Source organism: Zalophus californianus, chromosome 3 (assembly GCF_009762305.2).
Source record: "Zalophus californianus isolate mZalCal1 chromosome 3, mZalCal1.pri.v2, whole genome shotgun sequence".
NCBI lineage: Eukaryota > Metazoa > Chordata > Mammalia > Carnivora > Otariidae > Zalophus > Zalophus californianus.
This window is the reverse complement of record NC_045597.1, coordinates 97,140,620-97,212,708: the sequence shown is the minus strand read 5'-3', so window position 1 is coordinate 97,212,708 and position 72,089 is coordinate 97,140,620. Positions and strand designations below refer to the sequence as shown.

Genomic DNA, 72,089 nt, shown 5'->3' with positions numbered 1-72,089 from the left:
TCTCCTTGGCTTACAGCTGGTTTCCCTCTTGCTGCCTCTTCACAGGGTCTTTCTTCTGCATGATTCATGCACCTCAGGTCTCTGTTGTGTCCTGATTTTCTTTTAAGGACACCAATCAGATGGATAAGGGTCCACCCTAAAGTCCTGATTTTAATGGACTCACCACTGGAATGGCATTATCTCCAAATACAGTCACATTCTAAGGCAGTAGGCATTATTAGAGATTCAACATATGGATTTTGAGAGACAAAAGTTAGCTGATAACAACATCTAGTAAATTTTAGTTGTCCATTATTTTGTCCCATTCCCTACCTCCTCCTTTACCTAAACTCACTGGTTTCACACAGCCCCTGTACCAGTTCAGTTCCATTTGCTGCCCAGAAGTTATTTTCTTTAGCAAATCTGATAACCTTAAAGCTTGTTGATGAGGATTAGTTTGTGTACTGTTATGTACTGGTGCTTCTAAGCAACACATAAGCATAATGCAGCCAAGAAAGTTTGGTGTTTTGACAGGAGAGTGAATAGGGTGAAAATTTCTGGTATGCAGCTCAAATAAAATTGGAGACGTTCTCAGAAAATTGCATGTTTGATGCTCTTTAAATCTATCACATGGACAAATGCATGTTTGAACTATATCTAGGTTTGGATCTAGATAATCTGTGATTTTATGAGAGGCTGCTTTTTTACCTTTTCTATATTCTAGAAAATAAGATACCACTGTACCATTGTAATCTGACTTTTTAAAATTTGACCACCTTATCCCTCCAGAGACAATGTTCATGCTTTATAACCTGCATGTCTTTCTTTACTTCTAGTTTTCAAATTTTTCAAACCTATGTCTTTCCTTTTCTTGTTAACTTTAGTGCTGCAAAATAATTTTTTCTCAATGTATCCTTAAATTCTCTTTAGTGAGAATTCCACCAGAAAAAAAAATACAGGGAATGTTAATGCAATATTTTTTGAGTCTGAAATTCTTTAGGATTGTCCATTTCTTGTGTTAAGAAACAAAATTCAATTGAATAATTTAAAGATCTAATTGACTTTACTCAATGATTTATGATTTGGGCAGCATCCCATCTAGCAAATAGACCTGTACAAAGTGGAAGGATTTTATAGACAGGAATGGGGTAGGACAGAAGGGTTTTAGCAAAAAAAGTAAGACTGTTTCATCCCAGGTCACCTTCCCTTAAGGGGAAGATGGGGGCTATGGGAAGGGTCTTAACATATAGATTACCTCACTAGCATAGATCATGAAATTCCAATGTGATTGGTTTAAAATTCCAATCCTGGGAGAGGATGAAATTGCATTTAAGTTAGGTTTTAAGTTTTGGTGAAATTTAGTAAAAGTGACTTCATTTTGGGTCTGTTGTCCTTATAATGCTTATTGAACTATTATTAAGTCTCCATAAATGGTTCTGATCTCTATCAGATCCTTTGGCCCTTGTATACCATCTGCAGGACATTTCTAAAACACATTGGAAGAAATTCAATAAAGTAGGACCTTTATGTCAACTTGATCATTATTCTTTAGAAATGACAATGGAATGTGAATGTATTTTCCTTCATTTCTCTCATTTGAAAAATGAGTTAAAATAATCTCTTAGAACAGCTTTAAATCTTGTTTCATATTTTCAGTTCATTAGAGAACTTTTCATTTGAAATTTTACAAAGGAAAATGGCATTATACTTTCAGGTTTATTATCAAGAATTAACAGAAATTTTAATAGCCCACATGGGTCTTTTCCAAAATTTTTAAATAGTAAGTGTGAAAGCTAAAATTTCTACCACAGTGCCAATTGCTCTTGTTTTGGTCCAATGTGTTGGTATTTACAGGGATGAAGAACCAGGAGGCCAGTTGGTTACAGATAAGTTCCATATTGACTGGGATTCAGTACTTGTTGACACAGATAATGTCATCACAGCACGATTTGATGGCAGAGGAAGTGGATTCCAGGGCCTGAAAATTTTGCAGGAGATTCATCGAAGGTTAGGTTCAGTGGAAGTAAAGGACCAAATAGCAGCTGTGAAGTAAGTGGGTGCACATTTTCCTACTGTTTTTCTTATAATGACAGAAGCTAAGTATATGATACATTAATACTACTAATACTGATTCAGAGATTTATACTTTAGTGAATGGACAGTTTTTCTAAGTTAGTCACATAGACTATTGCATTTTTCCAGTACTTTTCACTCTTAGCATCAAATAAAACAATTATCTTACTTCCCCTCTGGAATTAAAATTTACTTTGGATTTATGAAAATGGGAGAGACCTTACAGCGCCTGGATGTTTCAGTTGGTTAAGCGTCCAACTCTGAATTCTAGCTTAGGTCATGATCTCAGGGTTGTGAGATTAACCCCAGCACTAGCCTCTGTGCTGGGCATGGAGCCTGCTTAAGATTCTCTCTCCCCCTCTCCTTCTGCCCCTCCCCTCGCCCTATCTTGAAAAAAAAAAATGGGAGAAACCTTAATTTAACCACTCTATTATTTATTTACAATAATCTACAATGTCTATTACTTCCCAGTTAACTACAATTCCTAAACTTTCACAGATACTATTCCCACACAGGCATGAGTGACCAAGAAATCTAGTAGGTTCTTTAAAACAGCACACAGAAATTGGCTAGGATAGAATCAAAATGTAGATCAGTGGGTCTGGAATGGGGCCCAAAATTCTGCATTTGTATCAACAACTGGACCATCACTTTGAGTAGCAAGATTTTAGAATCTATGATCTTTCAACATGAATAGAGCTCCAGCCACTAAAGTGTTCCTAATTTGAGATCTGGGTTTTGTGTGTATGTGTGCATGTATGTGGATGCCCGGAATGAATTCCCATATGCATTTGACTCAAGAAAATATAATTGTATTTTTTTTCTCATTGCAGATTTTTACTGAAACAGCCATACATTGACTCCAAAAGATTAAGCATTTTTGGAAAGGTAAATAAAAATGTTGTGTATATGTATTTTTATATGTATATAAAGTACATATTTATACAAATGTGTATGTGTTTGTATCTGTACATATAATTTCTTCACTTTACTATAATATCTCTGTACTATTCTTTAAAATGTAATATTATAATTAATACTATACACATTCTGTCATTTATTAATCCAGCAACTATTTATTATCTAATTGGTGCTGGTATTAGAAGAACAACAACTGAACAACAACAAAATCTGTTTTCATAAAGTGTATCTTCTAGAAAGGAGAAACAGATAAACACATACATTAAAAACATAGCTTCATATAGCAATAAGTCTTATAAGGAAAACAAAAAATCAGTAGACAAAAGTTAACTCTGGGAAGGGCCAATGTTATTAGAATTAAGTGGTCAACTAAGGTCCCTTGGATTAAATGGTATTTAGGCTGATACCTAAATAACAAAAGGGAGCCAGTTCTATAAACCTCTTGAAGCAGGGTGTTCGCTATAGAAGGATCAAGTACCACAGCCTTGGGGAAGACAGACAGGGCTTAGAAACTAAAAGATGAGGTGCCTGGGTGGCTCAGTTGGTTGGGCAGCTGCCTTTGGCTCAGGTCATGATCCTGGAGTCCCTGGATCGAGTCCCGCATTGGGCTCCCTGCTTGACAGGGAGTCTGCTTCTCCCTTGACCTTCCCCCCTCTCATGTGCTCTCTCTCTCGTTCTCTCTCTCAAATAAATAAAATCTTAAAAAAAAAAACTAAAAGGTGAGCAATATGCATAATTATGTCTTTAGTGTTTTCTGCATGGTATTTATTTCTCACTGCCATAATTTTTATGTCAGTTTCAACATCATTTTCACAGTAGGGAAATAGACTCCATACAGATACTTACTAGTCACCTAGTTTATCTGTATCACGAGGCTAGACACCATACAGATACTAAGATGAAAGGAAGGAGATCTGGTACTATTTTAATTCAGAGACAAAGCAAATTATTGTTGTTCATGGATTTAAACATAAAATACGTTTTACTATCCATAAATGAACCCAGAGATACATGACAGGAATATCTGATCATTTTACTGGAGTATAAATTTTACTGGTGTTCACTGACAAGTGAGTATAAGAAAAGCTGTTTAACAAATGAGTAACATGTAAATCAGCACATATTCTTCCCTGACTTCAGATACCTGCAGTGCATCATGTCTTTGCTTTATTTTATTCTTGTTCTCAGTAATACTCAAGAGATCAATAGGGACAATGCTCCTCTGAAATAAGTACCAACAAATAAATGAAAGCCCATCGCTAACAGTAAAGATATTAGTGAAAAAATGGAAATGTCTAAGCAAGTGATCATTCCAAAAAAATGGAAACTCTAGACAAATTAACAAGTGCATAAAGCAAAGTCTTATCATATGCTACAGCATGGATGAACCTTGAGGACACTGTGCTTGGTGAAGTGAACCAGTCACAGAGGGACAAATTCTGTGAGATCCCATTTACGTAACTTATCTAGAGTAGTGAAATGCATGAAGACAGAGAGTGGAATGTTGGTTGTTAGGTGGTGGGGAAAAGGGAAGTTGATTGCTTAATAGGTAATAGAATTTCAGATTCGCAAGATGAAAAAGTTCTAGGGATCTGTTTCACAATAATGTGAAAACACGACTATTGAACTGTGCACTTAAAAGTGGTTACTTTGGTAAATATTATGTTTCTTACCACACACACATAAAAAAGTGCATATAGTGGAGAACATTTTATTCTTCAATGGTCCTGATACATGTAATAATTATGAAGGACTTAGGGCTTATCTATTTCAAGGCTCTACTCACTACACACATAAATTAGTCTAAAAGATCAAATGAGCTATACAAACGTTCACTGCTATGGAAATTTAGATTCAGAAGGTTGTGAAATACCTCACAGAGAAAGTGGAACTTTTACTGGATGGTAAAAGTCATTCAGCAAGCAGAGGACAAGGAGAAGGCTTTCATATAATGCCCAGTGTGAGCAGGGAGAGCATAGTTGAGGAACATAAAGTGACTGACTATCATTAAGGTTCACATAAAGGAAGGACAGGTGACAACATTGAGAGTACATCTGGGCAAAGACCTCAGGGAGTCCTTCATATTAACAAAAAGTTAGATTTTAGTCTACAAATAGGAAAAAATAAAGTCCAAGGCCTCAAATTTAGAAGTTCAAAATCCCATATTTATCACTTTATTAGGGAACTGATGAGCCTCAGGTAATTGACTCTGGCAATCTAAATATACAAAAGACCTGGGATATAAACAAATGAAACAATTAGATTTTACATGGAAAAAATATCCCATTTCAATTAAAAAATAGTATCTGTGACTGAATTATAATTTAGAAGGTAGCTTTCTGATCATATAAAGGAACGCTGTTAGCTTTAAGACTTTTAAAGTTCTTATATTTATTTTTCTTGGAATGTACTTATTTCATTTCAGTATCAAATTAAGTTATCTTAAACTCATCAAATTGGCTGGGGAGTAATGATCTTGCACTTTTGGAATTAGATTACAAAGCTCTATGAGGCTTTGTTTTCTTTGTTGGAAATATTTAATGTTTAAATTTATTTAATCAATACAAGAATATTAGGATTTTTCCATTTCTGGGCGCCTGGGTGGCTCAGTTGGTTAAGCGACTGCCTTCGGCTCAGGTCATGATCCTGGAGTCCCAGGATCGAGTCCCGCATTGGGCTCCCTGCTCGGTGGAGAGCCTGCTTCTCCCTTTCCCTCTGCTTGCCTCTCTGCCTACTTGTGCTATCTCTGTCAACTAAATAAATAAAATCTTTCAAAAAAAAAAAAAAGATTTTTCCATTTCTTCTGGAATCAGTTTTAGTACTTTTAAAAGATTTTTCTCCATTTCATATATTTTTAAAGATTGTTGTCAAAGCATAGTATATACTCTATGTTTAATCATTTCACTAGTGGGGGTAATGCCCCATTTGACTCCTCATTTGGTTTATGAGTGCCCTTCTGCCTTTGCTAGAGCACTCTCTCTTAATTGCTCTTATTCCCCCTGCTTGTCTTTCTTCCATCCCCCCATCCTTAACTCTTTTATCGAACCATATTTTGGCTTAGTTGTTCTCAATTTGTCTTTTCTATTTCACTAATGTCTACCCTTACTATCCTTATTTTTTTTCCTTCCACTTTTTAAATCCATTTTGTTCTTAAATTACTCACTTGAATGTCTAGGTTATTAATCTTCAGCAGCTTTTCTTTCATTTTAGTTACGAAATCCCTTTGCATTACTCCCTTAGGTACTTCCCACTAGTCCTGATAGGTAGTACTTTTTTTTTAAAAACTTCATATCATTATCCCCAGAACCTAACCTAACCTCACATAATATATAATAATTCTAATGTTCATTCTCTCAATTAATTATATCTAAGTGTTAAAGCTAAGAAAACTAGAAAATTTTCTGACTTTTATTAAAAAAAAAAAAACCAACCTAATTATATGAATTGAGAGTAGGTGGCAAAATTCAAAACCTATAAACATCATATGTAGAACTGATATTGCTATGATTACCAGGCTACATCAATGGGGAATAAAATTAATTCCACAAACATTTATCAGATGTCTACTATGTGCCTACTACTTTTCAAAGTGCTGGACATATGTCAATCATACACATACGTACATACACAAACACACACATTTTGGATTTTTAGTTTAATGAGGAAAGAAACAAATTTAAAAAATCAGTAAAGTATATAAAATGTCAGTGATAGAACAATTAAGGAAAATTAAGCACGGAGGAAAATTGGGGCCCAAGGTTAAGGAAGATATAGCAGTTCCATTTGTAAGACAGGAAAGATTTGACTAAGAAATCACGTTTGACCTAGGAAAAGGGAATTTGAGAAGGCAAGAAACATGGATATCTGAGGAAGGTTAAAAGAAAAAAACGTACAAACATATGCATTAATATGGAAGCTTGTTAAAACCTGACTTAGGGGGTACCTGGGTGGCTCAGTTGGTTAAGTGTCTGCCTTTGGCTCAGGTCATAATCTCAGGGTCCTGGGATCCAGTCCTGTATCAGGCTCCCTGCTCAGCAGGGAGTCTGCTTCTCCCTCTCCCTCTACCCCTCCACCCTGCTTGTGCTCTAATAAATATTAAAAAAAAAAAAACTTGACAGGGAGGTAATTATTGCTTATAGTTTTATATATTCTCAATTGAGATAGGGCTTGTTAGTGGCAGTCACTTTTAAAGTTTGAAGCTTTTAATATATATAATATGAAGGATATAAGATGGGTTTCTAAAAATTGTGATAAAATGTATGTGATAACATTAAACAAATTAAAAAGATTTAATGTAAAATAATACAATGCAATAAATTGTGTTACTCATAAGTAGTGTATTTTTATTTCAAAACATTATGTGCCATAAGTGATGTGGTTCACAAAGAATCTTAAGTCTAAGGCTAGGAAAAACCTTTTTCTCAGTTCTGTCAGTATTTCTTTTTGACTGTATTCATCAACTCTCGAGTACTCAAAAAAGTCACTTAATGAATATCTGAAAACACATGATGCATGAAAATATAAGTTTTCAGTAAAATGGTTATTAAAGACCCCACCCCCTGGCTCCTCTATGTCCATCTATCTATTGGATTCAGTTTCTTCTATCATGGGTAGAATATAACTTTTTTAAAATAAAATATTCTCAGGAAACATTTAAGTCCACTGAATAAAAATTTTTAAAAGATCAATGTTAAAATTGTGTAAGTAATGCTAAAATGCTATGAAAATGGAAAGGATGTAACAGTGAATGGAAAAATGTGATTACTGAGAAACCAATAAAATGACAGCACAATTGAACAGAACAGCCTATACCATTAACTATTTTTGATCTGTATCAAATAAAAAACACCATCCAATTGACTAAGTCAATATGATGACCCACAGTTTCTGGCATCTTCCTCTTAGACAGGAGTTGTTTTAAAAATTAAAATCACCATCTTTTATCTACCTAGAACTTACATCTGATTCCTACCCTTGTCCAGGATATATTTTCCGAGAACTCTTTAATGATCTACTCTTGCATTCAGTGAGTAAATATAAGATGGTACAGAGGAAGGTGGGCAATTAAAATTTAATTTATTCTAATGCCTCCCAATGTTGATTTTCATTTAAAAATAGAAGTTATTTTGCTGAAATAAATCAAATTAAGGCAGCATTTTGGATTAGGTTTTTGAATGCTATAGAGAGAATTTTATTCAACAGCTTTCACTATCATCAAGTCTTAGAGTATTTAGCTTCATTAATCTCAAATTTTCATATAAAAATTGGTAAAATGCAACTCTTTATGCAGCAGCAAAGATTTACAACCCTAGTTTCACTTTAAAATCACATGGAAAGCTCCATAGCCCATTCTCCACAGACTAAATTGTTTCAGAGAGCATTGATGCATATGTTTAAATCTCCACTGGTCTAGGGAATGCTGATTGAAGCTAGGGAGATGTTTGGGTAGGTATATTTGTTAATATTATTATACCGTAAGAACTTAGTATTCAAAATGTGGAACAACAGCCTAGGCATTCCCTGGGAGTTTGTTAAAAATGCAAAATCTTGGGTCCCACCCCAGATCTACTGAATTAGCATAACACGCATTTTAAAAAGATCTCCAAGTGACTGGAATGAACTTTCAAGCACTGTTCTAGAATCTGAGCCTCCTTTGGAAGACACCATTCTACTTAGTTCCTGAAGATAATCAGACTGAGATTTATGTGAAACAGAGATTAAAAAAACATAATACCAATTTATTAATTTCTATTATTAAATTGTGATGTACAGTTGTTCTATGGATTGGAATATTCAGCTGTTCTCTCAAAGTCGTCAGGTTATATGAACAACCAAAATCATAATCAGTTGAAAGTCTGCTCTAATTAGAACCAGAAAAGTTACCAACTGAGATGTGCATTTTTCATTGTGGGAACAGTGGTGCCCCATGGGAAATACTTGAAACCTCTTGGCTACAACACCTTGGTCTTACCTCCGTGTCCAAGAACTCGGAACAATACACTGGAAGAGCTCCCTTTAAGGACAGAACTTTTAGGGGCTCTCTACACTTTTGTTCTGTAATAGCTATTTACTTACTTTGCAGAATTCATCCCACCCCTGCATACTTCTGAAGGGAAGCAGAATATGCCTCTTTGGCATAAGGATTATTTTGAGCTGATTATTTTAAGAAACAGCAGACACAGGAGAAGCTTTGGAAACAGAATAGAAATTAGTCTTTTGTAAAAGATGTTTACATTTATAAATCTCCATTTGTGTCTCTCTCCCTGTACCAGGATGAGAAGGTTGACTCTAAATCATACAAAACTTTTATTAATGGAGAAGGCACTGACTCCAAATTGGATTTAAATCTAACAAAGCTTAACCTTGATTATAGTTCTTTTCCTGGTAGCCTCCCATAACTGAGCTCCCTCCAACATCTTTGTCTTTGGCTAAAGATGGTATTTAAGGTGTTGCCTTGGGTCACCTCAAGGAATTATTCAGTTTCACTGGGTATCTCCCATGTGTATGTGAGGTATTCATGTTAATAAACTTTTTTTTTCTTGATACTCTTTTATTACAAGGCATCTCGGCCAAGAACTCAGAAGGAGAGAGGGAAATTATTTTTCTTCCCCCCCCCCCCACTTCTTTCTTTAGTCTTTTAAGGCTAATGCTTCTGAACTTTGCTGACCTAAGGATATTTTTGTATCTTTCAAAAAGAATGAGTAAAGACACTCTGTGGTGGTTTATCTCTGTAAAGGATAATTTTATTTCCCTCATTTACCAATTGGTGAAGAAGATTTGCTCAAGCTTCTGGGTACTAGCTAAATGTTTCAGTACTAAATTAACATACGCAAAGGAAGAAAAATAATTTTCCTTCTGTCCTTCTGAGCTCTTATCTGAGGCCCCTGTAATGAAAGACAGATTCACAAAAGAAAACCAAGCAGAAGTTTATTGACATACATACAGAAGACATACCCAGGGAAAAGTGAGTAACTCTCTGAGGTGGGCCTAGAATTCAGGCTTAAATAGCACTTTAATAGGAAAAGGAGAGTGGGATGTAGGCCTTTTAGGAGAGTGAATGATTGTTAGGAAAGAGGAATGGGCCCTTAGAAGAACAGACGGGAAGGGTGACAGTTTATGACAGTCTCTCTAGGTGTGCTGTGGACTTCTAGTGACAAGAATCAATCTTCTAGGTTGATGAAATTCCCAGGGAGGGGATCTATGACAACTGAGTTCCTTTTGGAAGATCCATCTTTAGGCAGATAAGTGGAGTTCAGAGAAAGCCTTTCCCTGCATTTGCTCTTTTCCAAGTGTCTGCAGCTCAAAATAATCAATAGGCCAAAGTGGCATATTCTACTACTCTTCACATAGGTTCTTTCAGACACTTAAGTAATCTTTGCAATTGGGACTTTGATGTCAATCATCCCACTTTTTTAAATAATGTTCCAAATAAGCATATGAAATTCTGTATTTCTCATCTCAAGAATTTAGTGAGAATAACAGATTCCTATTGCATTGGACCACACTAATATCATCTGGTAATCTTTCAAAAGTAGACCTCATCATGAACCAATTGCATCAGAATTGCTGAGGCTAAGTCCTGAGTCTTCTTTTTTTTTTTTTTTTTTTAAATATCTCCCAGGGTACTCTGATGTCCAGCAAGATGAAGAACATTGCCCAGAGCATGGCTAAATATTAATTTCTAAAATGAATATGTAACTCAGTAGGTCATTCCCTTAGCCCAAATCTACTAAATTGTTAAAATCTCCTCTGGAATTCTCCTGGTCAAATCATGGGCTACAAAAGAAAACTGGACATCTTAATTTATTTTTTTAAGAATTTATAATTAAATTAGTTCAAAAGCATTGCAAGATAAATTTAGATATTTAAAATTAAATTTAAACAATAATCCAACTCATGTAACTAGAAACATTTTTTATCAACCTCACTTCCTTCAAATATTTAGGTGTGTGGAACTGAAAGCAGAATCTATATTTGCGATAAGAGATTTTAAATATTTAATTCTCCTTTCCTAATTCTACATAACTATCATTATTAAATATTTCACTAAATGTATATATTTGATTTGATGAAATGATTTATGATTTAATAAGTGCTATATTTCCCTAGCTTTTAATTATTTGGAGTTATTCCCAGATATACCACATGAAATCAAAGAGCAAACACTGGACAATGTTGATATATAATTGATTTTATATTTTACCTAAAGTTATTAAAATAGCGTGTTATATAAAAACTTAAATTCTTTTCAAAATTTTCATCTATACAAAGTGATCTTAGTGTATTCTTTTCTCAGGTCTGAGACATTGTAAGACAGTCTATTATGTATATTACCAGTGATTAAAAGCTAAAAATATCTCCAAGGATAATTGATACAAACACTCTCACTCTCTCGCTCTCTCTATATATATATATTTTTTTCTTAATTTTGCCAGGGGTACGGTGGCTATATTGCATCAATGATATTAAAATCAGATGAAAAACTTTTTAAATGTGGATCAGTGATTGCACCCATCACAGACTTGAAGTTGTATGGTGAGTACTTCCTACAGATTGACTTAATATAATGTATTGATTTGTAAAAAAAGAAAATCCCAATGCAGAAGAGATCAAGTGAGCTCATTTATCATGTGTTAAAAGATAGATTTTTCAGCTGTTTATCACCTTCCTGATTCAATCAGTTTTACTGGAGCATGACAATTAAATGTGAAATGTAGAAATTAAATAATGAAATACACTAGTCAAATGGTTTCTAGTTTATTCTTAAATTTCTGTTTTCTTGGGTCACAGCCTCAGCCTTCTCTGAAAGATACCTTGGTATGCCATCTCGGGAAGAAAGCACTTACCAGGTAACAAATTTAAAATAATGAAGAAAGAAGAGTATATTTGTTCTAAAAATTCAGTCAAATTGCAAATACAGGTAGATCTATATATACATAGATATTTGTGCTTTCCTTTATAGGCATCCAGTGTGCTACATAATATTCATGGCTTAAAAGAAGAAAATATATTAATAATTCATGGGACTGCTGACAGTAAGTATTGTATTTGCTGCTGCTGTTTGATGGGGTCTGACCTTGAACAAAGGGGTACATCTAAGAACTTGCTTCCAAGGGGCCCTGTAAACTTTTTGAAGAAGATAGCAGAGGATAGTGGCACAAAGAATCCAATGTATAATAGGAAGTTAGAAGGATGTCGGGACCAAGAGGAAAGAAGCTGTGAGCCTCGATGGCAACGCCATCCAACAAAACTTTCTGGGATGATGGAAATGTTCCATATTTACGCTGTAGAACACTGTAGCCACCAGCCACATATGGCTCTTGAGTACTTGAAATGTGTTTAATAATTAGATCAGTAACTGAATTTTAAATTATTTCTAATTAATTAAAATTTTAATATCCACATATGGCTAGTGACTACCACTGAGGGTTGTTATTTAGCACACTTCAAATTGAAAATAACTTTGAAAACAACAAGATAGCAAAAAGATGCCAGCACAGAGAAAATTCTGATAGGATCACTCACAGTTAAAAACTTTTTAAAATGCTTGTTTGTCACTTCCCCTTTTCCCATCACTTTAAACATTGGAGATGGATGTGATTGATATTACTAGTAATAAATATAATTTTATATTCACTTTGAAGTGTTTAGGGGTCAAAGTATATACATATATATTTATGTTATACTTTACAACAGAGGACCGAGTATTTACAGCCCCATTCACAGATGAGAAAAATCAATTTCAAGGAGGAAACTGATTTAACCAAGGCTATCTGGCTAGTAAGCAGAGAGTCAGAGCCTTGAATCAATATTTCCTAATATCTGAACTTGTTTTTGTTGGTCCATCCTGTCCTGCCTCAGTAGTTTTACCCCATTTCACAGAGAATATCACTAATAAGGTCTTTTTTTTTTTATTTTTATTTATTTATTTGAGAGAGTGAGAGAGAGAGCATGAGAGGAGAGAGGGTCAGAAGGAGAAGCAGACTCCCTGCCGAGCAGGGAGCCCGATGTGGGACTCGATCCCAGGCCCTGGGATCATGACCTGAGCCAAAGCCAGTCTCCTAACCAACTGAGCCGCCCAGGCGCCCACTAAAAAGGTCTTAATAGCAAAGATGATATCAGCTCTTTAACTTAACTTTACAGCATGCCAGGTCATTATTAGAGTTTAGATCAATACTTATGTACCCATACACATATATAGGGTGTAGATATGTATATGTTAATATACAGTGTATGTATATACAGAGTGTGTGTGTGTGTGTGTGTGTATTTGAATAAATAGGTAAATGGGAGAGAAGAGACAAAAATCCCCCTTAGGTAGAATTTCCAAATTTATGTAGATACACACCCTCAAGGAGGCAAAGCTTAACTTTCTTCTTCCCCTTTCAGAATGGGTTGCACTTAGTGATTTGCCTCTAAAGAGTACTGTATGGAAAAGGGAAGAAAGAATAACTTTACAATGGAGAAACTTGATAATACCATCTCAGCCAGGTGATCAAGGTTAACATCAACAGTGACAAGTCATGTTGATGGTATGCACCCTTGATATCACTTTATGAGAATGGCACTCTCTATGGTCTTGTCCCAAAAACCCTTAACCTCAGTCTACTATAAAAAAAAAAAAAACATCAAACAAACCCAGATGAGGAACATTCTAACCCATACTGCTCAGAATTGTCCAGGTCATCTAAAACAAGTCTGAAAATTTCTCGTAGATCATAAGAGATTAAGGTGTCATGATATCTAAATGTTTCTTCCTTGTAACAAATGGACCATAATAATGTGAGTTGTGAACAAGAGAGGGAACTGGGTAAGCAATCTACATGAACTCTCTGTACTGTCTTTGCAACTTTTTTGAAAATCTACAACTATTACAAAATTTAAAAAAATAGAACTTAGATGATGCCATACCTGTGTTGGATGAAACATTATGTAAAAGAGAATAAACATTTTGATGGACATTAGAATCTTGTTCTAGGTATTAAGATATTAGTAGTAACAAAAAATAGAAAACTAAGTACTGAGTACATTTCAGAAAATGTACCAAAAGCTTTTAATGTTATACTACCTGTTTTCACAAAAATATTGGGCAGCAGATGCTATTATCTTGTTTAACTGATTGGAAAAATAAATTTATGGAATTTATATAACTTGCCAAAAATCATACAACCACTAATTCATAGAAAGGGGGTTGGAATCTGGCATGAAGGCTCTTTTTCATTGTGCTCTGAAGCTTCAACTGTGAGAATAAATTATATTTGAGGTGAAAGTATTTCACGTCTGGCCATTACCCTAGAATATATTAGTGCTATTCAAATTTCTCTGTCAATATGTTGCAGCTATTAAGGTAAATCATGTTCGGGGCGCCTGGGTGGCTCAGTCGTTAAGCATCTGCCTTCGGCTCAGGTCATGATCCCAGGGTCCTGGGATCGAGCCCCGCATCGGGCTCCCCGCTTGGCAGGAAGCCTGCTTCTCCCTCTCCCACTCCCCCTGCTTGTATTCCTGCTCTCACTACCTCTCTCTCTTTCAAATAAATAAATAAAATCTAAAAAAAAAAAAAAAGGTATATCATGTTCTTCCTACCTCACTTAGGCACGGATCTGGTTCTTCACTCACTGATAATACGCAAGCAGAGGTTCAGCACTGGTCACTTCAAAGGAAAAGCGCAAACACATGCACACACATACACACAACTCATATGGGTATGGCGGACTATAGGTGCTCAATGACATTATAATACTATCATTATTAATATCTTCATCAAAAACAACCAGCAAATTAGTTCACTAAGACAATTATACCTTTAACATTCCTGTTTTAGGAAGTAAACAAATGACAAATATCAACAGGCTTCACACCAGAAACTAAACAAAAAAAATCCAACTAGGGATGCCTGGGTGGCTCAGTCATTAAGCGGGTCTGCCTTTGGCTCAGGTCATGATCCCAGGGTCCTGGGATCAAGCCCCGCATTGGGCTCCCCGCTCGGCAGAGAGCCTGCTTCTTCCTCTCCCACTCCCCCTGCTTGTGTTCCTTCTCTCGCATTGTCACTCCCTGTCAAATAAATAAATAAAAAATCTTAAAAAAAAAAATCCAACTATACTTTTGTACATTTATCTTTTCAGTTCCATCCATGCAGAGAAATTCTGAAGTCCCTTTTAAACTTTATTTTTATAACAAATGAGCAATATAACGGGTCATTTTACCTTAGTCATTACCCCAACTTATCACCATTTATCATAACTTACATTTACTGAGCAATTTGCAAATTTATTTAGAAGTAACATGGTAATACTCCCATGGAGTACAGTAGGAAGATGTTGAAAGGATCTTGGGTAGATTTTAAAAAAGATTTAAATGGTCTTTGGAATCTTTTATTGTCTGCTATGTGGTAGGATTAACTAGTGTCACAGCTAGTCTGACAAAGACACTTAAAAAAATGATTGGCTTAAAAGTTATTTACAGGGGCCTGGGTGGCTCAGTCAGTTAAGCATCTGACTTCAGCTCAGGTCCTGGGATCAAGCCCAGTGTGGGCGTCTGCTTCTCCTTCTGCCCCTCCCCCTGCTCGTGCTTGCTCTTTCTCTAATAAATAAAATCTTAAAAAAAAAAGTTATTTACAAACATTTGAAGATGCACAAAGTATAGGAATAAATAGCCAGGCAACATATGAGCAAAGTGCTGTACAAAGAGATCTGAGTGATTCATCCAAGATGTCATAGCTACTTAGGGCAGTTCTATACAACTCTGGTCGAGGGCTGAGCAAGATGGCGGAGGAGTGGGCGATCTGGATTTCCTCTGGTCTCAGGAATTCAGCTGAATAGGGAGCAAACCATTTTGAACACCTACGAATTCAACAGGAGATCAAAGAGAAGAATAGCAACAACTCTCCGAACAGAAAAGCGACCACGTACTGGAAGGTAGGACGTGCGGAGAAGTGAATCCGAGGCGATATTCGGGAGGATAGACGGCGGGGGAGGGGGCCTCCGTCGGCCGCTTCTGGCAAGTGATAGAGCCGCAGAGCACAAAATCGGAACTTTTAGAAGTCGGCTCCGCTGAGGGACGTCACTCTGGTGGCTAAGCTGAGGGTGGAACCCTCGTGGGACAGTGTGGTCTCAGGACCCTCGGGGTCACAGAAAGACCGGGGGTGCCTGAGTGTGGCAGAGCTCCCAGGTATTGGAGCGGGGAAGCCGGCTGCAGAGACGGAGCCGAGGCGGGGGCTCTCAGCTCGGGGTTGCCATAAACTGTGATCCGCGGCCCAGTCGGGCCACTGCTCCTCCAGCAGGGACCCAACAAGTGGCAGATCCGGGGAGACTCCTCTTCCTCTCCTGGAAGGAGTGGCATGGGAGCGCACCACAGGGATCTGCTGGGTTTGGAGACTCCACACAGGGTCAGGTGCCAGAGATAGAAACACTCGGTCACAGGCTGGGTGAGCGCGGAGTGCGGCCGGAGACCGGGCACAGGAGTGACTGACTGCTTTTCTCTGGGGGCGCACTGAGGAGTGGGGCCCTGAGTTCTCGGCTCCTCCGGGCGGAGATTGGGAGGCCACCATTTTCACTCTAGTCCTCCAAAGCTGTACCAAGAGCTTGCAGGGAACAAAAGCTCCTGAGAGCAAACCCGAGCAGCTTGCTTAGCCCGGACCGACAAGGGCGGGGCAATTCCGCCTCCGGCAAAGACATTTGGGAACCACGGCAACAGGCCCCTCCCTCAGAAGATCAGCACGAACAGCCAGCAAGCCAAGACCAAGTTTACCGATCAAGGAGAACGGGAGAACTCCAGCGCTAGGGGAATACTGCACATAGAATTCATGGCTTTTTTTACCATGATTCATTAGTTTTTCAAAGTTAATCTTTTTTTAGCTGTTTTTTTTTTTGAATTTTTCTTTTTCCCTTTTTCAACCAACATCAATCCCTTTTTTAAAAAAATATCTTTACTTCTCATTTTTAAAGTCATACTTTATCCCTTAGTAGTAGTTACCCTTATTTTTGGCATATAAAGTTGTTCTCTCTTTAAAATTTTGAGATAAGTTTCTTCTAACGGATCAAAATATACCCTAAATCACTAGTGTATGGCTTTGTTCTAGTCTCCTGCCTGATCACATTCTCTCCCTTTTTTTATTCTTTTCTTTTTTTTAAAATCTTTCTTTTTTCAAACAACTTCTTATCAATTCCTTTTATAAAATCTTTTATAATTTTCATCTTTACACTCATCTTCCATCCCTTCATTGTATCAACTCGGATTTTGTACATATATAAGTCTTTCTTCCTTTAAAATTTTAGGAGGCACTTTCTTCTAAAAGACCAAAATACGCCCAAAATTTAGTGTGTGGCACTGATCTATGCACTAGCCTGATCACATTTGATCATATTCTGTTTTTTTTGTTCTCGTTTTGTTTGTTTTTATCTTTTTCTTTTTCTTTTTTTCTCTTTCTCTTTCTTTTCCCCTGGTTTCAGGTCTTTTCTGATTTTTTTACAGTATATTTGCTGGGGACGTTGTTAACCTGTTAGCATTTTGTTCTCTCATTCATCTATTCTCCTCTGGACAAAATGACAAGACAAAAAAAATCACCTCAGCAAAAAGAACAAGAGGAAGTACCATCTGCCAGGGATCTACTCAATACGGACGTTAGTACGATGCGGGACCCAGAGTTCAGAATCATTACTTTAAAGATACTAGGTGGGGTGAAAAAAGTGTGGAAGTTATTAGAGAAACCTTTCTGCATAAATAAAAGAACTAAAATCTAACCAAGTCGAAATCGAAAAGGCTATTAATGAGGTGCAATAAAAAATGGGGGCACTAACTGCTAGGATCAATGAGGCAGAAGAGAGAATCAGCAATATAGATGACCAAATGATGGAAAATAAAGGAGAAAAAGAGAGATAAACAACTACAGGATCACAAGGGCAGAATTCGAGAGATAAGCGATACGATAAGATGAAACAACATTAGAATAATTAGGATCCCAGAAGAAGAAGAAAGAGAGAGGGGGGCAGAAGGTATACTGGAGCAAAATATAGCAGAGAACTTCCCTAATGTGGGGAAGGAAACACGCATCAAAATCCAGGAGGCACAGAGAACCCCTCTCAAAATCAATAAAAATAGGTCAACACCCCGACATCTAATGGTAAAACTTACAAGTCTCAGAGACAAAGAGAAAATCCTGAAAGCAGCTCGGGAGGAGAGCTATGTAACCTACAATGGTGGAAACATTAAATTGACAACAGACCTATCTACAGAGACCTGGCAGGCCAGAAAGGACTGGCATGATATCTTCAGAGCACTAAACGAGAAAAATATGCAGCCAAGAATACTATATACCCAGCTAGGCTGTCACTGAAAATTGAAGGAGAGATAAAAAGCTTCCACGACGAACAAAAACTAAAGGAATTTGGAAACACGAAACCAGCCCTCCAAGAAATATTGAAAGGGGTCCTCTAAGCAAAGAGAGAGCCTAAAAGCAGTATAGATCAGAAAGGAACACAGAATATGCAGTAACAGTCACCTTACAGGCAATACAATGGCACTAAATTCCTATCTTTCAATAGTTACCCTGAATGTAAATGGGCTCAATGCCCCAATTAAAAGACACAGGCTATCAAATTGGATTAAAAAAACAAGACCCATCCATATGCTGTCTGCAAGAGACTCATTTTAGACCCAAAGACACCCCCACATTGAAAGTGAGGGGGTGGAAAACCATTTACCATGCTAATGGACACTAAAAAAAAGCTGGGGTGGCAATCCTTATATCAGACAAATTAGATTTTAAAACAAAGATTGTAATAAGAGATGATGAAGGACACTATATTATACTAAAAGGGTCTATCCAACAAGAAGATCTAACAATGGTAAATATCTATGCCCCTACATGGGAGCAGCCAATTATACAAGGCAATTAATAACAAAAGCAAAGAAACACATGGACAACAATACAATAATAGTGGGGGACTTTAACACCCCCCTGACTAAAATGCACAGATCATCTAAGCACAAGATCAACAAGAAAATAAAGACTTTAAATGAAACACTGGACCAAATGGACTTCACAGACATATTCAGAACATTCTATCCCAAAGCAACAGAATACACATTCTTCTCTAGTGCCCATGGAACATTCTCCACAATAGATCACATCCTAGGTCACAAATCAGGTCTCAACCGGTACCAAAAGATTGGGATTATTCCCTGCATATTTTCAGACCACAATGCTTTGACACTAGAACTCAATCACAAGAGGAAAGTCGGAAAGAACTCAAATACATGGAGGCTAAAGAGCATTCTACTAAAGAATGAATGGGTCAACCAGGAAATTAAAGAAGAATTTAAAAAGTTCATGGAAACCATGAAAATGAAAACACAACTGTTCAAAATCTTTGGGATACAGCAAAGGCAGTCCTGAGAGGAAAGTATATAGCAATGCATGCCTTTCTCAAGAAACAAGAAAGGTCTCAAATCACAACCTAACCCTACACCTAAAGGAACTAGAGAAAGAACAGCAAATAAAGCCTAAACCCCACAGGAGAAGAGAAATCATAAAGATCAGAGCAGAAATCAATGAAATAGAAACCAAAAGAACAGTAAAACAGAACAATGAAATGAGGAACTGGTTCTTTGAAAGAATTACAAGATTGATTGACCCCGGCCAGATTTATCAAAAAAAAAAAGAGAAATGACCCATATCAACAAAATCATGAATGAAAGAGGAGAGATCACAACCAACACCAAAGAAATACAAACAATTATAAGAACATATTATGAGCAACTCTATGCCAGCAAATTAGGTAAGAGGGAAGAAATGGATGCATTCCTAGAGATGTATCAACTACCAAAATTGAATCAGGAAGAAATAGAAAACCTGAACAGACCTGTAACCACTAAGGAAATGGAAGCAGTCATCAAAAATCTCCCAACAAACAAAAGCCCAGGGCCAGATGGTTTCCCAGGGAATTCTACCAAACATTTAAAGAAGAATTAATACCTATTCTCCTGAAATTGTTCCAAAAAATAGAAATGGAAGGAAAACTTCCAAACTTATTTTATGAGGCCATTACCTTGATCCCAAAACCAAAGACCCCATGAAAAAGAAGAATTACAGACCAATATCCTTGATGAACATGGATGCAAACATTCTCACCAAAATACTAGCCAATAGGATCCAACAGTATATTAAAAGGATTATTCACCATGACCAAGTGGGATTTATCCCTGCGCTGCAGGGTTGGTTCAACATCCGCAAATCAATCAACGTGATACAATACATTAACAAAAGAAAGATCAAGAATCATATGATCCTCTCCATAGATGCAGAAAAAGCATTTGACAAGGTACAGCATCCTTTTTGCTAAAAACTCTTCAGAGTATAGGGATAGAGGGTACATACCTCAATATCATAAAAGCCATCTATGAAAAACCTACAGCGAATCTCATTCTCAATGGGGAAAGCTGAGAGCTTTCCCCCTAAGGTCAGGAATGCGGCAGGGATGTCCACTATCACCACTGCTATTCAACATAGTATTAGAAGTCCTAGCCACAGCAATCCGACAACAAAAAGAAATCAAAGGCATCCAAATCGACAAGGAGGAAGTCAAACTCTCACTGTTTGCAGATGATATGATACTGTATGTGGAAAATACAAAAGACTCCACCCCAAAATTTCTAGAACTCATACAGGAATTCAGTCAAGTAGCAGGATATAAAATCAATGCACAGAAATCAGTGGCATTCCTATACACCAACCACAAGACAGAAGAGAGACAAATCAAGGAGTCGATCCCATTTACAATTGCACCCAAAACCATTAAGATACCTAGGAATAAATTTAACCAAAGAGGCAAAGAATCTGTACTCAGAAAACTATAAAATACTCATGAAAGAAATCGAGGAAGACACAAAGCAATGGAAAAACGTTCCATGCTCATGGATTGGAAGAACAAACATTGTGAAGATGTCAATGCTACCTAGAGCAATCTACACATTCAGTGCAATCCCCATCAAAATACCATCCACTTTTTTCAAAGAAATGGAACAAAGAATCCTAAAATTTGTATGGAACCAGAAGAGTCCCCTAATAGCCAGAGGAATATTGAAAAAGAAAATCAAAGCTGGCAGCATCACAATTCCGGACTTCCAGCACTATTACAAAGCTGTCATCATCAAGACAGTATGGTACTGGCACAAACACAGACACATAGATCAATGGAACAGAATCGAGAGCCCAGAAATGGACCCTCAACTCTATGGTCAACTTATCTTTGACAAAGCAGGAAAGAATGTCCAATGGAAAAAAGAGAGTCTCTTCAACAAATGATGTTGGGAAAATTGGGACAGCCACATGCAGAAGAATGAAACTGGACCATTTCAGTACACCACACACAAAAATAGAGTCCATATGGTTGAAAGACCTAAACGTGAGACAGGAGTCCATCAAAATCCTAAAGCAGAACACAGGTAGCAACCTCTTCAACCTCAGCCACAGCAACTTCTTCCTAGAAACATCGCCAAAGGAAAGGGAAGCAAGAGCAAAAATGAACTGTTGGGATTTCATCAAGATAAAAAGCTTTTGCACAGCAAAAGAAACAGTCCACAAAACCAAAAGACAACCGACAGAATGGGAGAAAATATTTGCAAATGACATATCAGGTAAAGGGCTAGTATCCAAAATCTATAAAGAACTTATCAAACTCAACACCCAAAGAACAAATCATCCAATCAAGAAATGGGCAGAAGACATGAAGAGACATTTTTCCAAAGAAGACATCCAAATGGCCAACAGACACACGAAAAAGTGCTCAACATCGCTCAGCATCAGGGAAATCCAAATCAAAACCTCAATGAGATACCACCTCACACCAGTCAGAATGGCGAAAATTAATAAGTCAGGAAGCGACAGATGTTGGCGGGGATGCGGAGAAAGGGAAATCCTCCTACACTGTTGGTGGGAATGCAAGCTGGTGCAACCAATCTGGAAAACAGTATGGAGGTTCCTCAAACAGTTGAAAATAGAGCTTCCATACAATCCAGCAATTGCACTCCTGGGTATTTACCACAAAGATACAAATGTAGGGATCTGAAGGGGTACGTGCACCCCAATGTTTATAGCAGCAATGTCCACAATAGCCAAACTGTGGAAAGAGCCAAGATGTCCATCGACAGATGAATGGATAAAGAAGTGGTAGATATACACAATGGAATATTATGTAGCCATCAAAAGGAATGAGATCTTACCATTTGCAACGATGTGGATGGACCTGGAGGGTGTTATGCTGTGTGAAATAAGTCAATCAGAGAAAGACATATATCATATGACCTCACTGATATGAGGAATTCTTAATCTCAGGAAACAAACTGATGGTTGCTGGAGTTGGTGGGGGGTGGGAGGGATGGGGTGGCTGGGTGATAGACACTGGGGAGGGTATGTGCTATGGTGAGTGATGTGAATTTTTCAAGACTGTTGAATCACAGATCTGTACTTCTGAAACAAATAATGCAATATATGTTAAGAAAAAAAAGAAGAAGATAGCAGGAGGGGAAGAATGAAGGGGAGTAAGTTGGAGGGGGAGATGAAACATGAGAGGATGGACTCTGAAAAACAAACTGAGGGTTCTAGAGGAGAGGGGGGTGGGGGGATGGGTTAGCCTGGTGTTGGGTATTAAAGAGGGCACATTCTGCATAGAGCACTGGGTGTTATGAACAAACAATGAATCATGGAACGCTACATCAAAAACTAATGTTGTAATGTATGGTGATTAACATAATAATAAAAAATTTTAAAAAAATAGCTTTGGAAAAATTAAGGCTAAAAATATACAACCCTGGTCTCCTGTGCTGTATACTTCAGAGTCTTGGATCTCAGGTTCAGGCAGAGAGGGAAGCTAGAAGGAAACAGAAGAAACCAGTATGATTCATATTAAATATTGAGCCCATGTAGACTAATTTCTCAACATGGTGTAGTTTTTTTCTCATTTAAAATAAAACAGAATGTCAGTATCTAATGGAGACTGAGCCCCCGTAATCCTCAGAAAGGAACAGAAAGATGGTTTGCTATATTACTATGCAGTTAGGCATTCACTACATTGAAAATGTTATAATTGTATAACATATGTGAACAATCAGAAATAACAGATGATAAAATAAACTTAAATACTATCCTGTACAATAAGCAGAGCCTTAGTAGTAGCTTCTGTTTCAGTTTTTTTTTGTAATGTATAGTATTTTTTTTTATCAGTTTTATCAGCATTGTATCTTACTGATTTTTCAAGTGACTGCCAGGTATCAGTTTTTTATTTTATTTTTTATTTTTATTTTTTTAAAGATTTTATTTGAGAGTGAGAGAGTGAGAGAGAGAGAGAGAGAGAGAGAGAGAGAGAGAGAGAGAGAGTGGGAGAAGGGGCAGAGGGAGAGGGAGGAGCAGATTCCTGACTGAGAGCAGGGAGACTGATGTGGGGTCTGATCCCAGGACCCTGGGATCATGACCTGAGCTGAAGGGAGATGCTTAACTGACTGAGCCATCCAGGCGCCCCATGCTGGGTTATCAGTCTTTTAAATGTGCGATGTATGTAAAGTATAATAATTTCTTGAAAAAAAAATGATACAAAAAGTTCTAATTCTAATAAATGCATTTCCATCACATAATAAAATTTTATTTCTTACAGCAAAAGTCCATTTCCAGCATTCAGCAGAATTAATTAAACACCTAATAAAAGCTGGAGTGAATTATACTATGCAGGTAAGTCACTTTTTCAAAAGGCTGTTTTCCTACCTTGGTTTTTCAGTTGTGGGATATAGAACAGAGCTTCTGTACTACTCCATCCCCCTTGCTATTATTTTTTAACTGTGATTTTTAGGTACCAAAGATGGTGAGCTTTTTTCCTAATTATGCTGATAAGCTCATGGTTTATGTGAATTGCAAAAACTTTCAAAAATGTCTTTTTCTTCTCAGACTTTTATTTCTATCAGTAATAATGAATTGTTTTTAAAAGAGTCATGTTCCATTTCCCTTCTAGTCCCTTCGTTTTTCCCTCACTTTCTATTACCTTTATCATAAAAGGTAGGGGAAAAAAGTGGTTTGAAGCAATATTGAGAAAAAAGGAGAGAAGAAAACATTTACATCTGTGCATTCAACCACATGTAGTGAATAGTACCAAAGATTTACTTTATAATGGTCACTATGGTAGGTGGGTAAGACAGACTTTACACCTTTGAGGACTTTCAGTCTGAGGGAGGAGTCACAGAAGGGACAAAAAAAAAAAAGCAATTTTAATTTCTCAGCATTTGAAAGAACTAAAAGTAGTTCAACATATCTATAAGCACAGGTACCAGGGTTAGGATGATGAATGAAGAAGATGTAGAGATAAACAGATAATAGATCATGCCACAAACAATGTGAAGGAGTAGGGGGCTTTATTTAGATCACTGAGGGAGGTGCTCACTTTGGCAGCACATATACTGAAACTGAAACGAAACAGAGAAGATTAACATGGCCCCCATGCAAGGATGACACACATATTTGTGAAGTGTTACATATTTTTTATATAGAACTGTTCAAATACGGTGTCGTACATCTGAAAATAATGTAACACTGTATGTTAACTGGAATTAAAAAGTTTGAAAAAGAATTAAAAAAAATAAAAGTGATGTCATCTTAATAGTAAAAAATAAAAATTTAAAAAAATTAAATAAAAACTTTATACCCAGGAATTGACAAATATCTGTATTTGTAATTTTAGAAAAATTACTTATGTCATTTATATTAGAGGGGACACTGTCAAATTAAAACTTATACTAGACAAGGTTAAACAGACAAGGCAGGCTTTATTTAAGACTATTGCAAGAGGGGAGAGAAACTAAACTCTGTTGAAACATAGGGCTGGGGAGCTTAGAGTAACTGGGGTGGAGGGAATCATAGGCCATCTGCATTGGGTAGTTCACCTTACCAAATGGAAAAGTAAACTTCCTGTTTATGACAGGAGGTAGTTTTACAATGTGGAGCAAGGGTTCTACCCTCCCACAGGGAGGGCTACTCTCCAATATTTACATTTCAGAGAGATGGTTTTTAGATCCTTGAGAAAGACATTTCCTAAATTGTAAAACTGGCAAGACTGGAAGAAGATTTACATACAAAGGGGCAGAGAATTTACAATCGCAAGTTTTCTAAAATAGCTCTAAGAAAAGAAAGGTCAAGGCCCTAAGTCAGGAAGAAACGGATCTCAAATTTAGTCAAATTAAGGGGACTGTTAATGCTGTCCTGGTCAACAGGAACATAGAAAGCTCTACTTTTTCCAACCTAGTTCTAATTTAAATACATAAAAAGCTGTAGTTTGTCTCAATTATTATTACAGGATAATTTAAAGAGAAAAGTTTAGCACAAAAACCCAGAGTTAAATTAGGTCAGATTTTGGTAAGATATTACTTTCCAAAGTTCCCTTGCCACTGGGGCTAAAGGAATGAATTTTGAGGGACAGTATCTGTTTTGGTAACTTTCAATCTCTTTCCCCCTCAATATGTTAGGTCTACCCAGATGAAGGCCATAATGTATCTGAGAAGAGCAAGTATCATCTCTACAGCACAATCCTCAGATTCTTCAGTGATTGTTTAAAGGAAGAAATCCCTGTGTTACCACAGGAACCGGAAGAAGATGAATAATGGACCCTATTTATATAGAACTGAAGGGGATCTTGAGGCTCAATGAAACCTAACCAAGAGACTGTAATATTGTACATGCTCCAGAATTTCAAGGGCAGCTTAAGGAGATGACACTGGAACAGCACACTCAGAGACAATGAACTAGAATTTGAATACAGATGTCCTAGTCTACTGTGTTGCCAAGGGTGCAGAACCTGTTTCTTTGTGTAAGGAAGGTCAAAGGGTTGGTTTCCTGGGAGAAATTAGTTTTGCATTAAAGTAGGAGTAGTGCATGTTTTCTTCTGTTATCCCCCAATTTGTTCTGTAACTAGTTGCTCTCATTTTAATTTCAGTGGCCACCATCATCTTTGCATATGATGCATACTTATCAGTACCACATCCCTGATCTTTGATGGCTGAGCTGCAACCTAACACCTTACTGTATCTTTACAATAAGTGCAATTCCTTGTCTATTATTATGCTTAAGAAAATATTCAGTTAATAAAAAACAGTATTTTATGTAATTTCTGTTTATAAAAAGACATTATTAAATGGGTCAAAGGTCATGTAGAAATATGGATTTCAGCACCTTCCAAAATTCAGCCAGTTATCAGTAGATACAGTATCTTTAAATCAACACACGAGTGTATGTCTCACAATATATAGACACACGTGTGCATATACAGTCAATAAATCTATCTTTACATGTTATTCATTCTACAAAGGATAAACTTCTGATGAATTAGAAGAGATGCTCTTTTACAGGCTATAATGGATGCTTTGTTTAATGAGCCAAAAATGATGAAACATTTTTCCAACTCAGATTCTAGCTATTGCTTTCCTATAAATGTTTGGGTTGTGTTTGGTATTGTTTTTAGTGGTTAATAGTTTTCTAGTTGCGATTTAGTTTTTTGAATATGATACCTTGTCACATGTAAATTAGATACTTAAATATTATAGTTTCTGATAAAGAAATTTTGTTAACAATGCAATGCCACTGAGTGCTATTTTGCTCTTTTGGTGGAGAAGGCTTTTTTTAAAACACTTGGTCCTTTCACTTCTCTCTCTCTCAAGCAGAATCAATTCTCATTTTCATTGTAAAAGCAAAGAGCTGGATTATTTCATTTGCCAGTTCCTATTTAGTATTCTGTGCCTGCTCACTTCATCTGTTACTGTTTAATTTAAATCCTTTTGGTGAGAATTAGAAATGAATTATTTTTTATTCATTGGCCAAAAAAGTTCACAAACAGCAATGTTTGCTATTTAATTTGAGTTGAAGGCACAAATGCATTAATTCCTGTGTACTGACTTGCAGTAGTAAGTAACTGAGAGTGTAAAATAAACTTGACTGTATGAAGTCAAATTTAAGTCATGAGAATATTAAATTTGGTGACTAAAATCACTTTGGTGACTTAAGGGATCTTTTGGAAGATGTCTGAAAGACTGTAATCGAGCTTAGAAGTTTAGATAAACCTAGGCAGTGTACTGTGTTTTCGTGGTTTCTCTTAAATTCCTCAGGACAGGCTGGATTCTCATGACATCAAGACACCAGGAGGAAACTCAAAAATGTCACAGAACCGCTCAGTAACTCTCCCATTTTCTTGAAGGATCAACCCCCAAATCTGGGTATTTTGAAGCATATAAATTGTTTTTTGGATATTCAACTTTTCTTCTGGATGCTTTGGAATTGTGTCTTCACTGCTCCGCTGGATTCAGTTTAAAATGGGAAAGGCTCACTTTTCTGAGAGACCCATTTCAGGTCTTTTTCAAGAATAGTAAACACATTTTTTAAAAAATAAGTTTAATGTTAAAAAGGAAAGTTTTGCCTATTTTATTAAGATGGAAATTTCTTTTTAGGCTGATTTGAAGTCCAACTGAAGCTTTTTAATCACTATTTTAAATTTCAACCACTAGAGTTTTTTATGATGCAAGTAATTACGTTGTCTGAAAGATGTGGTTTTATTGAATGTCTATTTGAGCAACATTTTAAAAGTATTTACCTTTTACTGTTCATCATTTCTCTTGTTTTATTACTATTATCAATGTTTATCTATCTTTCAATTAATTTAATACAGTTTCTAATGTGAAAGACATTTGTCTGGAACCCACTTTCACCTTAAAGGCTAAATGGATCTCAAATGAAGACATACTGTTTAATAGGAAGGTGGAAATTTTTCATCTCCATGATTCTTTGAGTTTTAATCATTGGGCCACTTTAGAAAAGGGAATGCTTACCTACACAGACACCAACTATTAAAGGAATCACGTAACAACTTTGTCCTTTATACATTTGCCTTTGGTTATATCCAACTATTTCACGTGAATTTGTGCATTCTGAGGGTTTCCTAGAACTCCAGCAGCAAGCTTTTCAAGTGTGATCTGCCCTTTAAAGTTAAAAAACTCAAGATAAAATAAAAAATTCTATAAAAACAGGTAAGCAGTATCAAATCATCCATAAACACATAACTTTTTGAAACTATTTTAAAAGAGAAAAGTGTTGTTTCTTTTTTTTTTTTTTTTAAATGTTCACTGCCTCCATTGAGGTCTCTAATTCAACAGCTAGAGACTAAAGAGTCCGCGGGATCTGTTTGAGTTTCCTGGGAACTAAAGGAAGATGCTCTTCAAAACCTGGGTCTCAAAAACAAAAAAATGGCTCTCGGTTCACCCTGAGAGTGTGTCTCTTCTGACTGTTTATTTAGTAAAAAATTACTTTTGAGGGTCCTTCACATTCCAGTTGTAGATTTACTAGAATGAGGTGACCTGAACATTGGTCTCTACCATACAGGGAATTATTTGTCCTCAAGTGGTAGGCTTTGAAACAGAAGAATCTGGAACTGAATTGCTCTCAAGTTTCAAAGGTCATCGAGGGTACATGGTTTGTATAAAGAATCATGTATGAAATACCTCTTGTGTCCCTCCTCAGATGCTCTCACCATCTTCACATCATACAGCAACAAGCAGTGCATAAATAAAACCTGACCCCTCAGCTGCACTCTCACTTTCTGTTCTGGGGATTCTCTGAAGTAACGTTAGCTCTCTACTGGAACCCACTCATCGCCTATGCATTACGAATCTACATAAGGATGTTAGTACGTATCCACACTGAAACCCAGTTAATGGAAGACGGGAACAGTTGAGTATATGTTCCCCATTTTCTTTTTCTCTCTCCCTCTCTCTCTCTTTCTTTCTTTTTAAAGATTTTATTAATTTATATGACAGAAAGAGAGAGCACAAGCAGGGGTAGCGGCAGGCAGAGGGAGAGGGAGAAGCAGGCTTCCCACTGAGCAAGGAGCCTGATGTGGGACTCGATCCAGGACCCTGGGATCCACGACCTGAGTGGAAAGTAGACACTTAACCAACTAAGCCACCCAGGCGTTCCCCTCCCCCATTTTCTTTCCTTAGAAGGCCCCATGAGACTCAGCTGCCCACAGCTGACTGTGGGCAGAAACATTGTTCTGTTTCCCCCTTCCCCATTCCACTTGGCTCAGTTCCTCACTTGTATCTCCTAGAATCATTTCTCAAAATAAAATAAACATGCATCAGGCCCTCCTTTCTGGGGAAACCCTTTTGCCCACAGGAGTTTACCTTAAGGATGAACAAACAAAATGAGAATAAAGAAGTGCTTCCTTTTCAGTTTAGAATACGCTGCTTTTCCCTAAAATTTCCCGGATGCTTACTAAGCACCAAGCATGTACTAAGTGTTCTACTTTTATTATCAAATTAAACTTCTCAACAGGCCCTGATTCCCATTTTACAGATAAGAAAATGCAGTCTGAGAGGAGTATGTAAGGCACCCACATTTTATGTAACTAATGAATGAATAGCCTAAACCTCGCTCTAGCCATCTGAGAAGCCCCTGTTCTCAGCCATTCCGATCTATAAAGGTAGGAAAGGTTTCATCTGAGAAAGCATTCTGAATATTTGAATATACAGTTCCAGATATTTTTTGAGAATGATTTTATAGCAATAACACTGAAAGGTAAATGATAGGCTAGTGTATCTATACCCGTATGCGAAGCTACATGGATTCCCTGATGTCAAGAGAACTTATGTAATATTTAAAATATACTTTGTTTTTGATCGGAGATACGCAAGAATCATTCCCATCCATGGAAACACCTGCCGAGAAGACAATGTCTATATGCCTGGGATATCATTAGTAAAATCCCTTGCTCTGACATTATGCCAAGAACATTCCAAAATCATTCCAAGGGGCATTCAAAAACATTATGTTGATCAAAGCACCCAGGCTTGTAAACATGAAAACTCCACCTAGTCTTCAAACATTAAAATCCAGAAAGCACACTGCAACACTTAGAGCCATAACTGGCATCCACAATCCTATTTGCAATCTGACTTAGGAAAGTTGCATTACCTCCCACTTTTCTATTACTATAGGAAATAGATTTTGTTTACCACTGATCAAATCTGCTAACGGTCACTTCATTTAGCAAAATTCCAGCAATTTTGGAAGAGTCTGTAAATTAAAAAAAAAAAAAATCCCCTTTCTCATCAAAGACAAGGCAGATAAATTAAAAAAAAATCGTTTCAAAGTACAATTTTGATTATTTTTCTTTCAGACTTCCAATTAAGTTTAAGATAGTCTGATACAAGTATCACAGGCTTTTGATACAGCAGCTTGAGTAGAAGGAAAGTCTTCTAGGCTGATTATCACAATCTGTCTTCTATCAGACTTTGTACCATTTTAACTAAGTAATCTTTGGCATGAGTGAAGCTTAACAATACAGAAGTCCAAAATCATCAATAGAAGAGGAACTCACATATGTTCAACATCTAGGCTTTTTGTCATATAATCTCACCGAATGCCCAAACCAACCACATGAGACAAGCACTTCTTTGATAAAATCAAGATTCGGAGAGGTTAAACGATATTCTACAGGGTCACACAGTTTGTAAATGACAGAATCAGGATTTGAACACAGACCATGATGACCTCAAAGCCCTCACGTGTGATAATCCTATCTATGAATTTTTTAGCTGGTAAATTCTTAAGGTTCATCATGCAAATCTTTAGGTTGGATTAAACTTCCAAGTCCCTCACTATTCAGTGTCGCCACTTAGTATGTATCTGATTTCAAGTTAACTCAACGCAAACTTAAAAGTCGCTGAAATACCTATTACCCGATATGTAGGCAGTTTGGGCATCACCTGAGAGTCTGTTAGAAATACAGACTCTTAGGCACCCACCCTCTTCTGAATCCGAAACTTAATTGTAACAAATCCTCAAGTGATTTGTATGCACTATGAAGTTTAAGAAGCACTGGCTTGAAGGACAAGAACCTTTATTTACTCACATCCCAAGACAGCTAAAGTTGGGTGCTTCTAGAGGCAATTTAACAGATCAGTTTATTTGGCCCCTTCATTAGGTTCAGGATAACCGCAACTGCCACAGACAGTATGTCCTTTCACAGCAATATCCCAGGATAGATAGGCAAGCAGTGACTGTTTTTATCAGGAAAGGTAACTTTCTCCAGAAGTCTTAAGCAGAATTCCTTTCAAATTCTTTCATACAGGCTTTGGTTGTAAGCCTCTATTGTAGAGGTATGGCAGGCTAGGAAGTTACCTATCTGAAATTGCAATCTCCTTAGTGAAGGTGCAACAAGTAAGAATGTAAGAACAAAGAGAATGCCTGTAAGACAGGTGCCCAGTATATGGCTCTGAAGAGACAGTAAATCCTACCAAATGCAGTAAGAGCCTAAATGCTGATATTTTCAGTAGAGGCAGCTCAAGGCACTGAGCACTGAGGATGGGGGAGTTGGGGGGAGGGTGTTTACACAGATCCTTTGTTTGAAGGTGTCTCACTTTTCCTCCCAGAAGACCCCCAAAATCTGTTCCACCCTCTGTTCCTAAGATTTGGTACACTTTTTCCTAGATGACATTTTCTCTTTTCACCTTTGCTCTTTATTTTTGACACAGTTTTTAGTGTAGGCAGGCAGTTTTGAAATTTGATTGCTGTGCTAGCAGTCCCATTTTGCAGGCTTTATTTGCTCTAACAAGATTTATGATGCCTTGATTATCTCCGTATGGCCTGAATTGCTAGTCACACCATTAATTCTCCTGATTGATGGATTACATAAGGCATATTCCAATGAGAAAAGCAAAGGAAACACAGGTAACACAGCCTCCCCATTCATATGCACTTTTAATGGGAGTAATTGTCATTAGACTCCAACTCTGGATCCCTTTAGGATACCATGTGTGACTTTTAATGATCTGTATGATGTAACTGGATTGTGAGCCTCTGGGGAGAACAAGTTGTAAATTCTCTTGCCCAGGATAAATGGTAAATTTCAACATCAAGGTTGACTTCAAATCATGTAATAACTAAAAGATACTTTGTGCCTACTATGTGCCAGGTACTGTGCTGTTTGTTACATTAGGATCCTTTTCTTAAAAAACAGAAAATAAAACAATTAACATGTCAAATGTATAAATGGGTATTTTAGTTCAAATGTTATAGCTAAAAGAGTCATCATTCACTAAAAAGTATCAGCATATTCAATCACGTTTTGATTTTCACTGAGTCATTTGTAATGTTCCTTATGGTCTATGCTATTCCCTTGGACCTGCTCCCTTTGAATAATCATCCCATAATGAATTTACTGGTTTTTTCCCAAGTCAAAGGACTCCACAGCCCATCGTCACACTGGATAGCAGTGAGTCTGTATGCAGATACCTGTCCCACTATCAATTTAGGGAATTTTGTAGTAAAGTCCTGCCATTTCTTGACAACTGTTTCTCAGTCCAGATAACCCCTGAAAGAAGAACACCGATTTAAAAAAAAAAAAATTGGGAATCAAGAAATATTATGACCACTGCACTCCCCTTACTGATTAACTGCCCTAAATCCCTTTAAAAATCCCTGGGCCAGAGAGAAAGCTTGGAGTTGGTCTTTGGATAAGAGTCCACCATCTCCTTGCCGGCTTCCTGAGTAAAGCTCATATTCCTTTCCAATCAAAACTCATCTTTTGAGTAAAGGATTTTCTAGAGACAGGAAGCTGAACTTGAGTTTCAGTAACACCAGGATAAGCTCATTAACAGATTTCACCTTTAAAGCGGTTGCAGGAATTAAGTACAATCACTATCCCAATTTTTATATACGGAAACTGTAAGCTTAATAAAGTTGAGTTACTGTAAGCCAATGGATTAGTTACAGTAAGACACACTCATTAGTGCAATGAAAGAAAAAATGTTAAATAAAGCTTTCTCACTCACATGTTTTATATACGGCAGGTGTCATATATATGGTTTTACTCTCACCTGTTATCTGAAACACGTCTCCAGGCTGTAACCTCCGGGCTGAAGGAGACACCCAACAGAAGCTTTCAATTGCCATCTCTCTGAAGTAATACCCATCACACCTGCCTGTAGTCAGTTTTTTTGGACAGCTGTGTCCAACCTAACAGCAAAGAGATTGGAACACTCAGGGAAATAAATGTAGCATTTAGGGAGTGCTAACTATCGCCGGCTCAGTCCACAATTCTGAACATGATACACTTCAAGGACTCCTTTGATTTTCCCCATTACACAGAGCACAATGGACCCCACCCCAAGGGACATAATCCCAATCCTTTCCAGCACAGAGCGCAGGATTTCTGGGAGGTTAGGGTTCAAGATGATAGTATAGACAGAGCCTGCACTCACCTCCTCCCACAGACAAAACAAAATCACACCGACATATGCAGCAATTTCCTCAAAAAAAGACTTGAAGGGGTGTCTGGATGGCTCAGTTAAGCCACAGACTCTAGGTTTTGGCTCAGGTCACGATCCGAGGGTCCCGAGATGGAGGCCCAAGTGAGCTTCCCGGCTCAGCGTGGAGGCTACTTAAGATTCTCTCCCCGCCTCCCGCATGCACATGGGCATGCGCACACGCACAATCACGCCGGTGCGAGTGCACGCATTCTCAAAAAAAAAACCATAAAAAATAGAAGAAAATAAAAGGACTTGGAAACTGGATGAACTGAGTCTTCACAGCAAACGGTAAAAGGGCAGCATCCAAAGGGGTAAAAGACATAGGGTCTCATCAAAAAACAAAATATGAAAAACAAACAAAAAGCAAAACAAAAAAACCCTCCAAACAAAAAAACATTCCAGGCGTAGCAATCTATGATCGGAAGGGATCTCCAGAATACAGCACTTTTCCCTGAAAAGCAAGGGCTCTGTGCTCCACATGAGGCACTCCAATCCCTACATCCTGCACAGAGCGGAGCACCCATACTCCTGGCTCTGAAGACATAACGGGAATTACACAGAGGAAAACCACAGAATTTAGGGAAATGAGAACCTCCTCTTAAAGGGCCCATGCAACTACTTACCTGCACCAGGACGCAGCGTAAAATCCCCTCTGAAAAGCACCTAAAGAATATGTGAAGGAGACACACTTACTAATCCTAAAGTGTCTGTGGCAGGGGCGGGAACTTGTTGAGAACTCTCTCCAGCCACAGAGACACTGGTGGACGCCGGTTTTGCGATCTCACTCTGACTTGCTAATGCCACACTGTCGGGCACCATTTTGAAATTCTCGGAACCTGTTAAGCCCCAGAGCGCAGGCGCTGCTGAAGGTCTGTCCGTCTCGGAGCTGCAGGGCTGGTAATCAGAGTGAGTCAAAATCTGTTCTAAGTCATAAAATGATACCCACAATAAGGTCTGAAGACTTAAAATTTAAAATAATCAGTTCTGTGTTCACACAACAGTGGACAAGGATGAGATAACAAAAATAAATAGTCCCATTTGGAAAGGGAAATAATGGGTAAGTCCGCTTGGAGAATAGCACAGCTCCCCTAGCCTCTTGCCTATGACAGTTGGGAGTCCAAATGCCTTCCAAGTCTATATATAGTCACATGCTGTTTAATACAGGCTTACATATTTTTAGTATTAAAAATAATATATTTACTTTCAAACAGGTCTGAAGTCAGTAACTAAACCTACATTCTTTTTAAAGCACAGTTTAAGAATGTACGCAAATCTTTGGAGGAATCGGCTATGAGAAGTTCTTTCTCTATCACTCAAAATATTGGTAGCTAATTTAAGACCATCTGTAGCAATAGAAGACTACATCCTTGATCTGATCTTCATGTTAATCTATTGAAAAGATTTTAATCCTGTCATTTTCTATTTGTGATCGGTAAACTGTGACTTTTTTTGAACGCTGAAAAGACCCGGATATCTCAACTCTTTCTATGACCTTCTGCTTAAATTTATTTTTTAATCTGTATAATTCATAAAACCATACAGATGATGTTTTCAAGTGTGCAATCCTGGGCGCCTGGCTGGCTCAGTCGGCAGCGTATATGACTCTTGATCTTGTGGGCATGAGTTTGAGCCCCAACTTGGTGTAGAGATTACTTAAATAAATAAACTTAAAAAAATTACTGTGTACAATACAGTGGTTTTTAGTATATTTACAAAGTCATGCAAATATTGCCATTGTTTTCAGAATATTTCTATCATCCCAGAAAGAAACCTTATAACCTTCTGCTGTCACCTCCCTGTCCACTTTTCCCTAAGCTCCTGACAATCACTAGTCTGTTTTCTTTTTGTGTGGTTTTGCCAATCTTGGAAATTTAGTATAAATGGAATCATACAATATGTGGACTTTAGTGATTGGCTTCTTTCACTTGCCATAATATTTTCAAAGTAGATCCGTGTTGTAGCATGTGGTACTTAATTCTTTTTTTGTGGCTGAGAGATTCCCCATTATATGTCCCAATGTATATACCACATTTTCTTAACCCACTCAGCAGTTGGTAGACATTTGGTATTTTGTCGCTTTGGGACTATTATGAATATGTTACTATAAATATTCAGGGTTTTGTGTGGACATGTTTTCAACTGTCTTGGCTATGTACCTAGGAGGGGAGTTACTTGGTCATATGGGAACTGGTTTAGCTTGTGAGGAACTGCCAAACAGTTTTCCAAAGTGACTGTACTATTTTACATTACTACCAGCAATTTGAAAGTCTCCAGCCGTCCTAGTGAGTGTGAAGTATCTTGTGATTTTGATTGGCATTTACCTGATGCCTAATGATACTGAGAATCTTTTCATTTACTTATTGGCCATTTGTCTACCTTCTTTAGAGAAATGTCCAGCCAGAATGGTTGCCACTTTCTAAGGTTTTTTTTTTTAAGATTTTATTTATTTATTCGAGAGAGAGAGAGCAAGTGAAAGAGAGAGAGCACAAGCCCGGGTGGAGGGGCAGTGGGAGAGGGAGAAGCCGACTGTCCTCTGAGCAGGGAGTTGGTCTCCGGGCTGGATCCCAGGATCCTGGGAACATGACCTGAGCCAAAAGCAGAGGCTTAACTGACTGAGCCACCCAGGTGCCCCTGGGTTATTTTTAAGAGTTTTTTTTTTTAAGATTTTATTTATTTATTTGACAGAAACACAGCAAGAGAGGGAACAAAAGCTGGGGGAGTGGGAGAGGGAGAAGCAGGCCTCCCGCGGAGCAGGGAGCCTGATGTGGGGCTGGATCCCAGGACCCTGGGATCATGACCTGAGCCGAAGGCAGACGCTTAAGAGGCTTTTAATATTCTGATATTGATCTCTTATCAGATATGTGATTTGCAAGTAATTTTTCCCCTTATGTGGGTCTTTTTGTCTAAGATATTGTTTCTTTGTGTTCTTACAAACTTTTTTATGAACATTTTTGGTCCATTTGTTAAGTATCCCAAAGTTTGAAATTCTACATCTCTTCCTTCTTAGTTAATTTAAAATTTCCTATAAAGAAAATTTATTGCCATCAAACCTTTTCTTATAGTACACGTAGGAAAGGCAGGACAAATGCCTCAGTTTTCCCCTTGATTTAAAACTTTTCAAAATGATTAATTGATTTCCTATCATTCTCGAAATTTTCTGAGGAATTCTTTTAGTTTTAAAATTATTAGAAACTTACAAATTTAAACATGTGGTATGGGTTTTAACCGTTTGAAGTTATTATCCAAACTGATGCTTGTAACATGCCTTTTTTATACTGTTTGAGCTGATCCTTAAGTTCATTCCTGAGTTCTTTTGTTATAATCCAGGTAGCCTGTGACAGCTTCTTTTCTTTGTGTTAAGACAAAATGTTATGACTTTTTTTGTATTTCTTTCCCTGGACTTGGAGCTCTCTTCTTTACAGTGTATAATTGTATTTACACATTATAATTTGAGCAATAGAAGTGCACAGTGCTATTGGATTGATCATTGTTTCTAGGCTTTTTCAGTGGACAGAGCAAGAAAATAAATTAAAAAAAATAAAATGTTATGCTTTCAGTACCCATTTAGTAAAACTAAATAATTACTCATTTATTTTAACCTATAATTCAACATTGCAGTCTCAGGGAAAACATGTCAGACTTGCCACTAATAATAAAATTAGTAAATCATATTACTTAGTTTATTTACTTTTGTTTTTTCTAATCCTTGGAGTATAGAGATAAATTAATGTATTTAAAAATCATTTGGAAAAAAAGTCCATTCAGTATACTTGTACTTTATACTCAATATAAAGTTAGAATTATTGGTTTTATTTTTCTTTAAGTATTTAAGCACTGCTTATTACTCTCAACTTTGTTGTATATAATCTAACATTTGGATGATTAAAAATTAAATATATATAAAAAGAAATAAAAATTAGATCCTATTCTTCACTCTATTTATTCTCCTCCCGTACATACCCCTTACAAATAATGGATTATATATTCATTTTAATAGTATGATTTGAAAAAATATGCATAGATGATACTAATCTCTAGCTTCTTAAACAGTAACATATTAAAATACATTTCTCCACCTAAAATTTTCACTCAAAAATAAATCCCAGCGATCACTCTGTAAGATTATCAGGATGTATTCCTCATGCTTTATTACTGGTACATATTGCAATAATATAATAATGGTAATACCCACTATTTGGAGGCATTGTGTTAAATTTATAAATTAACTTCAGGAGAAGTAATATCTTTATAAAGCTGATCCTCCCTAAGTAAGAACACAGCATGTTTGGATTTATGTTTCATTCAGAAGTGTTCTGTAGTTCAGCTCATGTGGATTGACACATCTTATTTTAGCCTATTTTTATCTATTTTCTTTTCTCGTTTGTTTGATATAGTAAATAGTTTCTTCTCTTTCTTAGAATTGGTTTTTCTTTTTTTTTATAAATTTTTTTTTAAGATTTATTTATTTATTTATTTTGAGAGAGTGAGAATGAGAGAGAGAGAGCACATGAGAGGTGGGAGGGTCAGAGGGAGAAGCAGGCTCCTCGCTGAGCAGGGAGCCCGATGCGGGACTCGATCCTGGGACTCCAGAATCATGACCTGAGCCGAAGGCAGTCGCTTAACCAACTGAGCCACCCAGGCACCCTAGAATTGGTTTTTCTTTGTGTCCATAAAGTCTATTGATTTTTCTGTGTTGCTTTTTGAACCAACCACTTTACAAAATTACTTAATTTTCAGGATAGGTTTACTGTGATTGTTTTAGGAGATTGTTGATACATAACAAGTAGACGTACTTTTACCTCTTTCTCTTTAATTTTTATGCCTCTAATTGCTTTCACTAGCCCATTCACATTTGCTGAATATAATATGGGATGTCCTTGTCTTGTTTGTAATTTTAATGGGAGAGTATGGTGTTTCCCCATTAAGAGAGAGGATAATTATTGGGTTGAGATTTTTTTTAGTACATTCAGCCTACACAGGTATTGAATATTGTCCTATATCTTATGGTATCGAGAGGATCGTTTTTTTCTTGTTAGATATTTTAATATGGATTGTGGATAGATTTCCTAATATTGAGTGCCTTGAAACAGTGGAGTAATGCTATGTAAGTTTCAAATATAATATTAAATTCTCTTGATATTTAAAAGTGAGATTGGTATATAGTTTTCTTTCCTGGGTATGATTTTTTTCTCTGGTTTTTGAATCAGTATTATGCTTGCTTCATAAAGGAATTGTGGACATTTTTGCTTATGTTTCCATGTTCTGGAATGATTTAAGGTACATTGGCAATACTGATATTTAAAAGTTTTTTTTTTTTTAAGAAATTTCTTAAGAAAACCTCTCAGCCTACTTCATTTTTGCTTTATTTGTGTGAGTGTGTATATGTGTGTGTGTCAGGGGGCTGTATTTATTTTTTTTATAGCCATCTTGGTCTCTAGTCTTTCTATCTCTAATTTGATTCAAACTTTTATTACCAGGGATTTTCAAAATTACTTCATCTAGGATGTAACCATTTATTTGGATATATTTGTTCAAAGTGGTTTATATTTCCGTTGTTTTGTTTTTCCTTACATAATTTTGAATGATATGCAATATCATTTCTGATTTTGTGTTTGTCTTTTTTGTTTGCTTTTTTAAATTAAATTATCTATGAGTTTTCTAGTTTGCCTCCCCCTCCAAGAGGCAGTATTTTGATATTTTTATTTCCTCTACTGTTTTCCTGGTTTCTAACTCATTAATTTATCCTTTCATTTTATTAGATTATTCTCTGTACATTATTTTTGTGGACTTTATTATTCTTCTTTGACTTTTGACTTGATTGTTTTACTCATGCATTTTTGTTTGGTTTTAATGCTGAAAATTTTCCTTTACTAAGCACTTTTGCTACCGTATCTCATTGCTTCTATGTCATGTTTTATTACTATTAAATCAGCAAATTTTTAATTGACTTTTTGATCAATGAATTTTTTAATAGAATATGTATGGCTTTTTACAAAAATATTATAGTGGTAAAGACTTGTTTTAAAATAATGTCTGGTGTCATTACACAGTAATGATAGAACATTATTTAAATTATATTATTTGAATTATGAGTTATTCCTTGTAATCTAAGATATGGTCATTTGGTAATAAAGAAAGCTTAATTTCAGAACTGGAGTTCACTGTTTTATATATATAAGTATTATTGGCCTATAAAGGGTCTTAATTTATAGCCAGTAATGAACATTTGTCTTTCTTGGTAGAGAGGAGGGGCAGGTGGGAGGACACCTTTAAAAATTTAGTCCTGTTTTTCGCAAATAGGGGGAATACAGAGAGCTTTTTCTGTATCTGTTACTTCTCATTTGTCTTCATCTCAAAATAATCCTTACATCAGAGTGGCATGTTTTAGGGTAGCATATTCTGCTACCCTGTAATTCTTAAATTTTTTTATATTATTACTAATATTTTGCTCACTTCATCTGTCTTGGGTTGAGAGAGATGCATTAGAGTCTCCTGTTAGTAGTCTGTAGTCTGTATCTGTCCCTTTTTTTTTTTATCTTCTGTAATATCTGCTTTATAAAAGTTGTTGCTATGTTATTTGGGACCTGGATGTCTAAACAGTTTTCTCCCATAATATATCTTAAGTTTAATAATTTTATTAGAATTTATGTCTGTGGGTTGGCTTTCCAGATACACAGTGTGTCTGTTTAATTAATAGTTAAATAATAGTTAAAACCTACTTTTCATATTTAGTTAAGCTTTTCCAATTGTAAATTGTAGTATAAATTTAATAATTTTCTATTGCTTTAGTTTTCTTCTTCCTGGATTATTATTAAATATAAATTGACTCTTCTTTGCTTATGTTATATTAATCAAATCATTTTTTATATCTTTAATTCATTTTGAAATTTCTTCCCTTTACATCTTTTATTTACCTTAAACAATTTTTCATGTTTATTCACTTTTGTGTTTCATCAATTCTTCATTTCTGAAATAATTTATTTTAATTCTTTTAAAACTTCTCTAAATTCTTTCAGTACCTTTTCAAATTAATCTTCCTTTTCTCCAATTACCTCATGATGAGTTTATCTAATTCTAATATATGCTATTACTTCAATTTTATAGTATTTTCTTAATTTCTTGAAATTTATTTTAAAAATATGCAGCTTTAATCTACTTTGTTATTATTTTGCTTATATTTTTCCTGTATCAGCACTAGCTAGTTTTAGAAGATTTCTGTGTGAATTCTTGGCAACAAACACAAGTAGTGCTGATTCTATATATATAGATATATGTGTGTGTGTGTATGTGTTTGTGTGTGTGTGTATACATATATACATACATACATATATAATAATTTATCCAAGAATAACCACATTAACATTTTACTGCTGATGCAAAATCAGTGGGGTTGGGGCATTAAAAATGCTGGCATTTTGCAAACAAAGCAGTGACACCAAATAGAACTAGTAGGCATTGTATTCTTCATTGTCTTACACTTACAGGAAAGAAAAGAACCAAAACCAGTTTCTTTAAAGAGTGTTTTTGTTGAAGCAATTGAAAAATATTAGCTTCATGAAATGTCAACCAAGGATATGTCCTTTTAATATTTGATGTGATAAAATAAGCAATATGCATAAGCACTTTTCCTGCATACCAAAGTATAATGAGTGTCTTCAGGAAAAGTGTTTGTTTTGTTCCGTTGTGTGATTTGAAAGCTGAACTAGTTACTTTTTTGATGAAACACCATTTTTACTTGAAAAAAAAAATGGCTGACAAATAAATTACGGTCATTCAGATTTGGATATTTTAAAGAAATATTTTTTGAAAAATAACAAACTCAGCCTGTAATTTCAAGAGAAAATCTAATTGTATTTGTTACCCATAAAAAAATCTCTACTTTCAAATGAACATTAAACTTTAGGAAAACTTAGTTATCTGCCACCATAATCTTGACAGCTTCTCAACATGTAAGAATTTTGGGGTGAGATTATTAAGAATGTGATTTTTGATATCATATGATGAAATGTATAAATATCTGTAAGAATTGCCTAATTTTGTGAACCAGTATTTCCAAAATGGCCAATTCATGATGTGACAAAATAATACATCAGTTACAAATAGACCTCAACAGTTTTTCATAATTTGAGGGCTTTGTCCTGAAAGAAAATTTTAGCGGGTCATTTCAAGAGTTCAGAGATCCCCAAATACTGTAGCACCATTTGACTTTACCTCAGAACAGTCAATTCTCCCACTCATTGGAGACTTGAAGCCACTTTCCATTGCCTGCAACTGTTCTTACCTTGCTCCCTTAAGCTCTCCAGTGGGACCTCCAAATTACCTTCTCCTTCCTTCTGCTGCCTTCTATACTACTGCATACAACACAGGTCTTTTATTGTTTTTGTTGTTGTTGTTCCACTTACATTTTGGGGACTATGGATGTGCCTTGTCACTTAATTTTGTTGTGGATGCTGGCCATATGATTGTTTTGCTCTCCTGACACATGTATTTATTTTTGTGCAAATGTTCAGAGACATTCTAAAACTATGTTACTGACATCCTTTCAAAATTCTCCTGCCCAAAGTAACATGAATTAGAAAAAAATAACTCTTGTAGTGCGACTCTGCTGCTTGATGTCAGTGATGATGTATTGATAGCCCAAACTCCATTTGCTAAAACTAGGGCTAGTATTTAACTGATAATTATTGCAGTTATAAATGATACCTGTTCATTTTTTTTTAAAGATTTATTTATTCATTTGAGACACACACAGAGAGAGAGAGAGAGAGAGAACATGAGCAGGGGGAGAAGCAGAGGCAGAGGGAGAAACCAATGCGGGACTCGATCCCAGGACCCCAGGACCATGACCTGAGCCGAAGGTGGATGCTTAACCATCTGAGCCACCCAGGCGCCGATACCTGTTCATTTGCTCAGGAAAAATTCTGACTTTAGTGAACATGCCTTACTTGTAATTAAATATTTTAAATACTATTCCTGTAAAAATATCATTCCTGTAAAAATACATTTTTATGTATTTATATATATTTATATTTATGTACTTATATATAAATATATAAAATGTGTATATTTAAAATATATATTTATATATTGCACACACACACATTTATTTAGGTAAGTTTAACCCCAGAAAAGGATGAAAAGAGAGGATAAAGGGATTGGAAGTGACCTGAACTGTTTTTCTCTGCAAATGAATATTTTCCTCCATTATTAATAAAATGAAATTGTTATTAGAATTTTGCCTCTTTAACACATTTTTATATGCAAGCAGAAATCGTTTGTTCAAAAAAGAAATAGCATTATCCAATCAGACATTATGAAAGAACTACTCAATTTGCAGCATAAATCTTAAGCTGTGAGAGCATACTTTCCCCCAGAGCTCAAAAGAAAGCTTAAATATGCAAATACAATCTGTGAGATCCTTGAGTAAAGACATCATCTTTATACATCGTTGAACCCCTGAGATTTAGTAGGAATTGACATTCAGAAGGTACTCCATAAAGATGTTTTGATTTTCTGAAAGGAGAGGCCTACTTGAATTAGTGAAAACTACATTCAAACACATATACTGAAAATATGATTTATGATTTCATGTGCAGTTGAACATTTAGACATGGAGTAAAATTTGTGATTTGCAGCAGGATAGCCTTATCCCAGCTCTTAAATATATCACTGAGGGGTGCCTGGGTGGCTCAGTTGGTTAAGCGACTGCCTTCGGCTCAGGTCATGACCATGGAGTCCCGGGATCGAGTCCCACATCAGGCTCCCTGCGCAGTGGGGAGTCTGCTTCTCCCTCTGACCCTCTTCCCTCTCATGCTCTCTATCTCTCATTCTCTCTCTCTCAAATAAAGAAATAAAATCTCTAAATAAATAAATAAATAAATAAATCATTGAAAATGCAGTTGAGGGCACCTGGGTGGCTTAGTCGGATAAATGTCTGCCTTTGGCTCAGGTCATGATCCCAGGGTCCTGGGATCGAGTCCTGCATCAGGCTCCTTGCTCAGCATAGAGCCTGCTTCTCCCCTGCCTGCCGTTCCTGCTGTCCCCTGCTTGTGCTTGTTCTCTGTCTCTCTCTCTTGCTCTCTCTGTGTCAAATAAAATCTTTAAAAAAAAAAGAAAGAAAATGCAGTTGAGCTCATTGATTCTATGTGAAAAGAGTGGATTCCTTATTTTCCTAGTTTCCAAATGGAACACTTTAGTCTGAAAAATATGACTTATTATGTGAGCAACCTTTCTTTTGAAAAAATAGATCAGTGAAACTACGGAATTTACATAAATAGATGAGGTATCAAAGATAATCATTTAAGTCCAAGTTTTTATAAAGTAAAGATTCATCATTATGAATCTAAAATATTGAAAGAAAAAAATGAGTAAATATCACTAGTGACTTTTAACCAAGGCTGTATCTTATGTTTTATATGTATATTCATATGTCTAAATTTTAAAATATGTACCAAGTGTGAATGAAAGCAAGCAATTTCGAAGAAAAATACCATGTCTGTAGAGAAACCATTTCAGTCAGATGAAGTAAGAAAAAAATTAAGTTTTTGTATGGGAAAGGGTTTTCTTAAAGGAAAGGATAGAGGTTGAAGACAAAGAAGCAGAAATTAGCCATAGTGAGATTGCATATAAGACATCTCAGAGATTGACTAGACAATCTCTTAAAACTGTTTGATTGATTGGTAAAGAAAGAAAGAGAGAGAGAGTGAGAGAGAGAGAGAGAAAGAAAGAAAAGGAAGGGCCAAAATCTTTGGTTGATTGTATGCCTTTGTATACCATGACCACCTTTCAGTGTATCTCCACAAAAAGTTACCTGAAAACAGTCTTTTCCATTCACTTTTATTCCTTAACACAGAAACCATTTCAACCACCACAGATTTATTTTTAACAAATTCAGATGTAATGCTTTGAATTATAAAGAGTGACTATATTTAATTATGTTTGCCAAATATTTCCAAATAGATATCTTATGAGATCAGTTCTATGGAAGAAATTAGAGTTTTACTTTAAACAAATATATGTTTCTGGTAATCTCGGTAAGATTTTTCTCTTAATAAGATTAACTAATTCACTCTGATATTATTTAAACTCTGTATTTTATATTGTAGGGGAGGAAACAAACCTTTTTCCTCTACTCTCTTAGGTTCCCCAGGACCCTGCAAATTAGACTCACAAAAGACAGATTAACAAGAGAAAAGCAAGCAATTTATTCATACATGTAGTTCACATATATAAAGGAGAAGCTCAGTGATGAATAACTCAAAGAAGTGGTTAGAACTTGGGATTATATAGCATCTTAACAAAGAACAACAAATTTGTAGACAAACGACAAGACAGAATAAAAGGGTTTATATTTCCTCTCTGGCCAGTGTAAAACATGGACTGACTCTTTTACTTCCCTTTTAATGCCTGAGGTTACTTTGTAAATACTTTATCCACTGAGGACCCAACTCTTTTGTTATAAAGATTTTCCTAGGATTTGCACTTGCTTCTTTCTATCTCTATCTTATTGGTGTTGAGTAGGGATCGTACACGTGATGTCAGCATATAAGTTCAGTGATGAATAGCCCAGTACAATAGTTTAGTGATCTGGTAATATGAATTTCAGTAGTAGTAAAAGAGAGAAGGTATAACATACAAAAGACTTAGCACAGTGTCTGGGTCATAATTCTTTACTTTTACATAACTGATCCAGGTAGTTGCTTATTTTGAAGTGGTGAAATAAATAGTTTTCTTAAAAGTATTTTGAATTTCTTTAGCCAAAAGCCCCCTACTTTGATTTAGGGATTAGGAGGGATTTTGATACATCCATTGATTATCTCTAAGATTTAACACAGAACCAGGAAAATATAAAAGGTCACTGTTTATATGTAGATTGATCAGGCATATTCATAAACATGATAGATTTTTGTTTTTTTTTCTGAATAAGATAGCAATTTCTATAGAAGCTTGATGCATTTTAATTGGTTATATCTTTTGTTAATGTCATATGCTAAATACTCCTAGTGTCATGTGTCCGTGGCAAAATCCAAATATAAACACTTGAACTTAACAAAAACTAGTGAGTTAGGGGATAAAACATAGAAATTAGGTAAAAAATTTTTTAAAAAAGAGGATAAAATCAAATAGTAGTCACTGCTAAAATTATTTACATAGTATTTTGAAATCTAAACTATACTTCAAGAAGTTTTTAGCGTTAATGCATATTTTCTTAAACTTGACTCTTTAGACTTGGTAACTAAGACTGTTGGCTATAGATAAGATCAAATTTGAGATGAATAAGAAAAGTGATTAACTTCATATCTGGGTCAACTATGGCAGGAAGTCCAAAAGGAGAGATAGTCACAAGTAGGAAAATCTAAGTAGGAAGCCCTTTGGCATTAGGACGTACAGGGAGTTGCTATAGGACAGTTAATTTATGGTCACTTTTTAAGGGAGATCATATACAGGGCTCCTGGAATACATAAATAAACAAATCATTACACTTGGATGATACCAGTATCTAGTAATAATTTACCATAACATTTATTTAACTATAATATCCCATCTCTCAACCATCCTAAATAAAAACATAAGTTAGTAGTATAAAAGTAATCTCTGAGGGGAATAAATCCATAAAAGGTACCCATTATCCAATCATTTCAAATAAAGCAGAAGATTCTAAGGGTGATTTCTAAGGACCATTGAATCTCCAAAAGGGTTCTATTAATAAGATTAAAACAGCAGAACTACAGGGGTATTTTTGAGATCTTTTTCCAATGTTTAAGTTCCAGGGTTCTAAGAAATAGGATATATATATATATGTGTACACACACACACATATATATATATAAAATAGATTTTATTTATTTATCTGACAGAGAGAGACAAAGCGAGAGAAGGAACACAGCAGGGGGAATGGGAGAGGGGGAAGTAGGCTTCCTGCAAGCAGGGAGCCTCATGTGGGGCTCAATCCCAGGACCCTGGGATCATGACCTGAGCCAAAGGCAGATGTTCAATGACCGAGCCACCCAGGTGCCCCTAAGAAATAGGATATTTTTAAAGACTAGCAGAGCAGAGATGTTTTTTCTTTTCAAAGAGCAAAGAAAAAATTATGCTTTTGGGTTTCAGTTAAAGAAAAAGGAATTCAAAAAAATGCCATCATGATATCCTCATATGAAATACTTGGTAGATATAATTCAAATTAATACTAATGATCTAAATTTCATAATCTGTCTCTAAACTGTTAGTGTACAACCTCTGAAATCTCTTAACTTGCTATTTCTTGAAATTTCCCCTTATCTTAATAAATATCCACCAGGTATAGAAACCAAGAAGTACCCTTAGCTTTTCATTTCTAATTCTGGTTATCTCCTGTTAATGCTCTTGACTCAGGAAACAACCAGAGGGTGCCTCATTGCTCTCATTGCTGTTTTTGTTCCTTAAAAGATAACTGATGACCACCAGTTGTGTTCTCTCCCAATTACCAAAGTTGCCAATTTTTTTCTGTAAGTGTAGAGTTTCCAGTCACATTTTATCATCTAATCCTCAGTACTCACTCCCAGTTTACAAACACACACAGCCATACCCATACACACACACTGAAATGGTTTTATCAATGTCAAGAGTTTCTATTATTTTAGATTTCTGACCCCTCAGGTTATAGTCATCTGAATCCATTCCAAGAGATCTGGTAAGGAACTGATGTCATTCTATTGACTAGTTTTCCCAGAATCAGATTCCCTATTAACTTCTTTATTTGTTCTTCTAAAGTGAAAGCCTTCATGACAGTGTCTTTCAAAAATTTCCAGTATTTTATAAGTAGGCAAAATTTGAATCTCAGCATTGGCACAGCTTGGAGACCATACTACAAAAAGAACTATAGTTGAATATCAATTTGTTAGAAGAGAATATTTCAGTTGCGTGAAACAGAGAAACCATTTAAGTAGGCATAAGGAGAAAATAAATGCTTTATAATTCTAATGTACAGAGATTCAAGCAAAGTTATCAGGTCCATCTCTTTATAGGTTAGACTTTCTATCTTCTCTGCTGGCTTCATTCTTTAACAGCCTCTCTCAACATTGTGAGCCCCACCTATGTCAAGGTGAGTTTCCTATCAACTGAGTTTCAGTGAGGATAGAATTCTCTTTCATTAATAGTTTGAGAAGGAATACCATTAGCTTTTTGAGTTACATGGCCATCCATGGATTAATTGTTCTGGTCAGAGAAGTGATATCCCCTGAATGAGTAGGCCTGGCTCTCCTTGTATCAGTAGTTGAGATCAGACCTACATGGCCACATGAGCTGAGAGGAAGAAAGTTTCCTATTAGAAAACCAAGGTACCCATACCAAAAGGAATGGTAAAGGATGGTAGGCATCTGTGTCTACCAGTGTTGATAAAAATCCTCTTGGTGCAGGATCTTTATCAGTCCAGGAATTTTCTTACTAAAAGTTAATTTTCTTGTTGAAAAATAAGAAAAGAAAGAAAAACAAGTTCAAATTTCTACTTTATAAGATTTTCTTAATTCGTATCCCTGGGACTTAGACTTTATCCTCTCCTTTGCATTGCTTTTGAGAAGGCACAAGCATGATTTTAATAAACACATTTTCATCTTTCCCAGCGTTTGGCCTTGTGACTTTGTATCAGCAGTGTAAATGTTATAGGAATTGGATTGACCATTTGCAAAGAGAAAAAAACCTGGAAATGTGTGTTGGTGGAGAATCAATTCTAGAAATAAATAGAATATAACCCCAGCATGTTAACCTTAGTATCTAAGCAAATATCACACATTCTGACAGTACATCATGAATAGACATCTCTTCCTCTCAGGAACCCTATTCCAGATCTAGATATGGGGGAGTTCCCATGTTACCCTCATTGTCCTAAGTAGAAAATTGTTGGGGAAATCCATTTTTCCAGTTTTATAGAATATGAAATCTTGGTAAGGTTTGGAGATTTCTTTGTCTCCTTTCTTGAAGTCAGTCCACCTAAAGCATAAGATGTAGAGGTAGCAAGCATAGGCTTGTGAGGACAATCTAAAAGCTAGTCCCAGATCTCCTGTGGTCTATGCATGCATCTGTGTATAAGTAACTTTTAACAATTGGTATTTCAGTCCTCATATTAAAAGACATTAGGAACTCCCCTTTCTCTCTGACATGATTCATATAAGGATAGACTATTGCTGTGATTACTCATTGAAAAATTATAAAGTGTTAAAAAATGCAAAGTAGCCCCTTATCACTCTTGCTATTATTTTATCACCTCCAGGTTTACTGCCATCTTTATATATGGTAATACATAGCTGTTTCCTACAATCTTAATAGTCATAAATTCCACTCCACAGCCTCTAAAAGAATGCTGGTAATCCCTGAGTTTCTACCTTCAGCCAAAATTCTCTTCTGATTGCTAGATTACATACAGCCAGCTGCTGATTCAGCAAATGCACTGAGATATGTGATGGGCCTCTCATACTTAGCATACCCAAAGTGACATGTGATGCTCCTCCTCCTATCCTTTCTGCCCCATCTTCTCTCATTCAGTAAAGTAAATTGCAAATCACCAGTTGTTTGGGTCAAAAACCTGTCATTCATCTTTTATTTTTCTCTTTATCTGTCTCATTCAATTCATCAGCAATATCCCAAAATATATCTACCGTCACCTTCACTTTTAACCACTTTAAGAAGGCCTTCCTTGGTCCACTTTCTCTTTCCCTATAGGCTGCGTCTAAGAAAAGCAGGCTTGGTGGTTCATTTTGTGTTGATCATCATATCTTGCATCACGTGATACTAACCCTAAATCAGCTATTTTGATAGTTGGGCCAGGAAATTAAGAGGTGGTCTTAAAGTTTCTGCTGGACAAAAGTAGTCTATATCTGATCATGACAGACTAAACTAACATAATCAGGAATTAGGTTTACTGTGAAAGCATCAGCTAACAACAGGTTACAGTGGCAACAGAATCTGAGCAAGTCTATAGGAAGAAAAAGGAAATAAAAACCTATGGACCTGGAAAAGTGCACGTATGTGCATGTGTCTAGGGGTGTGTTTGTGTGTGTGTGTGTGTGTGTGTGTGTGTGAAGTATGTAAGTATATGCAACTGTCAGGAGGGAAAAAGGAAATAAATTTAGACGTTACATCCATGGGATAGAGGACTGCTAGGGATAGTAATTGTGACCTGAATGAGTTTCCAGTTCAAGAGTCTTGCTTATACAGCTTTTGAAACTTTTTTTTTCTTGAATTTAACCACCATTAACAGGCCACCAAAGCCAGTCCATGTTCCTTGTAGTATGAAAAAATAAAGTGCCATCTAAAATAGTTACTGCAAGTTAACGTGTAAGTAATGGATCCTCATAAAGGCTTGGAGGTTATGGAACTGGCAGTGGTACAAGGCTGAAGGTAGCATGTAGTAGCTCATGATTTGTCTGTGAAGTTGGTGATTAAGCTATTATATAAAATATTTCTCTACCAAAAGACTAAAAGCAGAGCTTTGTCTGCGGCTTTGGAATACTTCAATGTTCTAAGTGATGTAGGCACAGTAGATGGAAAGGTTTACTTCTCATACCTCAAAATGACCACCATAGAAAAAAACACAAGACAAAGGGGAGAAAAGACAGTGTTATCAGATGAACATTTTAAGGTATGTTTTCTCCCTGTAACTGATGCTCTGAGATAACTTAAAACTAGCCCTTGAGATATGCGTAGTGCATTTTAAAGAAATGAGGTCCAAAGATAATAGGATTTCAAGGTCAAGATCAGGACATGAGTAGTCAAAGGTCTGGCACCCAGGAATTTGAATGCAATTATTTAGGAAGAATTGAAAGTGCCTGGGGTGTTGGAGACTCCCAACACTTAAAAACCATACAAATCTGTTCTTAATTTATCCCTACGTTAGAGCAAATGCTATCAGAATGCCCTGTGGACCTGAGAAAAATGTCAAAAAGTCAGATTAACAAAGAAAGAAATGGATTATGAGGGAATTTTTATAGAATCTTCTAAAAGAAACCAAGAAAGAATTAATAAATATGAAATTTTAAGGGCTCCTGATGAGAAAGCTTATCAAATAGGTAATTATACTGAGATGATCGGTTCCTTGTTTGTTTGTGGAGGTGCATGGGTTAAATTACACACTGTGTGTTAATATGAGCCATATTTGGTAGCTTTCATAACTTTTTGGGTTCACTGATACAAACTTAAACCCAGCAGTGGCCTATGCTGCTCAAAACTGAAGATTTAAAAGACCACCAACTATGGGATGCAAAAGTGGAATTGCCATTTATCACATGTATCTGGCTGACTCACTCCTGCTTTAAAATCCCTTCCAGGATGCAAAATAATATTTTTGCACTGGCAGTCATTTAAAAGAAAACCTTCAGAGGTTAAAATAGCCCTTGCCCGATATTCCTACCTGAGCCCAAAAAATGCTAATGAGAAAGGAAAATTGAAATAGTCCTATTGACCATAGCAGGAATGGGAGGCTACCAGACATAAGGTTAGTTAGGATTGAATATTTCATGGAGTTAAAAAACATTAATCATGAAATCCCATAGGCTTAACACAGCAAAGGTTTATTTCTGACTCAGGCAGTGTTAGGGAAAACAGGCTGAAAAGGTATGCAAGGATTTTTACCAATAAAACGAGTAGGTGGCCGAGGTTGCTTTCCCTCACAGCCTATTGAGTAGAACTACCATATGACTGTGTAAATTTTAAGGAAGCTGGAAAATGTCAGTCAGAATACAAGTGAACATTATTGTTTCTGTCATAGCCATCCTCGTCTCAAGCTCTCCCCTTACTCCCTTTTCCAGAGGGAGACAACTCCTACATTTCTTGAGTAGGCAGCTCAAAGTTTAGGATACCTAGGTAATGTATGGTGCTCTCTACATTGACCTCACAGTTGGTTCCTCTTGGTCTCAAGACCAAGTAACTTAAAAAGACACATCCAATATGCAGTGGTAAATAGGATTGATGTAGCTAAAATAAATATTTCAATTCAAGACTGAGAAGAATTATATAAATCCTCTGAAAACTCACTGGACAGACATTGTGTGAGTCCCCACCCCAAATAAGGAAACTGTTGATTGGGCCCAAATTTCTCACCCTGAGAATTGTTCCACTGTCCAACACCCTCCAAGATTTTTTTCTCCCTCTACTAGTCTTCCTTCTCTATTATCCATCTTGGGCATATCTAAGGCTGGGAAATAATCTCTTCTTGGGTGCTGTGCAGCCTTCTCAACCCACTTTTTCTATAAAAGGTTAGTGTCCCAGTGCTCTTTAAGTTATAGTCTCTTTCAGTCTGGATTTCTAAAACTTGGTGACTATGCTTCTAATGAACTGTATTTCATCCATATCACGTGACAGTAATCCTGCCCACAGTTCTATTTCAAATATACTTTTCATGCTGGACATAATTCCTTGCTTTATATTACCCTCTCCCTCTTTCTTACCACTCACCCTTTCATATACTTAATGGATTTAAAGATGGGTACTTTGAGTTTATGTGATTAGTTAAAAGAGCCAGTCATTATTATAAGTTTCCCTACTAATTATTTCATAAATGGAGAGGATTTACTGGGTGCTGCACCTTAGTCTAATCTTTCCCCAGAGGCAATCCAGTCAATTAAAAGGTTTTGCTACATATCTGTTAAATTCTCTCAATCTAGAATTTGACTCTCAGCTTATGACCAGAGATCAATAGCATGCTCCATCAGCTAAGCCAGCCAGGTGCCCTTTGATTGTGTGCACTTGAAAGTTGGCTTTTCTGCGCTGCAACTACTTCCTCAATTTCTGAGATTTCTCCATTTCCTTCATTTCTGCTCACGAAGCCAGTAGTCCTTCCTTGAGTTCAGCTCTTTCCTTCAGTGCCTTCCTGATGCATCTGAGAACAAGTAAAGCCTACCACTAATGTCCTTTGCCGAGTTCTTTGTGCAGAGCTAAAAGTTCATGATACAGGAATTGTTTTCCAGGTTTCCACAGATAAGAGTATTGCCTTGTATTTTGCCATTTTATTATGTGGGTCACTACCTTTTTGGACTTACAGTTTATTCTCCCTCACTCTCAACAATGAAGCTTAACTATTAAACTAAAGCCATGAATTTTAGGCTTTTGTTCGTTTCAACAAATTCTTCCTTTTCTCTTTCTCTCTCTTTTTTGTTTTTAATAACCGATAGGAAAGGCTATGCTGTGATAACAATAACCCCCAAATAATTTTACAACCTGGCAGATGACATTTATGGTTTTCAAGACAAACTATTTCTTGATTATGCTATGCTCCATTATCTTGTGCCTCCATTATTGAAACACACACACACCCACAGGAAAAAAAAAATGACCTTTTGGTTGTTATAAAAAGAGAGACTAGAGAACCATGCATGTTTGTCTGTAGGCATATTTTTACTGATTTGGCTATATATTTTGCTTTTCTACACAACCCAATGGCCAAGTCTCATGGCTCTGCAAAATATTTTAAAACTTAGGGTTGCAAATGGGTATTTAATAAGCATTACAGTCTTTCCCACAGCAGACTCATATGGCACCTGTTAAGTGTCAGAAGTGGTCATGGTCAGTGGCTAGGAGACTTCAAGTCCCTTTTAATAACTAGACAAAGTATACTAGATAAACTATATCCATAGCTGATAAACTATATCCATAGCTCAAGGCTATGATGGGCTTGCTATAGGGAATTCTTAAAAGATAATTAAGAAAGGAAATCCTCTCATTTGGAATACTATTCGTACATTACCACCATAAAATAATCATAGCCCTTCGGACAGAGAGTAGTTCAGAGCAAAAAGATAGACAGTAGGTGGATCATTCAGCTAAAAAAAAGGCTTTTTGAAATAGTTCTACCCAGCAGGCTCCTCAGTATTCTGTTGTGATAAGTCAGGAAAATCTTATTCCTTCTCAGGACTTCTGAATATGAGACAAAGAGAGTCAGTCACCAGGAGACAGAGAAGCAAAAATAGATAGATAGATAGATAAATAGATAGATAGATAGATAGACAGACAGACAGACAGAGAGATAGATAGATAGATAGAAAAGGGTGACTTAGTGAGCTGATGGTAAAGCCCTACAGTAAGGAATAAATATTTTCATTTTCAGTACACTAAAAAACAATAAGGTCACTGGAGCTTTGTATCCTGAGATGTATCTTATAATAAATGTCCATTTACTGAGGTAGAGTGTCTCTATTCCTTGCAACTTGAACTATCCTGACTCATGTAAAAAGTGAGTATGTGCATGTTATGGACTGAATTGTGTTCCTTCAAAATTCATACATTTTGAAATGTATGAAAGTGCTAATCCCAATTGTGACGGTATTTGAAAATAGGGCCAATAAGGAGGTAATTAAATAAAGTCATAAGGTTGGGGCCCCACTCCAGTAGGATGGGTGTCCTTATCAGATGAGGAAGAGACACCAGAGCTCTCTCTTTTTCTTTCTGAACGCACACAAAATAAAGGCAATGTGAGGACACAGCAAGAACTTGGCTATCTGCAAAACAGGAAAGGAAGCCTAAGATGGAGCCAGCCCTTATGGCACCTGGATCTTCTACTTCTACCGCCAAAACTGTGAGAAAGTAAGTGTATGCTGTTTAAACCATTCAGTCTGTGCTATCTTTTTATAACAACCCAAGCAGATTATTGTTATAATAACTAATGTGTCTTGTTATCGGCACACTGTGCTTATTGTTTCTTCTTTTCTTTTGTCTTAAGAACCTCTTTCCATAAATTTGTTTTTGTTTCACAAAAATTCATCTATTTTTTGCTTTGATTTTGCAGCTTATGGTAGTATAATGGTTAGAAGATCAACAAAAGCAACCCATGGGCTTTACAAGTTAAAACACTGGGCAAATGTGAATATTATCAGTATTTTAATGGTCTTCATGGGTGCTGATGTGGAAAATTGAGGTAATTACATGGACCAGTGGCCCTTGATATTTACAATATATATAATGATATTTTTTTTTTAATTTTTTTTTTTTTTTTTTTTTTTTAAGATTTTATTTATCTGACAGAGAGACACAGCTAGAGAGGGAACACAAGCAGGGGGAGTGGGAGAGGGAGAAGCAGGCTTCCCGCGGAGCAGGAGCCCCGTGCGGAGTTCAATCCCAGGACCCTGGGATCATGACCTGAGCCGAAGGCAGACGCTTAACGACTGAGCCACCCAGGCGCCCAAGATTTATTTTTGACAGAGAGAGAGTGTGTACAAGCAGGGGAAGAAGCAGCAGCAGGAGAGGGAGAAGCAGGCTTCCCGCTGAGCAGGGAGCCCGATGTGGGGCTCGATCCCAAGACCCTGGGATCATGACCTGAGCTGAAGGCAGACGCTTAACCATCTGAGCCACCCAGGCGCCCCATATAATGATATTTTGTTCACCGCTTCACTTTTTGGAAAGCTTTTGTCTAAAACAATGTATATTTTTTTCAAATAGTAAACTTTTTTCTTCTATTTTAATCATATTTACTAAATTTATACAACAAATTATGAACACTTATACCATAATGCCATACCCAGAACTAGGTTCTGAGGAGTCATCATTCAGCAAAATAGGCACACATTCCTGCCCTCATGGAGCTTGGTAAGAGGAGAGAGACTATAAATATTATAAATCAGCTAAATATCTAACATGTGATATGATGATCTGCACTGTCATGTTGGAAGGGAGGTTTGGGTGGGAGGAATTCAAATTTAACTGAAGGTGGTATTCGGGTCAAAAACCTGAAGCAGATAAACAATCATGCCCATATCTGGAGGGAAGATCATTTAAGGCAGAAGGAACAATACACACAAAGACCTGAACTGAGCATGTTGGGCTTGTTTAAGAAGTAGCAAGGATTCAACATGGCTGGAAGACTGTGATGAGGGGAAAGCAGCAAGAGATGAGATCAGAAAGGTAATCAGGTGGGTCCTTGTCCATTGAACAACTTGGTTTTTGCCCTGAGAGAAATGGAAACAACTGAAGGGTTGAGTAAAGCAGTGGCATGCCCTGATTTTTTTTTTTTTTTTTTTAGGGTTGGGGGAGCAATAGAGGGAGAGAGAGAATCTTAAGCAGGTCCCATGCCTAGTGTGGAGCCCTATGCAGGGCTCCATCTCACAACCCTGAGATCACAACCTGGGCTGAAATCAAGAGTCGGATGCTTAACTGACTGAGCCACCAGGCGCCCCTGCCCTGATTTATATTTTAACAAGATAATTCTGGCTACTGCATTGAAAAAAGGCAAGGGAATAGACATGAGACCAGTTAGGAGGCTACCTTTGTAACTGGAGAGGGATGGTAGTGACTTGCGTCAGGTGCATTTGGGTGGAGGAATTGAGAAGGTGACTAATTCCGGACATATTCTGAACATAAATCCTTAGGACATCCTCACATACTATATATGAAGTATGACAGAAAAGAGTGAAGGGGAACTCTAACAAAATTACTGATCAGAACATGTCATTCATTAACTGAGATGGATTAGGTGGGAGGCAACACACGTATTGGAGAATTAACAGTTAGGACAATTAACAGTTGTTAATTGTTGACAACGTTAAATTTCAAATATCAAATACGTCTTTATGTAAGCTGTTAGGTGGGTAGTTAGCTATTTGATTCTGGAATTGAGGGGAGTGGAACAGAAACATTTAAGAGTTGTCAGTGAATAGTTGGTAGTTAAAGCCACTGCATCAGATGATACCACAGAGGAAGGGCACGTCAGATGGGGAAGATAAAACCTGCAGGGTCAGACTGTGACACAGTTGGAGATTCTGGTAGACGGAGCAACTTTTATGAAACTGTTATCAAGTCTTTATTTCAGTTTTTCTTGCTTCTGCTCATATATTAAATCCAAATTGCTTTATAGAATAATGGACATTTAGTTCCTAACATATAAAATAAGCCTTTAGTCCATCAAAAAGTGTGGGCTTTAGGGCTGAGTCAGTTGTAGTATATCTCCCTTTTAGGCCTTGGTGAATTTTTATATCCTTAAGTCTACTGATTTGTTGAACTTTCTGAAGTATGTTTGCTTTCACTTTTTCAACCTTGTCATTTTAGATTGTGGAATCTAATTTGTTAATATTTCTGAGTATCATTTTGGGATAAACCACGATGACTGCAGTGTTCAGGAAGCTTACAACTTAGTTGGCAATGAACAAAGACATGTATAAATAAATAATTTCAGATATGTTGTATGTTAAAAAGAAAATACAAAAGGGTAAAGGGATAGGGAGTGACAGCAGTGGGTGACAGGCAATCCATTTCATGTTAGCGATCAGGAAAAGCCTCTCTACGAAGATATTTGAACAATGAGCTGAATAATGAAAAAGGTCCAGTGTGCACATATGCGCAGACACACATACACAAGTACTAGGGACGATTGTTACAGAGAAAAGAAAGAGCAATTGTAATAAATGTATAAGTATTCATTCATTTAGCAAACATTTACATAATAACTGCTAGATGCTACAATTTAAATAATATAGTCCCAATTCTTGAAAATCTTATTGTCTGTTGGTCTAATGAGCACTCTTATCAAGCTTTACTATTCAATATCAACAACTAATTACCAGAACACATGGAGGTGTGAGTTGAGTTTTGAACAGCAGTTTGTCTTCATTAAAAACAAGTGTCATGTTCCTTGGGAATAGCTAGGCCATTGACTCAGGTCTACTCCTATTTTCTTTTTGCCTTTCTGCCGTTTTCCTTATTTATATGCATTTATGCAAAGAGCTACACATTTTTTGTGAAATCTTTTCCGTGTCCAGGTACTTCACTGTTAGGACATTGATGCTCTTTGCCCTTCATTTTATACCCCTTCTACCTGCTGCATACTTCGAATCTCACACACTTTCTGCCCTGTCAATATACTCCTTTCTGTATACTTTAGTAATTTCATGCAGAATGTATTACATTCACTACCTTGTCTTTTCCTCAGTGTTATCTGTTCCTATGTACTGTCCCTATTTCTTACACTTTTAGTCTTAAAATAGTTTTAGGTTGACAGAAAAGTTATGAAGATAGTACAGAGTTCTCATATACCCCCTACCCAGATTCCTCTGTGATTAATATCTTGCATTAGTATGGTACATTTGCAACAGTTAATGAACCAATACTTATACATTGTTGTTAACTGAAGTCCATACTTTATTTAGATTCCCTTAATTTTTACCTAATATCCTTTTTGTCCTCCAGGGTCCCTTCCAGTATATCACATTACTTTTAGTTGTCCGATCTCCTTTGGCTGTGGCAGTTGCTTTGTCTTCCTTTGTTTTTGATGACCTTGACAATATTGAGAAGTCCTGGTCGGTATTTTGTAGAATGTTCCCCAACTTGAGTTTGTCTGCTGTTTTTCTCATGATTAGGTTGGGTCTTAGTTTTGGGAGGAAGATCACAGAGTTAAGATGCCATTCTCATGACACCAAGGAGTACATACGACTAACATGACTTATCGATGCTGATGTTGGCCCTGATGGGCTGGCTGAGGTAGTGTTTGTCTGGTTTCTTCCTCTCTACTTAATGTATTGTACATGGTGTAATGAAGTTTCGGTGTGCACAGCCCACACTTAATGAGTAGAGAATTGTGTTCCACCTCTTTAAAGGCAAAGTATCTACCTAAATTATTTGGAATATCTCTACACAGCAGATTTGTCTCTCTCTCTTTTTTTCTTTCTTTCATTTATTATCTTATTTATTTAACTATTTATGTCAGTATAAATCAATGGATATTTATTTTGTGGCTCAGACTATTTTATTTTACTCTCTTTTCCCACCTCAAAAGCAAGGAAGACCTTTTGCCTTTTATTTCCCTTTCTAAATTGCCTTTTCTTTGTCAGAGAATGCCAACACACTCTTCTCAGGGCTTACTTTGGACTTTGGGCTAAGGAGTTGTTCTTGTCACTTATTGCCGGTATTTTCTTTGGGAGCCAAAAGGAGCCCAACTTTTTCTGACACACAGATGGCAGTAGCTTTTCATCATCTCATTGGCTCAGGAGAAGTAAATAGCTGAATTAGGAGACAAAAGGAAAGCAAACAGCACTGAAGTCCCATGCCTGAGAGTTCCTTATTATCCAGCCTCCTGGATGGGCCAACTTTTCTACTCTTTAATTTCACTTTCCCTTTTATTCATTTTTTAAAAATATCTTTGCTTACTCTATAACCCCTTGAAATCTGGTTTCAATTCTGCCTTTTACTAGAACTGACTCTAAAAGTGTAAATGTTTTTCAACTGCCATATTGGCAAACATTCAACATTTTAACAATATACTCCATACATAATAATTTACGTTCTTGGTGGGTTTTGTTTTTATTGGGCAGCCACTGTTTTCTTCACCAGAAATACTGGTTATAAATGTATAAATGGGCTCTTCTGTGAATCTTCTGGCCCCACATATAGTTCTCCTTGTCACCATTGTGTATCAGAACAAAATGGTTCTCTTGGTAAAATCAAGATCAATATCCTGGCCAGTACTATGGCCCCCTTTCTCTGAATTTTAGTCCAGTTGCATTAAGATTCCAGGACATGGGCATTATCAGCTTCAAATTTAATGGGAATTTTTCTTAATAATTCCAGCACTAGTCAAAAGTCTGCAATGTTACAAATTTGCCAGTGAAATAAACTTCTAATTATTAACTCTCAGGAAATTTTATCTGAATCTCTTTCATAATTTCTAATGTTTTATTGTATATTTTAGACATCTAAGCATGCCTCTTCTTTCCTTCGTTGTTAAGAAATTAAGACAGATTCCACATTTTAATTAACTTACATGTTTTTCATGATACAGGGAATGAAGTACACCATTTTAATAGAACACTGAAATAACCTGATTCTAGTTACCACATTTGCTATATTGTTAATAGTTGTTTTAAGAAATTTTCTTTCCTGGGGCGCCTGGGTGGCTCAGTCGGTTAAGCATCTAACTTTTGATTTTGGTTCAGGTCATGATGAGGGTTGTGAGATCGAGCCATGAGTCTGGCTCCACACTCAAGGGGGAGTCTTCTGGAGATTCTCCTATCTTCCTCTTGCTTTGCCCCTCCCCTTACCCATGGGCCCAATTGTGACTGCTCTCTCTTAAAATGAATAAATAAAATCATTAAAAAAAAAAAAAAGAAATTTACTTTCCTTTCTTCATCCCTTTGTTTTCAGGCAAGAAACCATTAGGTAATTTATACATATGTTCTGCCCTCAAGGAGGTGGATCATAGCCCCCCACTCCTTAAGTGTGGGGTGCACACAGTGAATTCTTTACAAAGAGTACAGTATGGAAAAGGAAGAGGAAGTAACTTTATAGGAGAAACCTGGCAAACATTTTCTGTAGATGATCAAGGTTAACAGCAAGAGTAATAAGTCATGTTGATAGTATGTACCCTTTGATATGATGTGATGATAATGGCACTTGATTTGTGTGGTATTTCTCCCAAGTAACCGTAACTACAATATAATCATAAGGAAAAAAAAAGAGAAAATCATATATATCCCAATTGAGGAAAATTCAATAAAATACCTGGCCCATACTTCTGAAAACTATCAAGTTCATGAAAAAACAAGGGAAATCTGAGGTACTGTCAAAGCCAGGAGTCCAAGGAGACATGACTGATGACTAAATGTAATATAGATCCACCTCCTTGAGGGCAGAACATGTGTATAAATTACCTAATGGTTTCTTGCCTGAAAACGGATGAAGAAAGGAAAGTAAATTTCTTTTTTTTTTTTGAAAAAGATGCTACATTTCCTAGAATTACCTTTCTTTATAGTCCCGCTTTAGAGTTGATCACAAGACAAATGAGATTCAGGGCGCCTGGGTGGCTCAGTTGGTTAAGCGACTGCCTTCGGCTCAGGTCATGATCCTGGAGTCCCGGGATCGAGTCCCGCATCAGGCTCCCTGCTCAGCGGGGAGTCTGCTTCTCCCTCTGACCCTCCCCCCTCTCATGTGCTCTCTCTCTCTCATTCTCGCTCTCTCAAATAAATAAATAAAATCTTTAAAAAAAAAAAAAAAAAACAAGACAAATGAGATTCCAGAACAACAATAGCAGCAGCAGCAACAAAAGGACACTAGGTAGAAACTAAGGGGAATTCAGTAAAGTATGGACTTCAGTTAATAATAATGTCTCACTATACCAGTGAGTTATCAAACTGCCTTACATTTCCTTTCCAGGTTTATTTTCTATTGCTCTCCTATATGGTTCTTCAACTCTAGTTAAAGTAGTCTATCTATGTCCCTCTACCCACAGTCCTATTAACTTTCCTACCCATTATATAGTCAACCAAAACTTCTTCCCCACTCTACATCCATCTCCCAATCAAAGCTATATCAAACATTAATTTTCAATTAAAATTATTTCTGTTTGTCCTTATATTGCCTTAAACTGAAAGAAACTTTCCTCCTCACCTGCAAGAATTATTATCTGTGTTGTTTATTTCATTCTTCATGTGCTAGTTTACACAGTTATTTTTCCATATGTATTTTGAAAGGCTGTGTGTTATAATTTCTACACATCTGACCTTGCTGAACAGATGCTACATTTCCTAGAATTACCTTTCTTTATAGTCCCACTTTAGAGTTGATCACAAGACAAATGTGTGTGAGATATGGAAGGTAAAAGTGAAGCAGCTCTGAAGGTTGGTATAAAGTGTAGGCACTATTGTAGCTCATGCATGTTGCTGCTCTTCCGGCTCATCTCGCTTGGGTGGGGCAGCAAACTGGCCTCCAGGCGTTGGAATCCCACAGGATCCTCCTCCTCCCAGTTCTGGGCCAGGCACAAGTGCAGCTGCATAATGAAAGGTTTAACTTGTGTATGTCATCAGAGTAATCGGGGCTGAACCAGGTTTAGTTTCAATTTGTCCTAATGAGTTTCCTTAGTCGATTTCATTTTTTCCTCTCTTATTCTACCTCACCTCCAGCTCTCCTTTCGGTCTGTTAATCTTGCCGACTCTTAGTGTTCATGGTCTTGCATGAACTTCATCACCACTATTCAAGTGTGTAAACTCTAGGACGACAACTAAAAATACACACATGCACACACACACATATATATATATAAATTAAAATGGTAAAAGGGAAATGGAATCATATAAAATATTCAATTAAAACTCCTAGAAAGCAGGTAGAGGCCGACAAGAAAAAGAAAATGCAATAAACAGTAAACAGCTACAGATGCTGTAGATATTAAACCATATGTATTAATAATCATTTTAAATGTGACTGGTCTAAATACACCATTTAAAAGCTAGAGATTGGCAGAATAAAAAACAAAACCCACCTATCTATTATCCAAACAAAACAAAAAACACCCTACTTTAAATATAAGAACTCAGCTAGGTTAAAAGTAAAGAGATAAAGATATAACGTGTTAACACTAATGAAAAGAAAGGTGGAATAATGGAATAGTTATATTAATTTCAGACAAAGACTACAGAACAGGAAAATCATCAGAGATAAAAAAAGGGGGGACATTACATAATGATAAGGGGTCAATTCTCCAAAAAGACAAACGATCCTTAACGTATATGTACTTAATACCAGGGAATCAAAATGTGTGGAGCAAAAACTAATAGAACTAGACTAGAAGAGAAAATAAACAACTATTATAGGTGAAGACCTCAACACCCATCTATCAGTAATAAACGGATCCAGCAGGCAGAACTCAATAGCAACATCAGTGAATTGGATATCAGCAGCATTTGTAGAACAGTTCACCAAAGAACAGCAGAATACATCTTCTCCTCAAGTTCCCATGGAACGTTTACCAAGATGTACCACATTCTGGGTCAGGAAACATACCTTAACTTATTTAAAATAATAGAGTGTATACAGTGTATTCAATATGTACTCTCAGACCACAATGGAATTAAATTAGAAACCAATAAAAGAAAAATAGCTACAAAATCACAAATATACTTGGAGATTGAAAAATATATTTTTCCAATAACACATGGGTCAAAGAGACAATCTTAATAAAAAATAATTTTTTGAGCTTTAAATTATGATGGAAATATATCTTACCAAAATTTGTGGGATACAAAAAAGGTAGTTTTTTTTTCTTTTTTTTTTGAGATTACAGAAACTTTTAAGGTTTTAACATGTGACACATTTCTTGAATAAAATGAAAAGTTTTCAATACATTGAAATATAAATCACCATTACATACAACACATGCCAAGATAAAACAGTAAGATTACACAGTCCCTGCAATAAGTATGGTCTTATTCTCAGATGCTTCCTCTATCTGCCAAATGTGTTCTGCTGGATACATAACTCACCCTGTCTTCTGGGGTCACACTCAGCCAAGGCTGTAGCCCAAAGAGAACTCATCTGCCTGGACTGTGGTGGTGTTGGCTCTGTTCAAAAGGCAGTTACCAGCATATCCAAACAGTGTATTGAACATACTTTAAATACCAGTGTGAGAACTGTGAAGGCAACATAACAATGTTATCAGAAAGAATTTAGCAGCTAAGGACAGCTGTGTAAGGCTCAAGACTGAAAAGTGGCTTGCCGGCTTTATTTCTTTGTTTTTTTGGGCAGTGACCACTGAAACAGCAAGATGTGTGGAAAATTATAACATTGAATACATATAATAGAAAAGAATGAACATCTGAAATCAATAATCTAAGCTTTTACCTTAGAAAACCAAAATAAAATAATAATATAGCTTAAAGGAATCAGAATAAGATCAATAAAAATAAGAACAAAATCAATTAAATTGAAGACAGAGAAATGATGAAGTCAACAAAATCAAAACCTCACTCTTTAAAAAGATCAATAGAATTGTATACCTGTAGCCAGAGAAACCAAGGAGAAAAAAAGGGAGAGAGAGAGAGAGAGAGAGAAACAAAAAATCAAAGGCCTAATAATCAGGAAAGTCAATGGTGTAAGTTCTATTCCAATGCTGGGAGGTTTGATATTCAGTGTGGGTCAGGAAGACAGACACCCCAGCTCAAAGCAGCCAGACAGTAGTTATCTCTTACTTAGTCTTCTTGTTCTATTGGGTTTCCTGTTGATTGGATGATGCCCCTCCACATTAAAGAAGGCAGTTTGCTTTACTCAGTCTACTGATTGAAATGCCAATGACATCCAGAAACACCCTTATAGACACACCCAGAATAATGTTTGACCAAATGTCTGGTCATCTAGTGGTCCAGTCAAGTTCACACATGTTGTTAATCACCACATATAGTATGAAAAATGAAAGAGAATTCATCATTACTGAGCCCATGGACCTTAAAGGAAAATAAAGTAATTTGAACAATTAGATGAACTGGACTTAATATCTTGAAAGACATAAACTGTCAAAAACTAAGCAAGGAGAAATAAATAATCAGAAAAGGTTCATAACTATTATAAAAATTTAAGCAATAATCAATAATTTTCCAAAATTAAAAACTGCTAGGCCCAGATGGTAAATTCTACTGAATGTTTAAGGAAAACAAAATCATTTCAATTTTCTGCAACATCTTTAAGAAAATTTAAGCAGATGTAACAGCTCCTGACTCATTCTAAAAAATTGTCATAAAAGCTGATAAAGAAGTGACAGAAAAACAGCTACAGACCAGGATCTCCTATGAATGTATATACAGAATTCTCAGCAAACTACTTGCAAATCAAATCCAAGAATGTATCAACAGAAATATTCCCAATTACCAATGGAATTTATTCCAGATTTGCAAGTCTGATTCAACATTCAAAAATGAATTTACATAATATTCACAATAACAAGCTAAATCATATGATCATATCAATGGATGCAAAAAAAGCATTTGAAAAACTCAACACTCAGTCAAGGTAAAAGTAATGATATGAATAGAGAGAAACTTCCTTAAATTAAAAAAGAATGTCTCCAAAAATCGTTGTTTTGGAGGTTTTGTTTTTTATTTTAGTTCCTGGTTCAAATCAATCTCTGTAAAAATGCGACATTGAAAATCACAACATTAGTTGAACAGAAGCTAAGTGAAAGAGACAAGTGACCACAGATGAAAAGGAATATAGTTTTTGCAAAAATAGTTGAGGAAAATCACTAAACAAATGAACCACTACTGCCTCAACAAACAAAAATAAGTAAATTAGTTAAAAATAAAGCACACTAGGAAAGAGAAGAATCTAATTTACAGAGTTACCACTTTATAATATTCAAATATTAAATTCTCAACAAAAAATAAGCAGGTTATGCAGTTTCACATACAGTGGTCTCTGAGGAGGCAACGATTGATCAAAGACCTGCATAACAGACTGCGTGAACCACAGAAATAATCTTAGTACGCTACAGGCAGAAAGAAACTCAGAACAACTCTAGTTATGATCTTCACTGATTTTTTTGAAAAATAAATACTATTTGGGGGCTCATAAGGTTGGAGGAGAGGTAACCATTGGCCAGATTATGAAGGTCATGAAACATGAGTGCAATATTCACTAATATTTAGATATCTTGTTCAATAATTCTGTGAGCCTGGATAATCTCTGATTCTCAAGTTTCTTACCTGTGAAATCAACTAATTATGTATTCATGGTTTTTTACATTCAAATTTTTTATTGTTGTGTTAATCACCATACGTTACATCATTAGTTTTTGATGTAGTGTTCCATGATTCATTGTTTGTGCATAACACCCAGTGCTCCACACACCACACGCCCTCTTTAATACCCATGACAAGGCTAACCCATCCCCCCAGCCCTTTCCCCTCTACAACCCTCAGTTTGTTTTTCAGAGTCCATCATCTCTCATGGTTCCTCTCCTCCTCCGATTTACTCCACTTCATTCTTCCCCTCCTGCTAACTTCTTTTTTTTTTCTTAACATATATTGCATTATTTGTTTCAGAGGTACAGATCTATGATTCAACAGTCTGGCACAATTCACAGCATTCAACATCACACATACCCTCCCCACTGTATCACCCAGCCACCCCATCCCTCCCACCACCCCACCACTCCAGCAACCCTCAGTTTGTTTCCTGAGATGAAGAATTCCTCATATCAGTCAGGTCATATGATACATGTCTATCTCTGATTGACTTATTTCACTCAGCATAACACCATCCAGTTCCATCCGGGTCGTTGCAAATGTCAAGATCTCATTCCTTTTGATGGCTGCATAATATTCCATTGTGTATATATACCACATCTTCTTTTTCCATTCATCTGTCAATGCACATCTTGGCTCTTTCCACAGTTTGGCTATTGTGGAGGTTGCTGCTATAAACATTGGGGTGCACATGCCCCTTCGGATCCCTACATTTGTATCTCAGTGGTAAATACCCAGTAGTGCAATTCCCGGATCATATGGTAGCTCTATTTTCAACTTTTTGAGGAACCTCCATACTGTTTTCCAGAGTGGTTGCACCAGCTTGCATTCCCACCAACAGTGTAGGGTTCCCCTTTCTCCACATGCCCTCCAACATCTGTCATTTCCTGACTTGTTAATTTTAGCCATTCTGACTGGTGTGAGCTGGTATCTCATTGAGGTTTTGATTTGGATTTCCCTGATACCGAGCGATGTTGAGCACATTTTCATGTCTCTGTTGGCCATTTGGACGTCTTCTTTGGAAAAATGTCTGTTCACGTCTTCTGCCCATTTCTTGATTGGTTGATTTGTTCTTTGGGTGTTGAGTTTGACAAGTTCTTTATAGATTTTGGATACTAGCCCTTTACCTGATATATCATTTGCAAATATTTTCTCCCATTCTGTCGGTTGTCTTTTGGTTTTGTGGACTGTTTCTTTTGCTGTGCAAAAGCTTTTTATCTTGATGAAATCCCAATCGTTCATTTTTGCCCTTGCTTCCCCTGCCTTTGGCGATGTTTCTAGGAAGAAGTTGCTGCGGCTGAGGTCGAAGAGGTTGCTGCCTGTGTTCTCCTTTAGGATTTTGATGGACTCCTGTCTCACATTTAGATCTTTAAACCATTTGGAGTCTATTTTTGTGTGTGGTGTAAGGAAATGGTCCAGTTTCATTCTTCTGCATGTGGCTGTCCAATTTTCCCAACACCATTTGTTGAACAGACTGTCTTTTTGCCATTGGACATTCTTTCCTGCTTTGTCAAAGATGAGTTAACCGTAGAGTTGAGGGTCCATTTTTGGGCTCTCTATTCTGTTCCACTGATCTGTGTGTCTGTGTTTGTGCCAGTATCATACTGTCTCGATGATGACAGCTTTGTAATAGAGCTGGAAGTCCGGAATTGTGATGTCGCCAGCGTTGCTTTTCTTCTTCAACATTCCTCTGGCTATTCGGGGTCTCTTCTGGTTCCATACAAATTTTAGGATTATTTGTTCCATTTCTTTGAAAAAAGTCGATGGTATTTTGATGGGGATTGCACTGAATGTGTAGATTGCTCTAGGTAGCATTGACATCTTCACAATGTTTGTTCTTCCAATCCATGAGCATGGAACGTTTTTCCATTTCTTTGTGTCTTCTTCAATTTCTTTCATGAGTATTTTATAGTTTTCTGAGTACAGATCCTTTGCCTCTTTGGTTACATTTATTCCTAGGTATCTTATGGTTTTGGGTGCAGTTGTAAATGGGATCGACTCCTTGATTTGTCTCTCTTCTGTCTTGTTGTTGGTGTATAGGAATGCCACTGATTTCTGTGCATTGATTTTATATCCTGCTACTCTACTGAATTCCTGTATGCGTTCTAGCAGTTTTGGGGTGGAGTCTTTTGGGTTTTCCACATAAAATATCATATCATCTGCAAAGAGTGAGAGTTTGACTTCCTCTTTGCCAATTTAGATGCCTTTGATTTCTTTTTGTTGTCTGATTGCTTTGGCTAGTAGGACTTCTAATACTATGTTGAATAGCAGTAGTGATAGTGGACATCACTGCCGCGTTCCTGACCTTAGGGGGAAAGCTCTCAACTTTTCCGCATTGAGAATGATATTCGCTGTAGGTTTCTCATAGATGGCTTTTATGATATTGAGGTATATACCCTCTATCCCTATACTATGAAGAGTTTTGATCAAGAAAGGATGCTGTTTTTTGTCAAATGCTTTTTCTGCATCTATTGAGAGGATCATATGATTCTTGTTCTTTCTTTTCTTAATATATTGTATCACGTTGATTGATTTGCGGATGTTGAACCAAACTTGCAGCCCAGGGATAAATCCCACTTGGTCATGGTGAATAATCCTTTTAATGTACTGTTGGATCCTATTGGCTAGTATTTTGGTGAGAATTTTTGCATCCATGTTCATCAAGGATATTGGTCTGTAATTCTCCTTTTTGATGGGGTCATTGGTTTTGGGATCAAGGTAATGGTGGCCTCATAAAATGAGTTTGGAAGTTTTCCTTCCATTTCTATTTTTTGGAACAGTTTCAGGAGAATAGGTATTAATTCTTCTTTAAATGTTTGGTAGAATTCCCCTGGGAAACCATCTGGCCCTGGGCTTTTGTTTGTGGGGAGATTTTTGATGACTGCTTCAATTTCCTTCATGGTTATAGGTCTGTTCAGGTTTTCTATTTCTTCCTGATTCAGTTTTGGTAGTTGATATTCTCTAGGAATGCATCCATTTCTTCCAGGTTATCTAATTTGCTGGCATATAGTTAGTTGCTCATAATATGTTCTTATAATTCTTTATATTTCTTTGGTGTTGGTTGTGATCTCTCCTCTTTCATTCATGATTTTGTTGATTTGGGTCATTTCTCTTTTCTTTTTGCTCAGTCTGGCCAGGGGTTTATCAATCTTGTTAATTCTTTCAAAGAACCAGCTCCTAGTTTTGTTGATCTGTTCTACGGTTCTTTTGGTTTCTGGTTCATTGATTTCTGCTCTGATCTTTATGATTTCTCTTCTCCTGCTGGGTTTAGGCTTTATTTGCTGTTCTTTCTCCAGCTCCTTTAGGTGTAGGGTTAGGTTGTGTATTTGAGACCTTTCTCGTTTCTTGAGAAAGGCTTGTATTGCTATATACTTTCCTCTCAGGACTGCCTTTTCTGTATCCCAAAGATTTTGAACAGTTGTGTTTTCATTTTCATTGGTTTCCATGAATTTTTTTAATTCTTCTTTAATTTCCTGGTTGACCCATTCATTCTTTAGCGGGATGCTCTTTAGCCTCCATGTATTTGAGTTCTTTCCGACTTTCCTCTTGTGATTGAGTTCTAGTGTCAAAGCATTGTGGTCTGAAAATATGCAGGGAATAATCCCAGTCTTTTGGTACTGGTTGAGACCTGATTTGTGACCTAGGATGTGATGTATTCTGGAGAATGTTCATGGGCACTAGAGAGGAATGAGTATTCTGTTGCTTTGGGATGGAATGTTCTGAATATGTCTGTGAAGTAGGTTTGGTCCAGTGTGTCATTTAAAGTCTTTATTTCCTTGTTGATCTTTTGTTTAGATGATCTGTCCATTTCAGTAAGGGGGGTGTTAAGGTCCCCCACTATTATTGTATTGTTGTCCATGTGTTTCTTCACTTTTGTTATTAATTGCCTTATATAATTGGCTGCTCCTATGTTAGGGGCATAGATATTTACAATGGTTAGATCTTCTTGTTGCATAGACCCTTTAAGTAGGATATAGTGTCCTTCCTCATCTCTTATTACACTCTTTCTTTTAAAATCTAATTTGTCTGGTATAAGGATTGCCACCCCAGCTTTCTTTTGGTGTCCATTAGCATGGTAAATGGTTTTCCCCACCCTCACTTTCAATGTGGGGGTGTCTTTGGGTCTAAAATGAGTCTCTTGCAGATAGCATATTGATGGGTCTTGTTTTTTAATCTAGTCTGATAACCTGTCTCTTTTGATTGTGGCATTTAGCCCATTTACATTCTGGGTAACTATTGAAAGATATGAATTTAGTGCCATTGTATTGCCTGTACATTGACTGTTACTGTATATTGTCTGTGTTCCTTTCTGATCTTTGCTGCTTTTAGGCTCTCTCTTTGCTTAGAGGACCCCTTTCAATATTTCATGGAGAGCTGGTTTCATGTTTGCAAATTCCTTTAGTTTTTGTTTGTCCTGGAAGCTTTTTATCTCTCCTTCTATTTTCAATGACAGCCTCTCTGGATATAGTATTCTTGGCTGCATATTTTTCTCGTTTAGTGCTCTGAAGATATCATGCCAGTCCTTTCTGGCCTGCCAGGTCTCTGTGGATAGGTCTGTTGCCAATCTAATGTTTCTACCATTGTAGGTTACATATCTCTTCTCCCAAGTTGCTTTCAAGATTTTCTCTTTGTCTCTGAGACTCGTAAGGTTTACTATTAGATGTCGGGGTGTTGACCTATTTTTATTGATTTTGAGAGGGGTTCTCTGTGCCTCCTGGATTTTGATGCCTGTTTTCTTCCCCACATTAGGGAAGTTCTCTGCTATAATTTGCTCCAATATACCTTCTGCCCCTCTCTCTCTTTCTTTTTCTTCTGGGATCCCAATTATTTCGTCTTATTGTATCACTTATCTCTTGAATTCTGCCCTCATGATCCTGTAGTTGTTTCTCTTTTTTCAGCCTCTTTATTTTCCATCATTTGGTCTTCTATATCGCTGATTCTCTCTTCTGCCTCATTGATCCTAGCAGTTAGTGCCCCCATTTTTGATTGCACCTCCTGAATAGCCTTTTTGATTTCAACCTGGTTAGATTTTAGTTCTTTTTTTTTCTCCAGGAAGGGTTTCTCTAATAACTTCCATGCTTTTTTCAAGCCCAGCTAGTATCTTTAAAATCATAATTCTGAACTCTAGGTCCGACATCTTACTAATGTCCATATTGAGTAGGTCCCTGGTAGACGGCACTACCTCTTGTTCTTTTTGCTGAGGTAATTTCTTTCATCTTGTCATTTTGTCCAGAGGAGAATAGATGAATTAGAAAACAAAATGGTAACAGTGTAACAATGTCCCCAGAAAATATACTCTATAAAGAAATCATAAAAGACCTGAAACCAGGGGAAAAGAAAGGGAAAGAAAGAAAAATGAAAGAGGAAAAAAAAAAAAGATAAAGATAAAAACAAACAAAAACAGAACAAAAGCAAAAAAACAGAATATGATGAAATATGATCAGGCTAGTGCATAGATCAGTGCCACACACTAGATTTTGGGTGTATTTTGGTCTGTTAGAAGAAAGTGCCTCCTAAAATTTTAAAGAAAGAAAGACTTACATATGTACAAAATAAGGGTTGATACAATGAAGGGATGGAATATGACTGTAAAGATGAAAATTATAAAAGATTTTATAAAAGGAATTGATAAGGTAAGAAGTTGTTTGAAAAAAGAAGAAGATTTTTTAAAAAAGAAAAAAAAGGCAGAGAATGTGATCAGGCAGAAGACTAGAACAAAGGCATACACTAGTGATTTACGGTATATTTTGATCTGTTAGAAGAAACTGTATCTCAAAATTTTAAAGAGAGAACAACTTATATATATATATGCCAAAAATAAGGGTAACTACTTATTTTTGGGATAGAATATGACTCTAAAACTGAAAAATATTTTTTTTTAAAAAGGGGGTTGATAAGATGTTGATTGAATAAGGGAAAAAGAAAAATTAAAAAAAAATACAGTTAGAAAAATTAACTTTGAAAGAGTAATGAATCATGATAAGCCATGAATTCTATGTGTAATATTCCCCTCGTGCTGGCATTCTCCCGTTCTCATTGATTGGTAAACTTGTTCTTGGCTGGCTGTTCGTGCTGATCTTCTGGGGGGAGGGATCTGTTGTCGTGGTTCCCAAATGTCTTTGCCGGAGGCCGATTTGCCCCACCCTTGTCGGTCCAGGCTAAGTAATCTGCTCCGTTTTGCTCTCGGGAGCTTTTGTTCCCTGCAAGCTTTCCATACAGCTTTGGAGGATGAGAGTGAAAATGGTGGCCTCCCAATCTCCAATCCCAAGGAGTCGAGAGCTCGGGCTCCCGCTCCTCAGTGCACCCCCAGAGAAAAGCAGTCACTCCCGTCTCCCCAGTCTCCGGCCGCACTCCGTGCTCACCCGGCCTGTGACCGGGTGTTTCTATCTCTGGCACCCGACCCCGTGTGGAGTCTCCAAACCCAGCAGATCCCTGCGGTGCACTCCCGCGCCGCTCCTCCCGGGGGAGGAAGGGGTGTCTCCCGACTCTGCCGCTTGTTGGGTCCCTGCTGGAGGAGCAGTGGCCCGACTGGGCCACGGATCACCGTTTATGGCAACCCCGAGCTGAGAGCCCGCGCCTCGGCTCCGTCCCTGCAGCCGGCTTCCCCGCTCTGATACCTGGGAGCTCTGCTGCTCTCAGGCACCCCCGGTCTTTCTGTGACCCCAAGGGTCCTGAGACCACACTGTCCCGCGAGTGTTCCACCTCCCTCTTAGCCACTGGAGTGACGTCCCTCAGCGTAGCCGACTTCTAAAAGTTCCGATTTTGTGCTCTGCAGCTCTATCACTTGCCAGAAGCGGCCTGTGGAGGCCCCCTCCCCCACCGTCTGTCCTCCCGAATATCGCCTTGGATTCACTTCTCCGCATGTCCTACCTTCCAGTAAGTGGTCGCTTTTCTGTTCAGAGAGTTGTTGCTACTCTTCTTCGGTCTTCTGTTGAGTTCGTAGGTGTTCAGAATGGTTTGATCCCTCTTCAGCTGAATTCTTGAGGCCAGACAAAATCCAGGTCTCCTACTCCTCTGCCATCTTGCTCCGCCCCCTATGTATTCATTGTTCTAAGTACAAGATAGGAATGTGAAGTTGGAGCTGGGACGCTCGTGGTATTGTGTTCTTTCTTCTAGGTGACAGTTACGTGGATATTTTCATTTTGCATATGCTCTTGACTTATGCATCTTATAGCATGTGTGTTAAACTTTAATCAAAAGTTGAAAAATGCATAGCTATTTGACAGTGCTCTTGTAAAAAATAAACAAAGTAATGTGTATGTATGTAAAGTGTCAAGCAAAGTACCTTGTACAGATTAGTACATACCTCTTATCCTTTTTTCTTTTTCCTCTAGC

The 72,089-nt window shown here is 36.8% G+C and overlaps 1 protein-coding gene, 1 long non-coding RNA gene and 1 other non-coding gene across 9 annotated transcripts in view; all 3 read left to right on the top strand.

Moving 5' to 3' along the window:
- DPP10 (dipeptidyl peptidase like 10) overlaps positions 1-27,894 on the top strand; it is a 1,417,029-nt gene extending 1,389,135 nt beyond the window's left edge. For 4 of the 7 annotated variants that reach the window (XM_027590078.2, XM_027590077.2, XM_027590079.2 and 1 more), the window contains exons 20-26: positions 1,834-2,028; positions 2,886-2,940; positions 11,409-11,508; positions 11,764-11,822; positions 11,936-12,008; positions 23,619-23,692; positions 25,474-27,894. In XM_027590078.2, coding sequence (XP_027445879.1) covers positions 1,834-2,028; positions 2,886-2,940; positions 11,409-11,508; positions 11,764-11,822; positions 11,936-12,008; positions 23,619-23,692; positions 25,474-25,608 — 691 coding nt within the window. In that variant the 3' untranslated portion in view covers positions 25,609-27,894. The remainder of the gene's footprint in view (positions 1-1,833; positions 2,029-2,885; positions 2,941-11,408; positions 11,509-11,763; positions 11,823-11,935; positions 12,009-23,618; positions 23,693-25,473) is intronic. The other 3 variants (XM_027590083.2, XM_027590082.2, XM_027590081.2) reach the window with 1 other exon arrangement.
- On the top strand, positions 24,388-24,494 carry LOC113921097. Its single transcript, XR_003519505.1, has one exon. It is a non-coding gene; the product is annotated as a U6 spliceosomal RNA (small nuclear RNA).
- A 6,262-nt stretch (positions 27,895-34,156) lies between the features above and the next one.
- Positions 34,157-71,577, top strand: LOC113919309. The gene is made up of 3 exons (XR_003518951.1): positions 34,157-34,206; positions 53,731-53,847; positions 71,530-71,577. It is a non-coding gene; the product is annotated as an uncharacterized LOC113919309 (long non-coding RNA).
- Positions 71,578-72,089: the final 512 nt, after the last annotated feature.